This window comes from Lissotriton vulgaris, chromosome 3_2 (assembly GCF_964263255.1).
Source record: "Lissotriton vulgaris chromosome 3_2, aLisVul1.2, whole genome shotgun sequence".
Lineage (NCBI taxonomy): Eukaryota > Metazoa > Chordata > Amphibia > Caudata > Salamandridae > Lissotriton > Lissotriton vulgaris.
In genome coordinates, this window is record NC_141690.1 from 63,466,505 (window position 1) to 63,538,593 (window position 72,089).

The window sequence follows — 72,089 nt, forward strand, 5'->3', positions numbered from 1 at the left end:
AGGCAGGGGGATAAAAGCGCGTTCACGAGCACGTGCACTTCTACAAATCCGCATTGTGAAGTCAGCTTTGTGGTTTGACTGCAATAGGTCTCTCTGCAAGACCTAAAAATACAACTTAGCTGCCACATCATCAGAACACAGCATCGCACTCTTCTAGGTTCCTCTTTTCCGCAAGCACAGGCTCCATTGGCCAATCCTGGCGCTGCGCTCATGCTGCTGGTGACAGCATGAAAGCAGCATCAGGATTGGCCTGAGCGCCGATGATTTGCGCTCCCAGTGAGACCCGGAGCCTGTGCTTGCTCTGTCCAACCCGGCAATGCTGCTGGATTCAAAATTTGCGAACATTCGTGACAAGGATTTTCAATTCTATTAAGGACACGGAGGCGAGGATAATGCTTCTCATTTTCTTTACTGAAAATTCTCAGCAGCCAATCAGAAAGTAAAAACAAAAGTACACACTACAATATCCATAAACCCTAGTGGGTATCACATGACAACCATAGAGTAGACCCTTATATAAGGAGCATAAGAGAATACTACATCATCTTTCTTTATGTGAAATAAATGTTAAGTCCAAGAATAAACACAGTCTGATATCTGGCAACAGCTGGAAAGAAAAATCCATTCTTCATAAGGAAATCCACAGGCCAATGGGCAGCAACGATAAACTTGAAGTCAGCTTCAACGAAACAGCATCCTCTTGGAGACGACGAATACCCTCTTCAAAGGTGAAAAGCAGGAAACTTTACTTGAGATCAGAACCTGAAATTGAAAGATAAAACCGTAATACCACACTCCCAGGAAGAGATATATCATAAGGGAAGGGTAAAAGACAGCATAAATATACATTGCAGTCTATAAACAATTCAAATCAGACATCACAGTACTGTATTATGGGTGGGATAATCCTCGCTTCCGTGTCCTTAATAGAATTGAAAATTCTTGTCACGAATGTTTGGAAAGTTTGAATTGTATGTCAGGACCGGAGGCTCCGATTATGCTTGTTCAAAGCTGCGCCACCACAACAGATGCAACATTCACAATAGGTTTATAATAAAAAGTTTTAAATGTAGAGTCCGAGGACCAATCAGCTGCATTCATAATGTCCAATAAACTGACTCCCACAGAAAAGGCCTTGGATGCCATAGCACCACAAGCTGAATGAGCACCAAATCTAGAAACATCAATACCAGCTTCGCCCATGAGCCAACGCACCCATCTTGCTAGTGTAGTTGGGGTCACTGGACGAAAAGGTTTCTGCAGAGCAATCAACAATTGACCCACCATATCTTGACGAAAACCTGCAGTACTCACTTCATAATCCCGGATACATTGTACCACACACAATTTTGGATTGTCAGGAAATGCCGGATAAGTGACAGAAGTGGTGTTAGATTTAGTGTGTCGTGTGACATAAAAAGTAACACCCTCTGGAGAGAATCTGCGACCCGCTAGATCTAGGGCACGAATATCAGAAACGCGTTCGCAGGATATTAGACAAAATAGCATAGCGAGCTTGGCAGAAAGCATTTTACGAGACAAACACTGATTTACAGGCCAGGAGTCCAAGAAACGTAAGACAATGGAGACATCCCAAAGCTCCGAATATTTAGAACATGGTGGCTTTACCAACCGGATACCTCTGAGTAATTTACATATTAAGGGATGCTCACCAAGTGGTTTGCCCTCAATGGCCACGTGACCCGCCAAGATTGCTGACCAGAAATTATTGACAGTGCGATAAGCAAGGCCTGCAGCAGCTAAGGACACAAGAAAATTAACTACCAAGGAGACATCTGCTGCAGTGGGATCCTCCTGCTGTTGAGAGCAACAATCACACCATCGTTGCCATGCTGTAGCATAACGTTTGTGTGTGTTGGGTGACCAAGCCTCACTGATAAATCTGGTAGCGTCCCTCGAAAGGCCTGGGACTTTCCAGCGATCCCCAAAATTCACAAAGCGGCCAGCATGAGTTGAACTGATGTTATCAACGGATGCGGAGATTTGAGAGGGTCTAACAACAGATTCCACCACCGGGGAAGAAGGACCGGAACCGCACATAACATTTCCAGAAATACTGGGAACCACGCTTGAGCCCTCCACAGAGGCGTGATCAGAATCAATTCCGATTGATAACATTTGGCTCGGGCCAGGACCATTGGAATCATTACAAACGGAGGGAACGCACAACAAAGCGCTGGAGGCCACACTTGCAGAAAAGCACCCGTGGCTAGAGCCTCCGGATCCGGATGCCAGCTGAAGAACACTGGAATCTGTTTGTTGAGTTTGGAGGCACACAGATCGACCTGACAAGGGCCCCACATCTTGTTTAACAATCTGAACACTCGAGGGCGAAGTCTCCAATCGCTGAAATCCCGGCGATGTCGGGAATTCCAATCAGCAACCAGGTTGCTGCACCCTGGAAGGTACTCCGCCACTACAAACAGTTTGTTCTGAAGGCAAAAGTGCCAAAAGTCTTTGGCAATCTCCGCTAGAAGTCGGGACCGGGTCCCGCCCAACTTGTTCACATAACGAACCGCCGAAACGTTGTCCATGTGGAGAAGGATGCAACAATTTGTTTGACGGGACGAGAGGCAACGAATCGCAAAGGAGCCTGCCAGAAGCTCTAGGCAATTGATGTGGAGATTCAATTCCTCCGGAGACCAACGGCCGCCAGTGGATACTTGACCGCACCGGGCTCCCCAACCCCACCGACTGGCATCGGATACGATCACCACCTCCGGAGTGGTGCAGAATAGGGCTCAACCGTTCCACGACTCCATATGTTCTAGCCGCAACAACATCTCCCACCTCGCCTCCTCTGAGAGAGGAATCTGATCTGAATACTTGAGGACTTTCTGGAGATGGCGTATCTTGAGCCGTTGAAGTGCTCGGTAAAGAAGGGGACCCGGAAAGGTTGCTTGGATAGAAGAAGCAAACAACCAGATGACCCAGGCTAATGACCTTAAGGACACAGTCTGCTTGTTAAAAATCAACCTCAACTCTCTCTTGATCGATCTGATTTTCCAATTGGGCAAGAGGAATTGACAAGTGATGGAGTTGACTAGAACACCCAGGAACTTGATAGAATGAGACGGAATCAACACTGATTTCTGAGGGTTGACCAAGAAACCCAGATTCTGCAACAGATCTATGTTCCAGGCAAGATGTTCCAGGCAAGATGGGCCACTGGCCCATGATGAGGATGTCATCCAGATAAATTATGAGGCGAACGGCCCAGGCTCGAAGAATTTTGACTACAGGCTTCAGAAGTTTCGTGAAGCACCAAGGCGCTGACGATAGGCAGGACTTTGTATACTTGTACCAGATTCTCTGCCATTGGAATTGAAGAAAAGACCGATGTCCCCTTCCTGAAGAAAATCGCGAAGCCGATGGATCCCCTCCATGTTGAAGTGACGATATACAACCCATCCATTGAACTCTTTGAGATTTAAAAAAAGCCTGGATCCACCCTGTTAGAACCGGGACCCCGGCTGGCCAAGGCTCATGCCAAAGTCAGTCAGAGACCACTAGGTCTAAGGTCAGGGAAAGGGAGTTACACACCAAGATAACCCCTGCTCACCCTCTAGGTAACGTGGCGCGAGCAGCAAGGCTAATCTCAGAGGCGATGTGTAAAGCGTTTGTGCGCGCACCCAGCAACAACACCCAAGGCCCACCACAAAGGAAACTCCACACAAGGTTATATATAAAAATAGCCTTTGTATTATAGCAAAAACACATTAGATAACACACACACTTTACAATTTGCCAACAGGCACGGGCAGAATTTACAAGGGATTATGTACAGGACAGGGCCACGTGGACCACTGTCAGGGGTAGGTACTTGTTAGAAATAATACTTGTAGGTATAACACTTAGCACATAAACATATAATGACTGTAGCACCAAAAGAGTAAATGTAGCACACAACCAGTAATTACTGGTAAAGGTAAATACCTCATACGCAACCCTAAACACTGTAGGAAAATCACGCAGGGAACTAGGACCTTATCATCAGGACCTATAGAAGGAAAACCATCACCTAAGCAGGTCACTTTTAGCAAAGGGAAGGAAACCTAAACAATCACCTAAGCAGGTCACATTTATCAAAGGTAATAACATAAACAATCCTCTAAGCAGGTCACTTTTAGCAAAGGGGATAAAACATAAAATGCATTGCACATGAGGCATTAAAACACATTCAGAGGTGCAGGTAGAACATTTGCGCAGGAATGATATAAGCAAGTAAATCACAATGCGCAGGGTGCATGTAGCACAACACTAGAATTGTCCCTCAGGCCAACTGGCCTCGCAAGGGCTGGAATACCCTGAGTCCAAATGTCAGGGAAGGCTGCGCAGGCAGCGCAGGAACACAAACCTAAACGTAGCAACTGTCCACTAAGTGCTGGACAGTTGTAGATCAATGATGGGCAACGTTGGAGCCACATGGGCTCAAGAACACAGGCGAGGGCAACACAATGGGGGAGCCTTGCAGGCTCTAAATAAACAAACGTGCCCCCTGAATGAACAAATATGCACTTAAGAGCTCAGCGCTCTAAAATAATGAGGGGCTGTGAGCCTCGTGGGCTCTAATTACTATTGCGGGCGTCGGTGGAGTCCCTCACGGGGGACTCAGCAACACAGGATGGCGCCTCGAGCCTCGCAGGCTCGTGAAAACAAATGTGGCCGCAAGAGCCTCTCAGGGCTCGAAGAACAATGGGGACCTCGCAGCCTCGTGAGCTCGAAAACGCAGATGTGCCCCTGAGCCTCTCGGGGCTCGAATACAACTGGGCCTCTCTCAGGCACGTGCACTGCAGGGGAGGGGCGGGCACCGGCAATGTGCCCCGACGCCTTCCTCCCTGCACTCGTCTTCCCGGCCCCACTCACCAGTCCTCCTTGCAGCAGCGTGTGGCTCCTCTTCCCTCGGGGAGCCTCGCGGCCGGACTTTTCCGACATGCTGGGTCTTGCGGTGCTTCCTGCCTCTCAGGCAGGCGGCCAATCGCAGCGCAAGTCGCCCGGGGAGCCTCCCGCGGCCTTAGCCAATGGCAGCGCGGCTCTCCGGGTGACGTCAGCGGCTGCTCTCTCTCGGTCCCGGTGATGCGGCGGTGAACACACGGGGCAAGGGCTCCGACTCCAATTATCAATAAAGTGCTCCCAAAGCGCTAGCAAGGAATTACACGATTCCGCTGGCAATGCCGGGTGGGCACCGGCTTTAAAGAACAATAAGGCGCTCTAGGCGCTGTAAGGAAAATAAAACGCTATCAAGCGCCGAGGGCCCACAAAAAGCGCTCCCCAGCGCTAGGCAGGAAACGCAGCGCTCCCCAGTGCTAGCAGGGAAAAGAAAGTGCTCCCAGCGCTAAAGGGCAGGTCAAAGGTCCAGCAAAGTCCTAAGGCAGGCAGGGGGGCAAGGCTGGGCCCAGAGCCAGCACACTGGGTCTCCAGGCAGGGAGACACTCCAAGTGGCGGTCCTCCTGGCCCTAGCAACAGCAGCAGCCCCCTCTGGCAAGGATCCAAAAGCAGAACAACTTGTAAGGGGACACAGCCCCTTCTTATACTGTAAATTCCTTTGTCTGTAGGTGCAGGGTGGGGGAGAAACCAGTTGCAGCTGGTTTTGAAGTACCCTTGATAGCTCAACCACCCATTTCATTCACTGGCAGGGCTAGGGACATCAGTCGCACCACAGGGGGCGGAGCCAGCATTGTGTGGGGAAGACCCAGTCTCATTCAGGACACAGGTACACTCCTCCCCAGCCATCAACATGCTAATCTCACACTCACCACCGGGCAGACCCATCCAGCCTTCCTGGAGCCAGGCTCACCAGCCAGCTCCAGCCAATCACACGCCAGGCATATTTTACATTAATGTGCCAAGTCCTAGAAGTGGCATTTCTTCACAAGACACACTCATGCCACATACATCATTGCGAAGCATTCATTCTCACGAGTTCGCACATACCAAATTCGAGTCTGCACTCCCCATGCATCAGGAACTACCAGGGACACAGACATTCCCCATGCATTGCTATGGGAGAGCAGGCCAGCCTCACTACATGCACGCACTTTACTCTGGGACACAGGGAAAAAGTGCGCACAGACCAAAAAATCATTAACACAGATCACAGATTAAAAGCAAAAAGATTAGGGGTGAACCTGCCAGAAGGGCCAAGTCCAACACAACCCCCTTCCAGCCAAAACGCAGGGCAGACCAATCACCACCGTGATGGGCTTCCCTGCTTGGGGCGATAAAACACGGACGCGCGCCCGCAACTGCAGGGACACCCTCCTGTTTTACGCCACGGTGAACCCCTGGGGTTCTTTCTAAAACTATGGTAGGGACTAACTGGGCTACCCCACTGGTACTCTTCAGCTGCCCTCGGCCAGTACCAGGCCCTAGGCCACCCAGGTGCCACTGGTTCCTGCCTACTCACAAAGTGGGGGGTAGTACCCCCTGGCACATAATAGCCATTCTCCACTCTTCCTGTCTGTAAAACAGGGCTAGACTGCCACTGGTTCTCCAGCCTAGGGTCTACAACCTTAGGTGGACCAGGAGTCTCAGGGAAGGCTCTTCTCCTCTTACCTATTCTCCTAGGGTTCCTCCTCCTCCTGCGAGGGGTACCCTCAAAACACCGTTCTCCCAACCTAGGGTTTAACCCCTTAGGTGGTACTGGGGTCAGAGGTGGGCTCTCTCACCCTCTGCACCCCCTTCCAGAGTCCTGCTCCCTCCCAACCGGGGCGTTACTTGTGTAAAAACAACTGGTCAGGACACTGATTACAGTATTCCCACCCTTCAGGTCAGGCAAACCCTGAACCTGGACCTCCAACCTCCAGTCTAGAACCATTGGTGGAATCACTGCCTGGCACTCCAGGACTTCTGGGGACTCACATGTCACTCCCCAATCACTCCTTTCACTGGACTTCTGTACTCTCCCTACTGGAGCAGTACTGCCAGACTCTATATCCATAGAAGCTCCGCTTACAGATGCTCCAGGTCCTCCACACACTAGGAGATCTCCCTCAAGTGAACTAACAGGTAAGCTTAGGTCCCCATCCTGGTGTTCCCTCAAGAAACCATCCAGGCTCTGAGGCAGGGCTTCGGGCGTCTGGGGACTCTCGGTCTCACACTCACTCCGGCTCCTCTGAGACAGGCAGTAAGCCCCTACACCCTCCTCACTATACCGGGACCTAGCTGGGCTACTTTCACCCTCCTCCACCATGCTGGGTTGGAGGAAACCTGACCCACTATTGTTGGAATCACTCACTAGTGACCCCAGAGAACCTCTCGCACTGTCCCAGCGATCTGCTTCCTTTGAAAAGTCCTAAGGACTAAAACCTTCTAACCTCAACAGGTGCTGGCGGAACTCTGGACACACAACACTTAGCAACTGATCCTTGAGAATAAGATCAAACAGTTTCTCAAAATCAGGTCCCGTGGGAACCTCTAACCACTCAATCAGTGCCAACTGACAGTCTTCTGTAAACTCCTCCCAAGACTGGTGAGACAGTTTCTTACTGTCCCTGAACTGCAACCTATGCTTCTCTTCTAGGGAAACAGGTACTATACTCGGGGAACTGGGAGTGGGACTGTCTACACTGACACTTAAATCGCTGCCACCACTGGACTCCACCCTCCCTGGGGAATACAGACAGACAATTACAACTGTGGGCAGGGGAGAGTCTATCCTCTAGGGCTGCTCTCTCACGGATGATGGCCCTTCTCTCCACCTCTATCCTCTCCCACGCTAAGGCTCTCTCGATCTCTAGCTGTTGTTTCTTGACACCCAGCTGCGCCATAGCCTGGGCATGCCCTAACATGAGCTGTTCCATCGCTAGCTGATGCTCCCTCTCTTCCTTCCTATCCAACCAATCCTCTGGGGACAGGAAAAGGGATGGGGCGCTGGTACTGACACTGGACCCAGCAAGGGACTCCCTACCTATGGGATCCTCACTATCTGCTGGTGCCCATTCACTGTCATCATCATCCAACTCACATTCTTCATCAGAATCTTCAGGGCTCCCAACAGACTCACCACCCTCATGGCGTGCGGCCCGGGCCCTATGTCTCTCACTGTGCTTAAGATCCCACTGATCCTTTCTCCATTGGATCAGGCTGTCCCTAAGCTGGGACTGAGATCCAACTCACTCACCTCTATGCCTCCCTTTTCACAGAATCTGACCAGCTCTAACCTACTGTATCTAAAAAGACCACAGAGATCAAAAGCGGGCTCCATTTTGGCGGACGTTCTCAAGAAAAGTTTGACACAGGGAATCTGGGGGTCTGAGCTAAACAGGAGTACACAATTAAAAAAGTTCAGTAAGATTCCTACCTCAGAGAACTTGCACTCCTCTGTCCAGTGTAACACACCACTCATTCACACACAACCCTCCCCTCGGACTGGTAAGGCAGTTTCTACCACCCCTGATTTTCTCAACCTGACCACAAGCGACACAGGTACCAACTCTGGGAGCAGGGCGGGGAACAAGGTACTGGACAAAATACAAAATGACACCTTTCAGGAGAAGCAATACTGAACTTCACCTAAAAAACAATAATCCCCAAAATGCGGTTATCTAACAATGTAGAGCTTTGTAGTGCGGCCTGTCGCCACTGTGGTACAGCGCAAACGCAAGTCCAATCCGCACCGCTTGCCACCAATGTTAGACCCGGGACCCGGCTGGCCAAGGCTCACGCCAAAGTCAGTCAGAGACCACTAGGTCTAAGGTCAGGGCAAGGGAGTTACACACCAAGATAACCCCTGCTCACCCTCTAGGTAAAGTTGCGCGAGCAGCAAGGCTAATCTCAGAGGCGATGTGTAAAGCGTTTGCACGCGCACCCAGCAACAACACCCAAGGCCCACCACAAAGGAAACTCCACACAAGGTTATATATAAAAATAAGAAACACACAAAAGAGCAGACAAGGTCTGAAGATGGTGTGTAACTGCAATAGCAACCGTGAGGCACTAGTGGAGAGCACATGGGGCAAAGGGTTGTTAAAAAATTTTTTTGGAGACTATTGGTCACAAAAAGGCTAAAGAAATTCCCATCAGACCACCCATGTGGTGGAATTGCGTCATATGGGAATCAATGATCATCCCATCCCACATCTGACCACATAATGTCGATCCGGGAAGGGTTGTCAAAAAAATAGTCCTTCTGTGACACCATGAAGTGACTGTTGTGAATGGACAAAGTGCAGTGCTCAGAAAAGTGTGTGAAATAAAATTAACTACCAGGATACCAAAGAACATTACAATAGGAGTCCAAGTGTCAAGAATAAAAACACGCCAAGTAGTAAGACTACTCAAAGGCGCTGTGCAGTACGGTCGACATGTTTCAGCTGTAAGAGCCATTAGCTCAGCTTTCTTCAGGACCTTTAGACAAAACAGCTACTGCAACTACATTTGATGTGTGTAAGTGAGGGGTAATGCAAATGTACCGATACAGAGTTACATATATACCAGGAACTAGTATACTTAAATGTCCGCTGGAGGGAAAGAGAAGTATCTTCTTCCTAACAAGGGGAAAAGAAAGAACACAAAAGACAATGTGTCAAAACAACACCAAAAACCCACACGCTCACCCACCGTACACACACAGAGACCGTGCAGACACACCTGCAAGAATAATTTATATTCTGCATTCTAACAAGCATATTAGCCTTAATCACTCAGAGGCATTTCCTCTTAGTGATACTCACCCAGCTTTGTGTGGGTGATAGCCTCACCTCACCCGGCAACCGCTCGGGAGTATGAGGCCCCGCTCTGTAGTATAGAAATAAAAGACAGTAAGCACACAACTTTACAATGTCCTACTCAATGGTTCTATACATATAACCCAACTGACGTGTGATAGTACACAAGATGTCGCACCCAACACTAGACACCATAGAGATTAATAAGGGATACATAGAAATCGCACATCCTGCGATCCTTAACAACACACAGAAAGCTGCTATCTATGTGTATCTCAAGGAAACTCCTTTGCAGGGTATTGTATGCCCTGAAACAATATATAGAGTATTGCATATCATGAAGTGTCACGACCTATGGGGACTCCAGTGTTGCTGTATGAAGGGGGGAGGGGGGTAGGTTTTGGAACATTACCCCTAAGTTGCTACCTGAGCCAACCCTGTTAAAGGACTACTGGACTCTTACCCCATATCAAAAGGCAGGGTTCTTAGGGCCTCCCACACATAAAGAGGTAGGGTCCCGGCCGGGTCATCCTGAACTAATTAGTAAACCGGTGAAAGCCCTGGCCTCAACAAAGATCCAAGGAGAGGGGCCTGCCAGGTCCTCCTATACTGACTAGTACACCGTTAATTGATTCCTTGCTGAACCCATAAGCGAGCACTCCCTGACTCACCTGTCCGTCGGTGCTCTCGCTGCACATACGAGCGGAAGTGGAGGTGAAGATATTCCCACCCCTCCTACTTTTAAACCTTCGTTGGTTGGGTAATAGGTGAAGGTTGGAGGTGGTCGCGGTAAAACGCAACGCGGAAACCGCTACTATCTCGCGCATGCGCGAAGGCAAGGAACCATTACTCTGTAACGCATGCGCCGACCAAACAACGGAAAAAATAGTAAAAATACCCGGTAAGAGCTTTTACGAGCGAATATTAATACTGTGTGATGGCAGGTCCACTGTGCTCAGAGAATCACGTTTACATGACACCACGGAAAATAGAGTTTAAATAACACCAGTTCGGCGAGACTGTCATCGCGCTGAGCTCTTAAAATGTGTGTCTGCAATTAGTGATAGAACACAGGAATGTTGCACCATTGACACCGTAGCATGTGATTATATGTTTTAAAATTGGGAACCAACTATCCCAGATCAAGAGTTGTAAATAGGGAACCAGCTATCCCAGGTCGAGAGTTTGATCAGCATGGGTCTGCAGGTGTAATATATACAATGAGACATACTTATGGAGTGGTCTCTGGCTCGCTGAGTATACGGAGGGAAAAAGGACGGTGTCTAGGGGAAATCTACAATTTGAATTAAATTCAAGGGCACACATACCATCATGGGTCAGTGTGTAGTGATAGAGTGACCAAACCTTATGGGAACCCTAAATGGAAGTAAGGGTTAATATCTTAGGGTGTCAGTGAGGGTGGACAAAAAGACAACACACACACATGAGTTAGGTGAGCTATGGAATGCAAACAAGGTTGCACCCTAATCAAAAACGACCCGCAACTAAAAAGTTGCACTGAATACTGAAAAAACAAACGGGTGTGTGGAGGGTCGGGGGGAAATATTTATAGACCTTACTGCTCGCTCCCCTATGCCAAGGTAAGAAACACACAAAAGAGCAGACAAGGTCTGAAGATGGTGTGTAACTGCAATAGCAACCGTGAGGCACTAGTGGAGAGCACATGGGGCAAAGGGTTGTTAAAAAATTTTTTTGGAGACTATTGGTCACAAAAAGGCTAAAGAAATTCCCATCAGACCACCCATGTGGTGGAATTGCGTCATATGGGAATCAATGATCATCCCATCCCACATCTGACCACATAATGTCGATCCGGGAAGGGTTGTCAAAAAAATAGTCCTTCTGTGACACCATGAAGTGACTGTTGTGAATGGACAAAGTGCAGTGCTCAGAAAAGTGTGTGAAATAAAATTAACTACCAGGATACCAAAGAACATTACAATAGGAGTCCAAGTGTCAAGAATAAAAACACGCCAAGTAGTAAGACTACTCAAAGGCGCTGTGCAGTACGGTCGACATGTTTCAGCTGTAAGAGCCATTAGCTCAGCTTTCTTCAGGACCTTTAGACAAAACAGCTACTGCAACTACATTTGATGTGTGTAAGTGAGGGGTAATGCAAATGTACCGATACAGAGTTACATATATACCAGGAACTAGTATACTTAAATGTCCGCTGGAGGGAAAGAGAAGTATCTTCTTCCTAACAAGGGGAAAAGAAAGAACACAAAAGACAATGTGTCAAAACAACACCAAAAACCCACACGCTCACCCACCGTACACACACAGAGACCGTGCAGACACACCTGCAAGAATAATTTATATTCTGCATTCTAACAAGCATATTAGCCTTAATCACTCAGAGGCATTTCCTCTTAGTGATACTCACCCAGCTTTGTGTGGGTGATAGCCTCACCTCACCCGGCAACCGCTCGGGAGTATGAGGCCCCGCTCTGTAGTATAGAAATAAAAGACAGTAAGCACACAACTTTACAATGTCCTACTCAATGGTTCTATACATATAACCCAACTGACGTGTGATAGTACACAAGATGTCGCACCCAACACTAGACACCATAGAGATTAATAAGGGATACATAGAAATCGCACATCCTGCGATCCTTAACAACACACAGAAAGCTGCTATCTATGTGTATCTCAAGGAAACTCCTTTGCAGGGTATTGTATGCCCTGAAACAATATATAGAGTATTGCATATCATGAAGTGTCACGACCTATGGGGACTCCAGTGTTGCTGTATGAAGGGGGGAGGGGGGTAGGTTTTGGAACATTACCCCTAAGTTGCTACCTGAGCCAACCCTGTTAAAGGACTACTGGACTCTTACCCCATATCAAAAGGCAGGGTTCTTAGGGCCTCCCACACATAAAGAGGTAGGGTCCCGGCCGGGTCATCCTGAACTAATTAGTAAACCGGTGAAAGCCCTGGCCTCAACAAAGATCCAAGGAGAGGGGCCTGCCAGGTCCTCCTATACTGACTAGTACACCGTTAATTGATTCCTTGCTGAACCCATAAGCGAGCACTCCCTGACTCACCTGTCCGTCGGTGCTCTCGCTGCACATACGAGCGGAAGTGGAGGTGAAGATATTCCCACCCCTCCTACTTTTAAACCTTCGTTGGTTGGGTAATAGGTGAAGGTTGGAGGTGGTCGCGGTAAAACGCAACGCGGAAACCGCTACTATCTCGCGCATGCGCGAAGGCAAGGAACCATTACTCTGTAACGCATGCGCCGACCAAACAACGGAAAAAATAGTAAAAATACCCGGTAAGAGCTTTTACGAGCGAATATTAATACTGTGTGATGGCAGGTCCACTGTGCTCAGAGAATCACGTTTACATGACACCACGGAAAATAGAGTTTAAATAACACCAGTTCGGCGAGACTGTCATCGCGCTGAGCTCTTAAAATGTGTGTCTGCAATTAGTGATAGAACACAGGAATGTTGCACCATTGACACCGTAGCATGTGATTATATGTTTTAAAATTGGGAACCAACTATCCCAGATCAAGAGTTGTAAATAGGGAACCAGCTATCCCAGGTCGAGAGTTTGATCAGCATGGGTCTGCAGGTGTAATATATACAATGAGACATACTTATGGAGTGGTCTCTGGCTCGCTGAGTATACGGAGGGAAAAAGGACGGTGTCTAGGGGAAATCTACAATTTGAATTAAATTCAAGGGCACACATACCATCATGGGTCAGTGTGTAGTGATAGAGTGACCAAACCTTATGGGAACCCTAAATGGAAGTAAGGGTTAATATCTTAGGGTGTCAGTGAGGGTGGACAAAAAGACAACACACACACATGAGTTAGGTGAGCTATGGAATGCAAACAAGGTTGCACCCTAATCAAAAACGACCCGCAACTAAAAAGTTGCACTGAATACTGAAAAAACAAACGGGTGTGTGGAGGGTCGGGGGGAAATATTTATAGACCTTACTGCTCGCTCCCCTATGCCAAGGTAAGAAACACACAAAAGAGCAGACAAGGTCTGAAGATGGTGTGTAACTGCAATAGCAACCGTGAGGCACTAGTGGAGAGCACATGGGGCAAAGGGTTGTTAAAAAATTTTTTTGGAGACTATTGGTCACAAAAAGGCTAAAGAAATTCCCATCAGACCACCCATGTGGTGGAATTGCGTCATATGGGAATCAATGATCATCCCATCCCACATCTGACCACATAATGTCGATCCGGGAAGGGTTGTCAAAAAAATAGTCCTTCTGTGACACCATGAAGTGACTGTTGTGAATGGACAAAGTGCAGTGCTCAGAAAAGTGTGTGAAATAAAATTAACTACCAGGATACCAAAGAACATTACAATAGGAGTCCAAGTGTCAAGAATAAAAACACGCCAAGTAGTAAGACTACTCAAAGGCGCTGTGCAGTACGGTCGACATGTTTCAGCTGTAAGAGCCATTAGCTCAGCTTTCTTCAGGACCTTTAGACAAAACAGCTACTGCAACTACATTTGATGTGTGTAAGTGAGGGGTAATGCAAATGTACCGATACAGAGTTACATATATACCAGGAACTAGTATACTTAAATGTCCGCTGGAGGGAAAGAGAAGTATCTTCTTCCTAACAAGGGGAAAAGAAAGAACACAAAAGACAATGTGTCAAAACAACACCAAAAACCCACACGCTCACCCACCGTACACACACAGAGACCGTGCAGACACACCTGCAAGAATAATTTATATTCTGCATTCTAACAAGCATATTAGCCTTAATCACTCAGAGGCATTTCCTCTTAGTGATACTCACCCAGCTTTGTGTGGGTGATAGCCTCACCTCACCCGGCAACCGCTCGGGAGTATGAGGCCCCGCTCTGTAGTATAGAAATAAAAGACAGTAAGCACACAACTTTACAATGTCCTACTCAATGGTTCTATACATATAACCCAACTGACGTGTGATAGTACACAAGATGTCGCACCCAACACTAGACACCATAGAGATTAATAAGGGATACATAGAAATCGCACATCCTGCGATCCTTAACAACACACAGAAAGCTGCTATCTATGTGTATCTCAAGGAAACTCCTTTGCAGGGTATTGTATGCCCTGAAACAATATATAGAGTATTGCATATCATGAAGTGTCACGACCTATGGGGACTCCAGTGTTGCTGTATGAAGGGGGGAGGGGGGTAGGTTTTGGAACATTACCCCTAAGTTGCTACCTGAGCCAACCCTGTTAAAGGACTACTGGACTCTTACCCCATATCAAAAGGCAGGGTTCTTAGGGCCTCCCACACATAAAGAGGTAGGGTCCCGGCCGGGTCATCCTGAACTAATTAGTAAACCGGTGAAAGCCCTGGCCTCAACAAAGATCCAAGGAGAGGGGCCTGCCAGGTCCTCCTATACTGACTAGTACACCGTTAATTGATTCCTTGCTGAACCCATAAGCGAGCACTCCCTGACTCACCTGTCCGTCGGTGCTCTCGCTGCACATACGAGCGGAAGTGGAGGTGAAGATATTCCCACCCCTCCTACTTTTAAACCTTCGTTGGTTGGGTAATAGGTGAAGGTTGGAGGTGGTCGCGGTAAAACGCAACGCGGAAACCGCTACTATCTCGCGCATGCGCGAAGGCAAGGAACCATTACTCTGTAACGCATGCGCCGACCAAACAACGGAAAAAATAGTAAAAATACCCGGTAAGAGCTTTTACGAGCGAATATTAATACTGTGTGATGGCAGGTCCACTGTGCTCAGAGAATCACGTTTACATGACACCACGGAAAATAGAGTTTAAATAACACCAGTTCGGCGAGACTGTCATCGCGCTGAGCTCTTAAAATGTGTGTCTGCAATTAGTGATAGAACACAGGAATGTTGCACCATTGACACCGTAGCATGTGATTATATGTTTTAAAATTGGGAACCAACTATCCCAGATCAAGAGTTGTAAATAGGGAACCAGCTATCCCAGGTCGAGAGTTTGATCAGCATGGGTCTGCAGGTGTAATATATACAATGAGACATACTTATGGAGTGGTCTCTGGCTCGCTGAGTATACGGAGGGAAAAAGGACGGTGTCTAGGGGAAATCTACAATTTGAATTAAATTCAAGGGCACACATACCATCATGGGTCAGTGTGTAGTGATAGAGTGACCAAACCTTATGGGAACCCTAAATGGAAGTAAGGGTTAATATCTTAGGGTGTCAGTGAGGGTGGACAAAAAGACAACACACACACATGAGTTAGGTGAGCTATGGAATGCAAACAAGGTTGCACCCTAATCAAAAACGACCCGCAACTAAAAAGTTGCACTGAATACTGAAAAAACAAACGGGTGTGTGGAGGGTCGGGGGGAAATATTTATAGACCTTACTGCTCGCTCCCCTATGCCAAGGTAAGAAACACACAAAAGAGCAGACAAGGTCTGAAGATGGTGTGTAACTGCAATAGCAACCGTGAGGCACTAGTGGAGAGCACATGGGGCAAAGGGTTGTTAAAAAATTTTTTTGGAGACTATTGGTCACAAAAAGGCTAAAGAAATTCCCATCAGACCACCCATGTGGTGGAATTGCGTCATATGGGAATCAATGATCATCCCATCCCACATCTGACCACATAATGTCGATCCGGGAAGGGTTGTCAAAAAAATAGTCCTTCTGTGACACCATGAAGTGACTGTTGTGAATGGACAAAGTGCAGTGCTCAGAAAAGTGTGTGAAATAAAATTAACTACCAGGATACCAAAGAACATTACAATAGGAGTCCAAGTGTCAAGAATAAAAACACGCCAAGTAGTAAGACTACTCAAAGGCGCTGTGCAGTACGGTCGACATGTTTCAGCTGTAAGAGCCATTAGCTCAGCTTTCTTCAGGACCTTTAGACAAAACAGCTACTGCAACTACATTTGATGTGTGTAAGTGAGGGGTAATGCAAATGTACCGATACAGAGTTACATATATACCAGGAACTAGTATACTTAAATGTCCGCTGGAGGGAAAGAGAAGTATCTTCTTCCTAACAAGGGGAAAAGAAAGAACACAAAAGACAATGTGTCAAAACAACACCAAAAACCCACACGCTCACCCACCGTACACACACAGAGACCGTGCAGACACACCTGCAAGAATAATTTATATTCTGCATTCTAACAAGCATATTAGCCTTAATCACTCAGAGGCATTTCCTCTTAGTGATACTCACCCAGCTTTGTGTGGGTGATAGCCTCACCTCACCCGGCAACCGCTCGGGAGTATGAGGCCCCGCTCTGTAGTATAGAAATAAAAGACAGTAAGCACACAACTTTACAATGTCCTACTCAATGGTTCTATACATATAACCCAACTGACGTGTGATAGTACACAAGATGTCGCACCCAACACTAGACACCATAGAGATCCCTATTTACAACTCTTGATCTGGGATAGTTGGTTCCCAATTTTAAAACATATAATCACATGCTACGGTGTCAATGGTGCAACATTCCTGTGTTCTATCACTAATTGCAGACACACATTTTAAGAGCTCAGCGCGATGACAGTCTCGCCGAACTGGTGTTATTTAAACTCTATTTTCCGTGGTGTCATGTAAACGTGATTCTCTGAGCACAGTGGACCTGCCATCACACAGTATTAATATTCGCTCGTAAAAGCTCTTACCGGGTATTTTTACTATTTTTTCCGTTGTTTGGTCGGCGCATGCGTTACAGAGTAATGGTTCCTTGCCTTCGCGCATGCGCGAGATAGTAGCGGTTTCCGCGTTGCGTTTTACCGCGACCACCTCCAACCTTCACCTATTACCCAACCAACGAAGGTTTAAAAGTAGGAGGGGTGGGAATATCTTCACCTCCACTTCCGCTCGTATGTGCAGCGAGAGCACCGACGGACAGGTGAGTCAGGGAGTGCTCGCTTATGGGTTCAGCAAGGAATCAATTAACGGTGTACTAGTCAGTATAGGAGGACCTGGCAGGCCCCTCTCCTTGGATCTTTGTTGAGGCCAGGGCTTTCACCGGTTTACTAATTAGTTCAGGATGACCCGGCCGGGACCCTACCTCTTTATGTGTGGGAGGCCCTAAGAACCCTGCCTTTTGATATGGGGTAAGAGTCCAGTAGTCCTTTAACAGGGTTGGCTCAGGTAGCAACTTAGGGGTAATGTTCCAAAACCTACCCCCCTCCCCCCTTCATACAGCAACACTGGAGTCCCCATAGGTCGTGACACTTCATGATATGCAATACTCTATATATTGTTTCAGGGCATACAATACCCTGCAAAGGAGTTTCCTTGAGATACACATAGATAGCAGCTTTCTGTGTGTTGTTAAGGATCGCAGGATGTGCGATTTCTATGTATCCCTTATTAATCTCTATGGTGTCTAGTGTTGGGTGCGACATCTTGTGTACTATCACACGTCAGTTGGGTTATATGTATAGAACCATTGAGTAGGACATTGTAAAGTTGTGTGCTTACTGTCTTTTATTTCTATACTACAGAGCGGGGCCTCATACTCCCGAGCGGTTGCCGGGTGAGGTGAGGCTATCACCCACACAAAGCTGGGTGAGTATCACTAAGAGGAAATGCCTCTGAGTGATTAAGGCTAATATGCTTGTTAGAATGCAGAATATAAATTATTCTTGCAGGTGTGTCTGCACGGTCTCTGTGTGTGTACGGTGGGTGAGCGTGTGGGTTTTTGGTGTTGTTTTGACACATTGTCTTTTGTGTTCTTTCTTTTCCCCTTGTTAGGAAGAAGATACTTCTCTTTCCCTCCAGCGGACATTTAAGTATACTAGTTCCTGGTATATATGTAACTCTGTATCGGTACATTTGCATTACCCCTCACTTACACACATCAAATGTAGTTGCAGTAGCTGTTTTGTCTAAAGGTCCTGAAGAAAGCTGAGCTAATGGCTCTTACAGCTGAAACATGTCGACCGTACTGCACAGCGCCTTTGAGTAGTCTTACTACTTGGCGTGTTTTTATTCTTGACACTTGGACTCCTATTGTAATGTTCTTTGGTATCCTGGTAGTTAATTTTATTTCACACACTTTTCTGAGCACTGCACTTTGTCCATTCACAACAGTCACTTCATGGTGTCACAGAAGGACTATTTTTTTGACAACCCTTCCCGGATCGACATTATGTGGTCAGATGTGGGATGGGATGATCATTGATTCCCATATGACGCAATTCCACCACATGGGTGGTCTGATGGGAATTTCTTTAGCCTTTTTGTGACCAATAGTCTCCAAAAAAATTTTTTAACAACCCTTTGCCCCATGTGCTCTCCACTAGTGCCTCACGGTTGCTATTGCAGTTACACACCATCTTCAGACCTTGTCTGCTCTTTTGTGTGTTTCTTACCTTGGCATAGGGGAGCGAGCAGTAAGGTCTATAAATATTTCCCCCCGACCCTCCACACACCCGTTTGTTTTTTCAGTATTCAGTGCAACTTTTTAGTTGCGGGTCGTTTTTGATTAGGGTGCAACCTTGTTTGCATTCCATAGCTCACCTAACTCATGTGTGTGTGTTGTCTTTTTGTCCACCCTCACTGACACCCTAAGATATTAACCCTTACTTCCATTTAGGGTTCCCATAAGGTTTGGTCACTCTATCACTACACACTGACCCATGATGGTATGTGTGCCCTTGAATTTAATTCAAATTGTAGATTTCCCCTAGACACCGTCCTTTTTCCCTCCGTATACTCAGCGAGCCAGAGACCACTCCATAAGTATGTCTCATTGTATATATTACACCTGCAGACCCATGCTGATCAAACTCTCGACCTGGGATAGCTGGTTCCCTATTTACAACTCTTGATCTGGGATAGTTGGTTCCCAATTTTAAAACATATAATCACATGCTACGGTGTCAATGGTGCAACATTCCTGTGTTCTATCACTAATTGCAGACACACATTTTAAGAGCTCAGCGCGATGACAGTCTCGCCGAACTGGTGTTATTTAAACTCTATTTTCCGTGGTGTCATGTAAACGTGATTCTCTGAGCACAGTGGACCTGCCATCACACAGTATTAATATTCGCTCGTAAAAGCTCTTACCGGGTATTTTTACTATTTTTTCCGTTGTTTGGTCGGCGCATGCGTTACAGAGTAATGGTTCCTTGCCTTCGCGCATGCGCGAGATAGTAGCGGTTTCCGCGTTGCGTTTTACCGCGACCACCTCCAACCTTCACCTATTACCCAACCAACGAAGGTTTAAAAGTAGGAGGGGTGGGAATATCTTCACCTCCACTTCCGCTCGTATGTGCAGCGAGAGCACCGACGGACAGGTGAGTCAGGGAGTGCTCGCTTATGGGTTCAGCAAGGAATCAATTAACGGTGTACTAGTCAGTATAGGAGGACCTGGCAGGCCCCTCTCCTTGGATCTTTGTTGAGGCCAGGGCTTTCACCGGTTTACTAATTAGTTCAGGATGACCCGGCCGGGACCCTACCTCTTTATGTGTGGGAGGCCCTAAGAACCCTGCCTTTTGATATGGGGTAAGAGTCCAGTAGTCCTTTAACAGGGTTGGCTCAGGTAGCAACTTAGGGGTAATGTTCCAAAACCTACCCCCCTCCCCCCTTCATACAGCAACACTGGAGTCCCCATAGGTCGTGACACTTCATGATATGCAATACTCTATATATTGTTTCAGGGCATACAATACCCTGCAAAGGAGTTTCCTTGAGATACACATAGATAGCAGCTTTCTGTGTGTTGTTAAGGATCGCAGGATGTGCGATTTCTATGTATCCCTTATTAATCTCTATGGTGTCTAGTGTTGGGTGCGACATCTTGTGTACTATCACACGTCAGTTGGGTTATATGTATAGAACCATTGAGTAGGACATTGTAAAGTTGTGTGCTTACTGTCTTTTATTTCTATACTACAGAGCGGGGCCTCATACTCCCGAGCGGTTGCCGGGTGAGGTGAGGCTATCACCCACACAAAGCTGGGTGAGTATCACTAAGAGGAAATGCCTCTGAGTGATTAAGGCTAATATGCTTGTTAGAATGCAGAATATAAATTATTCTTGCAGGTGTGTCTGCACGGTCTCTGTGTGTGTACGGTGGGTGAGCGTGTGGGTTTTTGGTGTTGTTTTGACACATTGTCTTTTGTGTTCTTTCTTTTCCCCTTGTTAGGAAGAAGATACTTCTCTTTCCCTCCAGCGGACATTTAAGTATACTAGTTCCTGGTATATATGTAACTCTGTATCGGTACATTTGCATTACCCCTCACTTACACACATCAAATGTAGTTGCAGTAGCTGTTTTGTCTAAAGGTCCTGAAGAAAGCTGAGCTAATGGCTCTTACAGCTGAAACATGTCGACCGTACTGCACAGCGCCTTTGAGTAGTCTTACTACTTGGCGTGTTTTTATTCTTGACACTTGGACTCCTATTGTAATGTTCTTTGGTATCCTGGTAGTTAATTTTATTTCACACACTTTTCTGAGCACTGCACTTTGTCCATTCACAACAGTCACTTCATGGTGTCACAGAAGGACTATTTTTTTGACAACCCTTCCCGGATCGACATTATGTGGTCAGATGTGGGATGGGATGATCATTGATTCCCATATGACGCAATTCCACCACATGGGTGGTCTGATGGGAATTTCTTTAGCCTTTTTGTGACCAATAGTCTCCAAAAAAATTTTTTAACAACCCTTTGCCCCATGTGCTCTCCACTAGTGCCTCACGGTTGCTATTGCAGTTACACACCATCTTCAGACCTTGTCTGCTCTTTTGTGTGTTTCTTACCTTGGCATAGGGGAGCGAGCAGTAAGGTCTATAAATATTTCCCCCCGACCCTCCACACACCCGTTTGTTTTTTCAGTATTCAGTGCAACTTTTTAGTTGCGGGTCGTTTTTGATTAGGGTGCAACCTTGTTTGCATTCCATAGCTCACCTAACTCATGTGTGTGTGTTGTCTTTTTGTCCACCCTCACTGACACCCTAAGATATTAACCCTTACTTCCATTTAGGGTTCCCATAAGGTTTGGTCACTCTATCACTACACACTGACCCATGATGGTATGTGTGCCCTTGAATTTAATTCAAATTGTAGATTTCCCCTAGACACCGTCCTTTTTCCCTCCGTATACTCAGCGAGCCAGAGACCACTCCATAAGTATGTCTCATTGTATATATTACACCTGCAGACCCATGCTGATCAAACTCTCGACCTGGGATAGCTGGTTCCCTATTTACAACTCTTGATCTGGGATAGTTGGTTCCCAATTTTAAAACATATAATCACATGCTACGGTGTCAATGGTGCAACATTCCTGTGTTCTATCACTAATTGCAGACACACATTTTAAGAGCTCAGCGCGATGACAGTCTCGCCGAACTGGTGTTATTTAAACTCTATTTTCCGTGGTGTCATGTAAACGTGATTCTCTGAGCACAGTGGACCTGCCATCACACAGTATTAATATTCGCTCGTAAAAGCTCTTACCGGGTATTTTTACTATTTTTTCCGTTGTTTGGTCGGCGCATGCGTTACAGAGTAATGGTTCCTTGCCTTCGCGCATGCGCGAGATAGTAGCGGTTTCCGCGTTGCGTTTTACCGCGACCACCTCCAACCTTCACCTATTACCCAACCAACGAAGGTTTAAAAGTAGGAGGGGTGGGAATATCTTCACCTCCACTTCCGCTCGTATGTGCAGCGAGAGCACCGACGGACAGGTGAGTCAGGGAGTGCTCGCTTATGGGTTCAGCAAGGAATCAATTAACGGTGTACTAGTCAGTATAGGAGGACCTGGCAGGCCCCTCTCCTTGGATCTTTGTTGAGGCCAGGGCTTTCACCGGTTTACTAATTAGTTCAGGATGACCCGGCCGGGACCCTACCTCTTTATGTGTGGGAGGCCCTAAGAACCCTGCCTTTTGATATGGGGTAAGAGTCCAGTAGTCCTTTAACAGGGTTGGCTCAGGTAGCAACTTAGGGGTAATGTTCCAAAACCTACCCCCCTCCCCCCTTCATACAGCAACACTGGAGTCCCCATAGGTCGTGACACTTCATGATATGCAATACTCTATATATTGTTTCAGGGCATACAATACCCTGCAAAGGAGTTTCCTTGAGATACACATAGATAGCAGCTTTCTGTGTGTTGTTAAGGATCGCAGGATGTGCGATTTCTATGTATCCCTTATTAATCTCTATGGTGTCTAGTGTTGGGTGCGACATCTTGTGTACTATCACACGTCAGTTGGGTTATATGTATAGAACCATTGAGTAGGACATTGTAAAGTTGTGTGCTTACTGTCTTTTATTTCTATACTACAGAGCGGGGCCTCATACTCCCGAGCGGTTGCCGGGTGAGGTGAGGCTATCACCCACACAAAGCTGGGTGAGTATCACTAAGAGGAAATGCCTCTGAGTGATTAAGGCTAATATGCTTGTTAGAATGCAGAATATAAATTATTCTTGCAGGTGTGTCTGCACGGTCTCTGTGTGTGTACGGTGGGTGAGCGTGTGGGTTTTTGGTGTTGTTTTGACACATTGTCTTTTGTGTTCTTTCTTTTCCCCTTGTTAGGAAGAAGATACTTCTCTTTCCCTCCAGCGGACATTTAAGTATACTAGTTCCTGGTATATATGTAACTCTGTATCGGTACATTTGCATTACCCCTCACTTACACACATCAAATGTAGTTGCAGTAGCTGTTTTGTCTAAAGGTCCTGAAGAAAGCTGAGCTAATGGCTCTTACAGCTGAAACATGTCGACCGTACTGCACAGCGCCTTTGAGTAGTCTTACTACTTGGCGTGTTTTTATTCTTGACACTTGGACTCCTATTGTAATGTTCTTTGGTATCCTGGTAGTTAATTTTATTTCACACACTTTTCTGAGCACTGCACTTTGTCCATTCACAACAGTCACTTCATGGTGTCACAGAAGGACTATTTTTTTGACAACCCTTCCCGGATCGACATTATGTGGTCAGATGTGGGATGGGATGATCATTGATTCCCATATGACGCAATTCCACCACATGGGTGGTCTGATGGGAATTTCTTTAGCCTTTTTGTGACCAATAGTCTCCAAAAAAATTTTTTAACAACCCTTTGCCCCATGTGCTCTCCACTAGTGCCTCACGGTTGCTATTGCAGTTACACACCATCTTCAGACCTTGTCTGCTCTTTTGTGTGTTTCTTACCTTGGCATAGGGGAGCGAGCAGTAAGGTCTATAAATATTTCCCCCCGACCCTCCACACACCCGTTTGTTTTTTCTATATATAAAAATAGCCTTTGTATTATAGCAAAAACACATTAGATAACACACACACTTTACAATGTGCCAACAGGCACGGGCAGAATTTACAGAGGGTTAATGTACAGGACAGGGCCACGTGGACCACTGTCAGGGGTAGGCACTTGTTAGAAATAATACTTGTAGGTATAACACTTAGCACATAAACATATAATGACTGTAGCACCAAAATAGTAAATGTAGCACACAACCAGTAATTACTGGTAAAGGTAAATACCTCCTACGCAACCCTAAACACTGTAGGAAAATCACGCAGGGAACTAGGACCTTATCATCAGGACCTATAGAAGGAAAACCATCACCTAAGCAGGTCACTTTTAGCAAAGGGAAGGAAACCTAAACAATCACCTAAGCAGGTCACATTTAGCAAAGGTAACAACATAAACAATCCTCTAAGCAGGTCACTTTTAGCAAAGGGGATGAAACATAAAATACCTAAGCAGGTCACTTTTAGCAAAGGTAATGGGACATAAATAATCCTCTAAGCAGGTCACTTTTAGCAAAGGGGATAAAACATAAAATACATTGCGCATGAGGCATTAAAACACATTCAGAGGTGCAGGTAGAACATTTGCGTAGGAATCATATAAGCAAGTAAATCACAATGCGCAGGGTGCATGTAGCACAACACTAGAATTGTCCCTCAGGCCAATTGGCCTCGCAAGGGCTGGAATACCCTGAGTCCAAATGTCAGGGAAGGCTGCGCAGGCAGCGCAGGAACACAAACCTAAACGTAGCAACTGTCCACTAAGTGCTGGAGAGTTGTGGATCAATGATGGGCAACGTAGGAGCCACGTGGGCTCAAGAACACACGTGAGGGCAACACAATGGGGGAGCCTTGCAGGCTCTAAATAAACAAACGTGCCCCCTGAGAGTCTCTCAGGACTCTAAATGAACAAATATGCACTGAAGAGCTCAGCGCTCTAAAATAATGAGGGGCTGTGAGCCTCGTGGGCTCTAATTACTAATCCGGGTGTCGGTTGAGTCCCTCACGGGGGACTCAGCAACACAGGATGGCGCCTCGAGCCTCGCAGGCTCGTGAAAACAAATGTGGCCGCAAGAGCCTCTCAGGGCTCGAAGAACAATGGGGAGCTCGCAGCCTCGTGAGCTCGAAAACGCAGATGTGCCCCTGAGCCTCTCGGGGCTCGAATACAACTGGGCCTCTCTCAGGCCCGTGCACTGCAGAGGAGGGGCGGGCACCGGCAATGTGCCTCGACGCCCTCCTCCCTGCACTCGTCTTCCCGGCCGCACTCACCAGTCTTCCTTGCAGCAGCGTGGGGCTCCTCTTCCCTCGGGGAGCCTCGCGGCCGGACTTTTCCGACGTGCTGGGTCCTGCGGTGCTTCCTGCCTCTCAGGCAGGCGGCCAATCGCAGCGCAAGTCGCCCGGCGAGCCTCCCGCGGCCTTAGCCAATGGCAGCGCGGCTCTCCGGGTGACGTCAGCGGCTGCTCTCTCTCGGTCCCGGTGCTGCGGCGGTGAACACACGGGGCAATGCCGGGTGGGCTCCGGCTTCAATTATCAATAAAGCGCTCCCAAAGCGCTAGCAAGGAATTACACGATCCCGCTGGCAATGCCGGGTGGGCACCGGCTTTAAAGAACAATAAGGCGCTCTAGGCGCTGTAAGGAAAATAAAACGCTATCAAGCGCCGAGGGCCCACAAAAAGCACTCCCCAGCGATAGGCAGGAAATCTCAGCGCCCCCAAGCGCTAGCAGGGAAAGGAAAGCGCTCCCAGTGCTAAAGGGCAGGTCAAAGGTCCAGCAAAGTTCTAAGGCAGGCAGGGGGGCAAGGCTGGGCCCAGAGCCAGCACACTGGGTCTCCAGGCAGGGAGACGCTCCAAGTGGCGGTCCTCCTGGCCCCAGCAACAACAGAAGCCCCCTCTGGCAAGGATCCAAAAGCAGAACAACTTGTAAGGGGACACAGCCCCTTCTTATACTGTAAATTCCTTTGTCTGTGGGTGCAGGGTGGGGAGAAACCAGTTGCAGCTGGTTTTGAAGTACCCTTGATAGCTCAACCACCCATTTCATTCACTGGCAGGGCTAGGGACATCAGTCGCACCACAGGGGGCGGAGCCAGCATTGTGTGGGGGAAAACCCAGTCTCATTCAGGACACAGGGACACTCCTCTCCAGCCATCAACATGCTAATCTCACACTCACCACCGGGCAGACCCATCCAACCTTCCTGGAGCCAGGCTCACCAGCCAGCTCCAGCCAATCACACGCCAGGCATATTTTACATTAATGTGCCAAGTCCTAGAAGTGGCATTTCTACACAAGACGCACTCATGCCACATACATCATTGCGAAGCATTCATTCTCACGAGTGCGCACATACCAAATTCGAGTCTGCACTCCCCACGCATCAGGAACTACCAGGGACACAGACATTCCCCATGCATTCCTACGGGAGAGCAGGCCAGCCTCACTACATGCACGCACTTTACTCTGGGACACAGGGAAAAAGTGCGCACAGACCAAAAAATCATTAACACAGATCACAGATTAAAAGCAAAAAGATTAGGGGTGAACCTACCAGAAAGGCCAAGTCCAACACACCCCTTCTTCTGAACTAGGAAGACGTTGCTGACAAAGTCATGAGGGTGACGAGACGTCTGCACGATGGCCCCTTTCTGAAGCAGAGACTCGATCTCGCTGGAAATGAACAGCTGATCTTGAAGGGAAAAAAGCATTGGACGAGGAGGGAGAGACTGAGAGGGGGAACGAAAAATTTCTATTTTTTAACCCTGCACCGAATCCAGGATCCATGCATCCTGCGAGATCTTTTGCCAGTTGTTGAGAAAATACTGGATTTGGCCCCCCAATCGAACCTCTGAAAAGGGAATCAGGCTCACCTGAAGTTGTGGCATCACGTTGACTTCCCTGGTTGCCTCCATAGCATCCCTTCCTGTTGTTAATCCGGGATCCACAGGTTGGATAGAAGGAGGAGGAGTAGTTGGAGTCCTGATACTTTCCACGGTTGGAGTTATAACCCCGCTGGGCACCCTGCTGGTAACCGCGGCCGAAGACCGCCCACAATGTCATCCGGCCCGGCAAAACAATGAGAGGAAAGCCTGCTTTAGGGAACCCTGCGCCTTGTCAAGACCACTGAAAGTAGAGACAAATTTAGTCAGTTCCTTCAGAAAAGGCTGCCCGAAGAGAAGACCTTGTGCTCAGTGGCCTGACTCTGAGGTAGATAACTCGGCCAACGTAGGGTTGAGTTTCAAAAGAATAGAGCGGCGACGCTAGCAGGACATGGCACAATTAGCATTGCCCAATTGACAGATGGCGCGCTGATTCCATCCGATCAGATCATCAGGGTCAATGATTTGCCCAGAGGTTTTAGATTTGAAACCTAAGTCCAAAATTTTTGTAAGGGAACCAATTAAATCAAGTAGTTTATCTTGACAGGACCTCCATGCAAGATTGATTCCTTTTTAGGATCCTTCGTGTATTTCTTTAAATAGGTAAGTATTGATGGATCCACCTCTGGGGTGTCCGCCACTTTGTACCACAAATCTGGTATTGGGCATTCCGAGCGCAACCGCGCTCTGACATCCTTATCAAAGGCTTGACACAGAAGCGATTGCACATACTCTGCAACCTCGTTAGAGGGAAGCCATGAGGAGGAGTTAGGGTGGACAATGGCAGTGGGATCAAAATTAAGCAATGATGGGAAGGAGCATCAACAAAACTTTCTTTGCGTTGCTTCTTAGCTGGGGAGGGGAAGCCTCCGGCTCAGACGCCATGTCAGAGGAGGTATTACCATCATCTCTGTGAGGCGAGCTAGAAGAAGTATCCCTGGTGGAAGAGCCGTAAGATTGGTCAGTAGTGAATGCCTTGGCTAATTTTGCAAAGTACGAAGAATGTGGTTTTTGGAACCTTTTCCGCCAGATGTAGAACGGGACGAAGACCCGGGTAGCCAGCCCTGTTGCAGGGCATAGTTACACAAATGCCGTTTTAAGGGTTCAATAGCCCTGACCAAGGCCTTATTTACGGAGTGCTGGACTCCCACATCAAGAGCCTCAACCAGCTCCTGCTTCAAAGACCCAGAGGGGCCCTCCTCACAGTAATCCTCATCATAGTAAAATTCAGACATAATGCCATGTATAAGTGACTGATAAACCCACCAGAGGAAAACTTCGGAGCAAAATATGCACTTGCGCAGAAAAAGGCACTGTAAACTTTGTGGACTGACAGTGATACAATAAGGGAGAGTGGCGAAACCCCAGGCAAGCACAGCAACACAAGGACGCAAGACCAACTGTGTGCAGTTATATTTGAATGTGGAGGGAGGGCATACCTAATAACACTACTCTAGGTAAAGCCTATGTAGTAGTATACAGCCCAAGTCTGTAAAATGTAGACCTGAACGGAACGACGCGCGGCCTCACCCTCGTCTCCCGCTCTACCGCAACAACACGGGCACTCAGCGCCTGGTCAGGGAGGCAAACAGCGCTCCCAAAGAGATCGTAAAACAGGCAAGAAAGCAACAAAAGCGCGCAAACAGCGCAAGAAGAATAAGACAAAATGCCGACAATGGCAGCAGCGAAGCAACATGACACACAGTCGAGCGCACTAACAGCGCTAGGGGCACAAAGGGAATAAGCGGCAGAACGGGAATAGAGCTGCAAGCAAAATCGATCACACCCTGCCAACCATAGTGACAGCAGTGCGACGGGGGAAAGCAGGCAAACCCGCTAACAGCGCCAGAGGCTCACAGCAGGAGCAATCACCAGAGCGCGAGCAGTGCGGCAAAGAGCAGCAAACAGACCATAAACAGGTGAGAAAGGCAATTAAATGCAAAGCTCATCAGTACAAACAGTAAATAAAGCGTATTGAAATACAAAGCAACATGAAGAAAGTAATGCACTTAACTGGCTGTGAAGCAGCAAGGAAAGAGGATGTAGTATTCTCTTATGTTCCTTATATAGGGGTCTACTCTATGGTTGTCATGTGATACCCACTAGGGTTTATGGGTATTGTAGTGTGTACTTTTGTTTTTACTTTTCTAATTGACTGCTGAGAATTTTCAGTAAAGAAAATGAGAAGCATAATCGGAGCCTCCGGTCCTGACATAGAATTGGAGAGAACTGTAATGTGTATGATGGTTTGGCCAGTCTAGAACGGCCGGCCTGACCATCATGCACACTGAATAGCAGTGCTAAACACCTCTTCTCATGACTGCCCCCCCAGTCAGCACCGCCCCCAGCCGCTGCTGCTCGGACCACAGACTACAGATCCTAGCAGATGAAATGTGATGTAATTTCATTAAAAAAATATTTCATGGAATACTATTACTGAGAAACCATTTCATATAAACTGTGTAATGGAAATTTTCAAAATGAATGGCATTTCCCTTTTCATAGACATTTTTTATTTAAAGAATGTCTTTTTTTTTTTTTAATTGTCGGTGAATGCCACCCACTCCTTCCTTGTCTTGTACAGAATCCTGTGTTTAAAGTAGTCATCTGCTTGTACAATACTTCAGCCTAGAAGTGGTCATTAAAAATGCTGAACAACCTGTTCAAACCGCCATGATTGTCTGATAGCCACATGTACTTCTCTCGATAGAGCCCTTTCAATACCTATCAGCTTAATTGCTGACACATACCTTTTCACAGAACGTCTTGCGCCTTTTTCCAAGATACTGATCTTACTAGAATGCACGATTATCTCGCACCTCTTGTTGTTGTGACACCTGCAATGTGTACTGATGCAATGTCTAATTTCCTTATTGTTTATATTTACTTTATCCCCCTTATGTTCCCTTTATGCTATGCTTTCCTTAACATTTGAACCATGCTTGATATATGCTCTTGACTGTAATGCTCTCTGTTTATCTCTCAATAAAAAAATGTGTGAACTAAAAAAAAAATGCTGAACAGTCGGGGTGGCAAATCAATCACACCATTTCTGAGAAATAATTACATGTAAGTGTAACTGTGTTAGATCTAGGACTGAAATTCCATTATAAGACTCTGCGAGTGCTTACAATCTGTGGTCAACCAGTGTTCCTAAAATAAACAGGAGGAAAGTCAAGAAAGGAAGTGGAGCATAACAACAAACCAAAATCAGTTGTCAACTTCACAAAAGTGTTCTAGTACAAAAAGTATTGGAACTCTTCAGCTTTTTTTCAGGCAGCGATTTTACCTGGGAGAGCATCTTTGTTCACCGCCCATCTGTCCTCCAAAATAGTCTGTTTTCTTATTGATTTGAAAAATTATCTGCTGCTCTATGTCTTTTTGAAAGTGTGTGGTGTTCGTTGGCATGACATACCCTGCAAAATGCCCGCCATCGTCCTGGAGATTCCATCAGGTGTTCTGAAATCAAAACCTCCTGAGAAATATTTTCTCCTGCCAATTCAACATATGAATCATCTCCTATTTCAAGACACCACCGTAGTGTTTACCTTGTTATGGAGATCACGTTCTAAAGGAGAAGATCCAAATTGTATTTCTAATACAACCCAAATCTGAAAAGCTTGTCCTACCAAGGGGACTGTGCTGGGATCTTCTTATGGGTGATGGGGCTCTTGGCTCTACTCTGCCAATTACAAGGGACATGGGTTGCATGAAATTTAGTATGTCGGTTGTTGATCAGTTGTTTGGCTTTTATGTAGCAATTTAGTTTCAGAGCAATCTCCAAGTAGGCAGTGGGTCGTCACTGCGCTTGCAGAGAATTGCTGGTGTGCTCACTCATGTAATCTGTTCTCCTGGCACTACAAAGGTCCCGCTGTCATACATGTTCATACTGCTTCAAGTGCTAGTCTCTATGGCCCAAGGCAGGGGAGAGTTTGCGGATGCTCACTCTGAAACCTGTCACTTCTCAAGTGGTCCTGGCCGATCACTGGTTGGGGTTAGTTGAACAAGGCTCACTGTAGGGCAATGTGGGAAGGGTCGGTGTCACAGGAAGAGATAATCTGGTCCTCCTCGTTATGAAAGATGAGTGGGTGACATGGAGTTGAGCAGGTCTGAGAGTTGGAGGAGGCAGAATACACCAGGCGTGTAACTGGACATCATGTACATTAAGTGCGCTATGGGTGGGACACCAAGGCATTAAATTGCCTTGAGGATGCCTGCCTGGGCTCGAGATGGCATTGACTAGCCAATGGGGTTCATCTAGAGTACATCACAGCATTAAGTGGCCTATGACGGGTGACTTTGCTATAACAAGGCATTGGATCTATGGCAGGGGAGCTGAGGGGAAGCCTGGGGCAGCTCGCGGCATTGAGTGGCACGTGAATGGACACTGTGGCTGCCTCTTGTGATTGATTGACAGTGAGATCAACCTGTGGCATTTCAGGGCAATGAATTGCATAGGAATTAGGTTTACACTTTCCCACATCACAGTCACCTAAATATAAGTATTGCACTGTATTGCTAATGTTTTTCACCTTCATATTTTTTAATACGATAATTTCTTAATCCCATAATTTCCATTGCTTGAGTATTTATTTCTTATAAAAACTTTTGTTGCCTTTAACTCAGTTCGTTTCTCGCAGATGCCGGCCCCTTTTCCTGAATGTTACTTGTTGTAACTGATATAAATTGCTACACTACTACGCAGTTTTCAAAGTCTCGAGCGGAGCATTTCAAACACTGCAACCACATTCCATCCACAGATTTAAAGAAAGGGGCGTACCCCCTGGGAAATCTAATATATAATAAAAACAGATCCACGCAAAGACCTCCTTAATTGCTTTTATTGACACATTATGTTAATGACTTAGATATCAGGCGGTTGCCTAGGGTGCATTTTGACACAGACAGGCTTGCAGGGGGTGTTTGCATTGACTGCAGAAAATGGAAGCCCTCATGACATATAAAATGATTTACTGTCAATTTATGGGGATTAATGGATGCATATTGGCAAACCCTACCACATGACTGAGTACATGAGGGGTTCTTACTTTTATATCCTGGGAAAACATGTAAATATGACGGTATTAAATTTCAGATATGTATTTGACAAAGATGAACTGATAAGGTTTATGGACAAAATGAGAGGATTTATTCAAAATGACTATGATATTTGGAGACAAAATTGTTCTATCTTTAAGAAAATGGCAAGACATTTAGAGTAAATTGGAAAATTCTCTGAAATGTCTGAAATGAAACGGCTGTCATTTGATGACAAAATAAACAAGTTTTAAAAAAAAGTGACAAGTTGATGATTAGGAACAAAATTCGGTTATTTTCTAAAAAAGGATGCTCGTATTTGGCGAATAATCATTGTATTTCCGAACATGAGCAGCGAATTTTGAGCCCCATCTCATGCTGAACGTATAAACTAAAGAGAAAAAGATGATGTTTTGGGAAACCAGTTACAAAATATTTTGAGTTGCTATTTGAGTGATAAACCATATTAAATGGAAAGCACATATTCATGATGTTACAACTTCATTTTCTTGGCCAAGGAGAGCACTTTGGGACAGATGTACTAAGATTTAGGAGACAAAATGTGCAAATCAAATCCGGTTTTGCGAGCGAACCTATGTGCTCACAGGTTGGATTGCAAAATAGGGAATCACAGTAGATCACAGAATGACCCATCTAGGAGGAAATGCGGCCTAGGTAGAGCTGCGGACTTTGATACTGGGGAATCAGGTTCAACCCTCAGCCTTGGCTCTACATCCTGCTTAATGTTCCAGTGTCTAAAAGATAAAACACACGTGTAATGTCTGGTTTTCTCATAAAGCGCTCTAATGCTCTCGCGCCAGCATCCTATGCAACACTCCATGCTGTGCCTCAGGAATGCCCCTTTCACAGCGATTGCTCATTGAGATTCGGCCTGGACATTGAGCCCCATTTTGCAATTTGGAAAAACTTTCCAAATCATATAAAGAGGTTTGTACATATGAAAAAGAGATGCAGCAGTTGCAAATCTAGTGATTTTGCAAATTGCAGGGTTTTTGACTGCAAAATTCTTGAATGCAACTGGCTCTTTCTTCTTACACTACTGGAAACTAATAATTCATGTAGAGGCTTTTCATGATTAGACCTCATAGCTCTTTATGACGTTCCTCTGTCCATATAGTAATTAATGTCTGAGCTTCTAAGATGAGCGTCACCTACCCCTACTGTCTATGCTCATAAAATGTAAAATATCATAGTCAGATTATTTTAAATTGTTTGGGAAATACTACTTAAAGGCGAAAGTGTATTGATGCAGAACATTTTATTCACAAATACAATCATGAACTACACGGATCATTAGTATAATTGAACCTCTCTTTCAGTATATGCCTGTAAGTCTTTCTACGTCCATCAAAATCATTAAAATTGGATTTTGCCAAGAGCATGAGTGAAACAGAAAAGCAATCCTCTTTCCATAACAGGGTGTATTGGCTCCATCTGGTGGTCACACGTGTGCTTCACAAGTAAATCTTAAAGCACTTTTTTTCAGCCACATTTAAACTAATAACTTGTTTGAATATATTGATTCATACCATAATTATTCCGTTCTTAAATACTGTAAAAACAGATGTTAGGAGTAACTAATGTATGAGTATATTACTTACAGTGGTCGAAGTGGGCGGGATCAGCAGGGCACGGCCTGCCCCTACTTCTTGAATTTTAAAGATTTCGTTCCCATACTTCCTTCTTTTCAACATGCGTCCCGGACTGCATAATTGCCAAGGCCGATGGTTAACGCTCGGTCTTTGGGGACAGGCGCAATGGGCAGAGAAGGAAAAGGACTGTCTTTTCCTTCATGCCCGTAGAAGACAAGGCATTGCCCAGCTCTCCCGCAGCTGGCAGTTGCCCCACACTCTTTGTTCCCCCTCTTCCCTCTTTTTCTGTCTCGCTCAGAGGCGCAACTAGAGCCAGATTTTGGGAGGCTAATAAACATTTGGGTGGGGGGGGGGGAGGGGAGGGGGCGTAGGGGGCTAATTCTTCCAGCAATCGGCTGAGTGAAGATGCAGGGGCTCAAGAAGGGGCGAAAACACAACAAAGCCTCGTTAAAACTTGAATGGTCTTTTAAAGACCTGTGAAGTACTCGGGGGCGGTTGCAATAAGACAGACGCCCGGGAGGCTGTCTCAGCCTGGGGTGACACACACAGGTGGAGGGAGGGGGCTGGTCTCGCTCCTCATTTAGTGAAAACCGAGACTTGAAGAAAAGGCTCTCTCCTCTCTTGCGTTTATTTGCTCCCCTGTGAAATGGATCCAAAAAAGAAAAGCTCTTTAACTGGAAATGTTGTATTTTTTCTAACATTTTTCAATTTCTAACTGCAGTCACGGGGTGGAGAAAATAAAACATTCAAAATAGAAAAAATAACTAACTAACTAACTAAAGCAAAATAGAGTGGTTGCAAGGAAGCCAGATTACTTTATTCACATCTAAACACATTAGCGCCACTTTACAGTGTTTGCCAGTTAAGCGCTACTTTTGTTTTCTCGTTTCTTTCAACAGCATCGTTTTTCCTGGGTGGGTGAGTGCACTATTCCTGGAAGTACTGAAATACCCGCTTGGTGGGTTAATTGGAAAACAAAATGTGTACATCAGCTGTGCATTCATGAATGTGGTCTTTTTAAACCATATTGCCTACGTTTTGTAAGGATATAAGCAATAGGCATTGAAACGGGTCCCTTCTGGGCCCTGTAGTCATGGCCTTAACTTTTCAGGCAAAAGACCTCACTAATTTCTGAATAATGAGTGTAAAAGGAAAAAGGTAACCATGTTGTTCCTGCGTACATTTCACATGCTTTACTTAATCTTGCATTTCCAATGAGTGTTTGCTTTTTCTAGGATGTTGTTAATTTTTTTTTAGGCAGCATATTGCTCTTGTCTAGTGCATACTTTGAATTGGGTCATATCCAGGTGTTTAGAGAGGTCAGTGCAGTGCAAGTTTCTCTCAGAGGGTCAGTATGGTGTTCAGTGGGGGAGAGGATGTTGCACTACTGTCAGAGTTGCTGAATTTGGAACTGGGGAACATGGTTCAGACTTCATGACCAGCCCACCAGACCACCCTCCCTGAGGAAGCAGATTCCCATACTAGACCTTATAAGGGCTCACAAGATCTTAAAAGTCCTGGTGTCTAGTAGGTGGACCCTAGCGGTGGCAAATGTGGGTTAACCTTGAAGGTCTGTCCGCCACAATTCATTCTGAAGTTCACCTCCAGTCTTGCGGACAGGCCTATGAAGCAGCACACCAACAGTGACAGCGACTCTGTCACTGAGGTCACAGGACCCTTGAGCAGGGTGGCTCTAGGGCAGTTCGACTGCACCAGCTGCTGACTTCAGGTGGGGGCGTCGTGTTTGCAAGTATAATATGTTTTTAAATGCACTTGCTGCCTCCTTCCTGACCTCCAACATTTTTTTGCAACAATAAAAATGTCATGATAACTCCAGTGATTAATGTTCTTAGTAGAGAGAGATTGAGTTTTGTCTAGTGGAAGTTTTGACTCATGGAAAGGAAGAACAGAGGGTTAATGTGCCTGCTGCTAAGAACATGTAACCATGAAGATTACAAAGTGCACATAATGTAAATAGGTCAGTGGGTTACTGATTTTGTCAGAGAGACCCTATTGTTACTTGCAGTTAATACGTTACAATCCTAACCTAGACAGTGAGCTATTAACTGTCAAGTAAGAGCTGCATGCAAACTGCAAGGTATACATTTTGTATGGTTTTTCCCCAGTCTTTGGTTATCCTAATGTTCCAAAAAGGGTTCATTTGGATAGAATTCAATTCTGATTTTTAATGAGAAACCCCAACCATGGTATTACGTTTTAAATTCTGAGTTTGTGTTTCTCCAGACAAATCACTATTAAACTATGCTGCCTTACAGTATGGTTGTCATGTGAACACCTACACCTTGTAGTCCTTTTTCTAATGTAACATTTCCTATACAGTGATTTACACATGTATGATTGATTGTCTCTGTATAATATGTGTGATATAAAGTGCTCTGACACCCTACACTGGTATTAGTGGTGCTGTAAATTTTCTGATACTTTATTATTTCGACATTTTTAGACATGCTAACAGTCTCTGCAAAGATGTTTCCTTATTAGTACCAGAGGAACATACAACCGCAGCAGTGAGAAAGGTGACCTGTCAACCTTTCCAAAGGGCCCTCCACTTCACAGCAGCACAAGTCACACTTTTTTTGTAACTTTTGATCCATTTGAGCTATAAACAATGAATTAGTTAAAATCGTCAGATTATGCAGCAGATGTATTATGTGGCAAATATGGCAGACTCATAATTATGTGGAAAACATTTGAGAAGTAGGATATTTTGCCATTCATGTTTGAACTGTTCGTGTGGAAAAAGGTAGGAGAAGTGCTGATGACAGAAACTCCATGGCTGGGAGACAAATGGCTTGCAATTCCACTTTTAAGGATATTCGAGACATTCTGTAAATGGAAACTAATCCCACTTTGTGAATGTATTTAATGTCAATAACTCGTATTCCACCTTAAATAAACATGTGTATCCATTGGTTAAATTAAATAACGTAAAAAGCTGTAAATGTGAAACAAATACAAAAATTTGGGATATTTTGCCACACCTCTGACTACGCCCACTGATCCAGTCCACAGGTTATTCCCGCCCTCTGCTTCTCCGCCCACAGTTCCCCTACTTTTTTCCCCCCACTTCGACCACTGATTACTTACCACCTTTGGAAGTACCGATGGGTACTCCGGCCTCATCAGGATACGAACCTGTGATCAGCAGATCACAATAAATATCTCTGTCAAGTGTTAATTAACTGAGATTAGTCTTCTTGTCTTTAGAGCGCTCCGTAGGACTGCGTCTCCGGGAAATAGGTGTATTTTTACGCTTTCATCTCACAATCTTTGAGGACTTTTCCAAGGAGAGTGAAAATATGGTTTCACAGCAAGGCTCTAGTTTCATGTTCACAGACGGAAGCTTCAACAGAGAAAACACCTATTTGCGGAGTACTTCCATGTACATGTTTGCTGTGGGGACGATTAAGATAAATTTAGTTGATTCCAGCTGGTTCAGTGGCATGTGTGTCGGGCGAAGTAATATGTTGCGTATACAGGACAAGTTCTGAGAGGGGAAGGTGTAGGACTGGGATAATGTAGATATATTAAAGCAGCACAAGATTAAAATGTTCCGTCCGGTACAACTACAGTAGCAAAGGTTTAAGGGGAAATATACTACAATCTGGTGAGAAGAGGTCGAAGTGGGTGGGATTTGAGGGGCACCACTCGCCCACACTTTTTAAATTTAATAAAACAGTTCCCCTACTATTTCTTGAATGACAACCGCGCGCTGAAGTGGACGGGAGAGAGTCCCCAGTGCTGTGAAATCGATGGAGGGACAGACAGCTAAACTAGGAGCAAGCTTTGTTAGAGGTGTTGGGAAGGCTGTGCTGCCTGAAAGTAATGAAAATGTGTGCAATTGGTTAATCTGCAAATGCAAAGGCTGCATGTTTGTTGGTTTTGGCTTTAATTGATGAAGGAACAAACAAACCGATAAAGAAGGATCCTAGGGCATATTTTAAGACCTGGCGTGGGCACAGCCCCCAAGATTGAACATAGCGTACAACAAATGTCCACGGGTCTAGCAAACAACCAACAAGCTACCTATGAAAAACATAAACCATCAAAATGTGTATGTGCCACGATAAAGGAATCTTAATTATAGATATGGATACCCGTCAGACACCATTCGGTACCGCACTATTCCTCATTTGGGCTTCTTTAGTTCTACCCAAAATGGCTCATAGAGGATATAAATTAGGACCAAGTTGACATGTCCATTTTCCAATTTATGAGACATAAGGTTACCTAGTGGATGATGAATGATGACGTTGAATGATGGGTAAATGAAAAATAATTGCAGTGCGTGAAAGTGAGTGACTTAAAATTGGGTAAGTGAGAGAAATACAATTTATTTAGTCGCCAAATTTGCCCAAGGTTAAAAACAAATATAGCAGTTTTAAAGAAATATCTGCTAAGAATACTTGATGGTCAACATGTTTCGGCAGTAAATTGAACACTATTATCCTCGACTTCATCATAATGCTGCATAATGCCGGTTACCTCCCCGAGACGGCTTGGTAGACCGTCTGGAGTACCGACGGACAGGTGAGACAATTGTGCATTTTAGCAGTCTATTTGAATCGAATATTAGGCGAGTGCAGCTGTATTTTGTATGCACCTTTTTCGATCACTTGCATTGGAGTTATGAGCCTGTTTGCGTGAATATTCATTAGCAATTGAACGAGAGTGAGGTTGACTGCGCACTTATAATTGAGAGGCTAATTGAGTTATTTTGTGAGCTCGATGGGTGCCGTGTGGTTATAGTGTGGGGACCCTACGGCTTAGACAGACAAGATGAAAAAGCTTGAGAGCTACCATTTGAGTGATTTTCTATCCCCTGTTATTATGACTAAAGGACGAAAGAGAGCTATGACATCCTACATGTTGCAGTTTTTATGGGCGCAAACATGGAATCTTACATCGACATCAGGAGATTTTGGCATAATGGCTTCTCTTGGCAGCATGTTATTTGAATTTTAAGGCACTCTCAAAGAAACATGCACTTTGAATTTGCTATATAATGGCTCAGCCAGATAGCTTATTGATTGTACCCTACAACATTATGAAATTGTTTGACTATCATTTTTAAGATACTAATGATAGCCCAGGGACTTAGGATTCAGCCATACTGAGTCCTTGTGTGAAGTACATATTCATGTGTAGGAATATGACGATTGTATAGAGTGATGTTTTCATTTGAAATGCACAGATCTCTCATTGAAAGTAGGTGACATGATATGTCTATACCTTCCTTTTGATTTTTATAGAGCGGTGCTTCCTCTCCCTGAGCCGCAGCCAGGTGAGGTGAAGCGGTACCCTCCTGTTAACTAGGTAAGCCGGAGAAGTTACATACTATGTGTAACAATATGTGTACCATACATGTCGTCTATGTTTTTTGAGACACTTGTTCTGCCTATAATGCTAACTTAAGATGTCTATATGTAGAGACACTTGATTTTTACCATTTCTACCTTTGATTTACATATAACCAACAGACTGTCCCTTTTTTGTTTCACAGTGGTAGAATACAACCACATATAGGAGGAGGTGACCAGACACTTAGGAACTCAGGTGACATGGTTCTCTAATCCTTCCTTATTTTAGAAAAATATTTTTTCACATAATTTCGTGCATGCAGTAGCTTTCACTTATTTAGGTCCTAATGAAGGCAGAGGATAATAGTGTCCAATTCACTGCCGAAACATGTTGACTATCAAGTATTCTTAGCAGATATTTGTTTAAAACTGCTATATTTGTTTTTAACCTTGGGCACGTTGGGCAACTAAATAAATTGTATTTCTCTCACTTATACAATTTTAAGTCACTCTCTTTCACGCACTGCAATTATTTTTTATTTACCCATCATTCAACATCATCATTCATCACCCACTAGGTAACCCTATGTCTCATAAATTGGAAAATGGACAGGTCAACTTGGTCCTAATTTATATCCTCTATGAGCCATTTTGGGTAGAAATAATGGAAGCCCAAATGATGAATAGTGCGGTACCGAATGGTGTCTGATGGGTATCCATATCTATAATTAAGATTCCTTTATTGTGACACATACACATTTTGATGGTTTATGTTTTTCATAGGTAGCTTGTTGATTGTTTGCTAGACCCTTGGACATTTTTTGTACGCTATGTTTAATTGATGATGATCTCATGAAGCTTCGTGTAGACAAAGACGTATTCTTTTTGAGTGGTGTTACAACAGTGTTACCAACTGACATGTGGACTGCATGCCTTTAATAGACAGTTATAAAAGATGTTTACACTGGGTTCAGTCTATTACTAAAATCTAAATTTTAGAAGTACCTCTTTTCAATCTTATACCTAAATTTGTTTTGCTCATTTTGTGGCAGCCTATGTTATACTGTGTGTAAGGCAAGCTTTCAATAATAACTAACATTGCTTTCTGTCACAGGGTGGGACCTCATAACACTAAAAACACACAAGTCATTATTCCCCACTGCACCAACCAGAATTAAATTATGTGGCTCTCTGTTACATACACAAACATGAGCAGTGATCACATTAACCAATAGAGTTTTTTAACATAAAATAATGCATCTCCCACTGATTAGTTTAACTTGCATTTATTTTTCATTTAAGATGTGCATTATTTTATATGCAGTTACCTCAAGGTGAAAGACCAACAAAATAGTTACAGAATATTTTGTTCTTTTTAGCCATGCCTTTGACCCCAACCCCACACTCGCGCCTTCCCCCATTGGTCTTAGGATCACAGTTTCCATACTTTTTTTTAATACACTTCGACCACTGGTGGCATGATTTCAGAGGTTTCAGAATAAGTAAATCACTAAGGAAATCCAAAAAGATGTACTCCAATGGCATGGAATAAAGATTCAATTACTCTCATCTGTGGGGTGGGCGATGCACAACACAACAGAAATTGTTTTCAGGGATGTGGCCTCCAGCTATCTGCCATCAATCAGCCCCATGTGCAGGCTTCTGTTTTTTCAACCTCATTTATTGCTCGAAGACTAAAGGGTCCTTCACCTGGACAAACCCAGATCCTCTCTTTCGCACGCAGGCTTCAGAAACTGTTGTGGACTGAATAAATGACTAGACAGTGACACGCATGTTTATGAGAAATATATACCAACTACCACTGGGTATGTGGACCCACTGTATAATGAAACACAAGTAGAATACAGGAACAGAACTGAGGCATGTGCTTACCATTGGAAACATGGAATCGGTAAATAGCAGGGAATGACTAGCGCACTGGTTCTTAAATGCACACTGCCAATGAAGTGGTGGGACTAAGATTGGTTGGGGGTAGATATCCAGAGAAGAAGCAGATACAAATGGGGTGTCTGACGGCCAGTAGTCAGCTGTTGCTCAGGCGGCTGGAAGAACATGGGCAAGTTGGCTCAAGTTGGAAGAGAAAATGTGTCATGACAGAGTTAACATAAAACGGATAATTAGTACTGTTCTAACAAGGAATGTTCCACTGCACGCGTCTGTTGGAGATTCATTGATTCTGAGATCCTTGTCATTGCACATTGCGTGGCAAGTGCGCATTGCATTGTGGGTGCGCAATGGATTGTGGGATACGTTCCTTCCAGTTACCTAGCAACGTTTTTACACGGACATCTTCTTCATCTTGAAGGAAACTTCAGCATTCTGTAATGTAACTGTACTTTGGATATATATTTCTTTTAAATAAAGATCTTGAATTTTCCGAAACAAGTATCGCATTTACCATCAAGACGACGGTGACTACCTTATTTGTTTTAATGAAATTTCTGGTCAACGGTGACTACATTATTTATGTTAGTTTATTTTTTTAAATATGTGAGACAGTACATTGTCATTTTTATTGTTACATTGAAATTTATATTATATTGCTTAATGATTTTAGCTGCATATCATTCCTATAATTTTACTTCAACCATTTAGTTTTAATTTGGAAACCAATTCTGTTTTAGCTCCACCCACCTTTTTGCAAAATCCAGGTATTCCCCCCAGGGTATGGGAGGATTGGCAAGTGTCATTTGAGACTTACCTTGAAGCCATTGGTGGGGAAACCTTTTTAGCTTCACGCAAATTAGCTCTATTAAAACATAATGTTGGTGTTGAAGGGAGAAAAGTTTTGAAAACCTTCCCTATACGTGTAAGAGTAAACTCTACTACTCTGAATGTTACACATGGTGAGAATAATAATTCTAGTGATGAGGAAGTTGTTTTTGATAGTTCTAAGACTGAACATATCATTTCTGATGAATACCTTGATGCTTTAAAAGCGTTAGAATATTTTTCGTCTATAGACTTGTCTAATCCGTATCATCAGATAAAATTACACCTTGACTCTCGCCACCTTACATCATTTATTATGCCAGAGAGTGCGTTCCAATTTCTGAGGATGCCTTTTGGTTTAGCTTCTGCCTCAGCAGTTTTTCAGAGACTCATGGGCAAAATTCTTAAAGACATTGACAACATGCTTGTGTTTCAAGAAGTACAAACTATGGAGGGGATACAATAGGGGATACATATAAAAATCCAAAAGTTGAGACAAGTACAATCATCTCAAGTCAGAATTTTGGTGTGGGGTGCAGGTGACAGAAGCATTTAAATATACATGTTTCAAAATGAAACTAAGCCAGAGAAGTTCTTCCATTACCAGAAGACGTCCAGCTCATACTCTGAACTTCACTGCTTATTTTCTCTGGGACTACTTTTCGGAAACAACAAAATTCCTGATGACTACATGAGCTAATCTTACTGGTTGCCTTATTGCATTTGCATTTCCAGGTATGTCATCCAGAAGGCACTTGGTTGCCCACAGTGAGGAATGTGTTTTTCTCCTAAAGGTTAGTCAATAAAGGACCCCAGTGTAGGGGGAGTGAGCCAGGTTTTACTATGAGCCACGACAGGAAGGCCCGGAGGGGGAAACCAGTAGGGAGCCTTCAAATCCGGCCATTTCCAACTTCAACCCCCTCATCATCACATCATGTATAACAACCTTTATTAACAAGGGCTTCAAAACACCGGCTAACAGATGCAAGTCTCAGCTGGTTCTCATGTTTTGACCTCATCCACTCTTCGATAACAAAACTTCCCCTCCACTCTTACACTCTCTCTCCGATAATCATGCATCTCCCACACCCTCTGCACTCACGATGCCCCCAAAAGTGTCCGTAAAGTATGCTGCCACAAGGTTTTAATAGAATTTTGTTCAGGATGCCTAGGCAATTTTCCAGCTACCGGCTTAGCCTATGGGGAAACTCTTAGGTATTGAAAAGAAGTAAAGATGGAAAACACCAGGTCTATCAGTAGGATAATCATGGTCGTGGAAAAACTGGAAAGGGAGAAAAAGGAAAATATGAATCCACATACAGCCATGTAACTGCTCATTAATTGCAGTACAGGCACTGGAGAGGTAAAGAAAGCAGCTGTAAGACTTAGGGCCCAATTATGATCTTGGCTGACAGGGTTACTCTGTCACAAACTTGACGGATATACCGTCCGCCAAATTACGATTCCATTATATCCTATGAAACTTGTAATACGGTGTACAGACTATTAGTCACGCTTGTGGCGGTGTATCCCATCCGCCAAGATCTCAATCAGGCCCTTTGTCCTTCCTGCAACTGCTTACGTCAGCCTGTTTCCAGGCACAACAGCCGCAGCAGAAGAAACAGGAGAAAGCTGTAATACAGACCACAGACAGTCTTAAGTTTCTGGATGTTTCTGTCTTTCTCTCTCTCACGTACACAGTGTGACAAAGCACATTACATGAGTTACATTTATGCAGGCAACAATCAGAATGCTAGATCAACCCAACTTGCATAGTATGGGGGCATACGAGTCAAGAGAAGGCAACAAATTGTTAAATTAAGTCAACCAGCCTGTAGCTCACATTTTATTTTATCCTTCAACTGTCAATTATGGACTGACATGCACTCCTTGACAGTACTGGTCCAGTTATATGAAAGGGAATTGTCTGCAGTCTCATCTAAAGTACATTACAAGAAACAGAGGCAATTGCCAATGAACTACACTAGAAGCAACCTAAGCTATTCAAATACGTTTGTCTATATTAAAAACAGCTCTAGTAATGTGGGTGGGGAGGGAATAATTGGGTTTATTCTGGATCCATAGCTAACCACAGCTGAAGGGCGAAGAGATTGTGACAATTCTCTTGTAGGTTATTGCTTGGGAATCAGGCACAGTCCAAATGCACAGCAGACATGTGTGCTCTTTGGGGGTATTGTGAGAACCCAAATCTGTCACTGCTGGGCAAAGTTTTAACCTCCATCTGCTGTCGCGGCTAACTCTCGAAGCTTTTGAAACTTCTTAACATATAAAAAGTGTATGATGGTAATGGAGAAGAGTAGATATTTTCAAAGATATTATTATTATGATAGGCAGGACTATGACTATCAAATCCATTGGCTTAAACTTTGCCTTGAATTGTGCAATGTATTGATCATTGTTGAAACAAATAAATGCTCCCAGAGGAATCAGTTACAATCTCATTTATAATGTCTTTAATATTAGTTTTATTGGTGACACCATCTGTACAACTCAGTTGAAATACATACAGTTGCCAAATCTGGAGAGAATGTTATCTCATTTTTTATTGTGAAATACATTTTTTTTAACATATAAAATCTAATTTGAAAGTCAACAGAGGAGACAGAGACTACCTATAAACATACACGGTCCACGGAGGACACAAATAAAACAAATAATCACTAAGGTACAGGGAATAATATGTGAAAATACTGCTAAATAATGCAACAGATGTCCAAGTGGATTAAAACACCTTCTCAGCTCAAGCAATGACACATTTTTAATTAAATAGCCTGCAACAAATATTATGTCGTTGTTTCAGTCTCCCGACATTCGCGAGGTCATCATCAAGACGAATTAGTATCTCTTAGTGATATAAAGTCCAATGCTAAGAGTTATTCTGTTTTACAGCTTGATTTTATAGAGATCCCAAAAAGAGCCCCAGAGCGAAGAAACATTTTAATTGCATTTTATGGCAGTTAGCCTAATAGCTGTCAGCGGTGTGGGTGCAAACAGATGTAAATGAACAATTTGGACATGGAGCAGGTGGGTCACACCACAATTGCTGACAAATGAGCATATCTCAGGTTTTGGGTTTAATCCTGTGATTATGAGAATGGCCCCATTTGGTGTGAGCTGAATAGCTATGTAGGAAATTCAGTACTATTTTGCTAGCTCCCTGAATGATTATGGATAAGGGCCAGTTTGTGAATGAGCTTCTTCTTAAGATTAAAGCACAACACATATCGAGCTTTAGGCTTTACAGCACTCTTATTTGATGCTCAGTTTTAAACCGAAACACCAGAACGCTCCCCCAGAAGGAGCATACATTAACTGAAATAACACACATTTACCAATGCAATCAGGCAACTGAGTGACCACTGTGCAAAAAAACCCTATTAGTCCCATATTTATCAAAACCATACATTTATTACACTTTTATGACATCAGAATAATAACACATACATGCAAAATCGTTTTTTGTAATCCACAATCTGCCTGCACTGAACGATTGTATATGAAAAGTTGGTTCATAATTGTGCAGCAACATTTTTGGCAGAGGGGAATGATTTTTAAAGACTGATTGATATGACTTTTAAAAAATTCTTCTGAAGTTATGTGATGCAAAATATGTATAATATTTCTTCCAGAATGCAGGCACTGTCACATAGTGCCACTATGTTGCAGCCATCTGACTCCACGTTTAACAACACCCTCAACATCAGACTACTTAACATGAATATGCTAGGAAAAAGAAATGCTATGTTTAAACTGTAAAAGTACACTTCAAAGTGAGTGCAAAATGACAGCTTGTGCAATAAATAATTGGCAAAAAGTAACAATAAGCAGCAACAAAATCGGTAAAATGTATGCCGTATTTTAATGTATTACACACAGTGCATTCACGAGCATTAAAGATGCTAGTTGAAATAAACTGATTCAAACACGTGCACCTAGGTCACCTGGGTTTTATGTGGTATATGAGGTTTATTTCGCGTCTTCAAGCAGCACCAGATTGTTAAATATGAGCATATCGTGATCACCATTTATCACAAGAAAATAGCAGCAAAAATCATGAAGTAGCTTTGGTTGTAACATACAGTGGCTCAGCTTCGATTAATGGTCATTTGCATGTACTGTAGATAAACATCCTGATGTATCCATATCCACTCCCTCCCAATAAGATGTATATCACAATATCAAAGACCAGTAGCAGTGGATGAGTCTCCTGGGTGGATTCAAGCAGCCACCGGCTTGGAGGTGGTGCCCACAGGGGAGAAATTGCAGGGTCAGTACTGGCAGGATGGCTCCACTGCCTGGACGTGTAGAGGCTGTCGGACTGCTGTTGGATGTCTCGATGTGTTGGGGAGAGAAGTGGTCACATTAGAGCGGAGGACGGCGATAGAAGCCAGTTGCAAGGCTCTCCATTCTGCTTCATGCATTGTTTTAACCCAGCAGGGTAAAAGTCATTGATTCACACAGCTGCTCAGGAGCCAGAAGTAAGTCAGATGATCAGTAAAAGTGGAGCAATAGATTTAGTAGCGAGCCTAAAAACTGGCAATAAAGCTGTTAAAAACTCTGGCAGTGGAAGTGGGCACAGAATATATCAGCTGAGATCACTGGGTTTTGGTAGTATAGATACAACCTTCCAAAAACCCATGGTATCTATGTCTTGTAAAAGGCAAAAAAGTGATATAGCGAGAAGAGCATTGAAGTTTAGCGATATAGCACCCTCTTCAAGAGATAAGCCACAGAAAGTACATGCGAGGCCCCCCAAATCTACACCTTCATTGAGGTTCTTTTTCAGGTTCGCTTATGAGATAAGAAAGAAACTGTTGAAAGGGGAGAGTTACTAAAGGTGAGAGGAGCACAATACAACAGTACTATTTCCACCATCAGCATTATCCTGTTACCTTTTCAAAGCTGCTGCCTCAGGTCACTGCTACTCGTGTGAGTCTGGAAGACCTCCTTGGTATGGTCGGAATGGAAGCCGAGGGACAAGTTATTACAGAAGCCAAGGATGGTACATCTTCTCTAAAAATCTCCCTTTAACTGGTCAGGAAGCTACCACTATGAACCCTTTCCAGCCTCTCCAAAGGGTGGTGCTCTCTAATAGGTACAAGGCTTTAGTCTTTTAAGAGAGTAGGGGTGCAGTTGGTTTAGGCACTACTCAACTCACAAGTGGAATTTCTACAGTAGATGAAGGAGTATCAACCAGTAGGTCAAGTTTAAACCATGTTGATATACTACCTGGAACAAGGATGGAGGGGAATAGAATCTATCTTAAAAGGGGTATTGGGGGGGGGACCTAAAAACCAGCTTTACTATATCTGAGAAGAATCAGTGTGATATCCAAGATAAATGTTAAACATTTGAATGAAAGCTGGTTGGTCTAGCTAGTTACCCGAACAACATCATTAGAAGCTGCCTTAATGAAAAATATATGGAAGGCAGAAAAAATACAAGAGATTTGACTGTGTTAAAAGTCCAAGATAGATCTGATTAAGACATATTAAAGAGGCCAGAAAATCAGGCCAGGTGCAACAACATCAAAATACTGAATATCCCAGATGGGAATGAAGGTACAGACATAAAAACCTTTGTGATTAACCCAATACAAGAGGGCCTTTTTAAAGGAAATATGTCTGAGACCTAAAATGACTTGTCCAGAGAAATTCAAAGAGTGCATTGAGATCCTTATAAGCTAAACCCAAATCGGAAGCGGCCAATAAAGATCCTGGTCAATGTTCATACATTGACGCTGAAGGATTTAATTCTATCTACGGCACTGAATGCGAGATTAATAACGTATGGGGATTTAAAGGCACTATTAGGTCGGACCTTTATCATTTGACAAAAGAAAGAAAATGGCTTCTCTTGAAAAAAGACAGTGCCACAGGCTCTAAGGGCAAAAGTACAGTTGAAATTTCCAGCCTATTTGAAGGCCATACGGAACACTAAGATGTAGATAGTACAGTCGTAGGAGGAGCCAGAAGACAAATTTATACAAGACAAAGTATGATGCAGGTAGTACAGTTGAAGGAGGCGGCAGACAAATATAGACATGAAGTCTACCAAAAAAAGACATGAAGTATATGCTTATTATTCAGAAGGGTCACATAGGGAAATACAGTATGCTATAAATAATATGACAAGTAGCCAATTGTCATCCTAGCATAAATGGGACAACGCAATGGTTAATGGGCACGAGTTGGGGGAAGACACTCAAATGTCCAGCAAAGGTGTGGCAATGTCTGTGAGGATATGGGAGTGGTCCCAAATTGGTGAGGGTGCTGCACTTGGTGCATTGGGCATGTTAAAGAAAAACAAATTCCTCCTCATCACTTAAGTTAGTTAATACAAAGGAGTGAGTTTCATTAAGTCAGAATGAGTAAATATCTGGTAAAGTTAGTATCCTGGAATATGAATGGGCTTTTGGCCTGCTTCGAACCATCAAATACCATGCTAAACTGCGCTTTGGTTAAATTCATTGACCACTTCTCCAAGGAGATAGACTCAGAGGCTCAGGATCATGCATGCAATGGGTTGATAAACAACTGATCACCACTGGGCCTATGCCTCCAACCTCACTCCCCCAACGAAATGTGCCTCCTTCTTCTACCTATTGACTAACTGATCTGCTCCTGTTTACACAACGGGGTTATGCACAGAAGATGTCCATCTATTCCCATAAGTCCTCTATATATTTTCTATCCTATTCTCCTGTGAAAGGAACAATGTAAACTCCCTGGCTTTCAACCCACATATGAATGGACTTTATATTTTAGCACCTCTATGTCAGTAACACATAAATCAGGCCACCTTACATGTTTTAATGTTTCTTAACTTTGACTATTTTAAATTTGTATTTTCGAAAGAAATACAGGTAACCTATTGGAATATGTTAACTAAGATTTGATCCTATTTTCTCAGGTTGCAAAGGTTTTAACTAATCATGCAATCAAGTCTTTTATATCCTTGAATATGAATGGGATGAGGGGTAAGAAAAAACTAAGGAGTACAACTGAGTATTTGAGAACAAGCGGTGCACAAAATAGTCCTTTTACAAGAGGACCGTAAGGAGGGGGAGTTAAAACTCTCAAAGAAAAAACAGTTTTGTGTTCAAGAGGTGATCTGTACCTCCATAAAGGGTGTGGCTTTGCTGGTAACGAGGAATACGAATATCCAGATTATCCATGCAAAGGTCGACTTATGTGGGAGGCGGGTAATAGTGAAGCTTCAAATAGCGCTTACTTAATATATATGTGTTAGATACTATGACCCCAATTTGGATGATCTAACTGTTTTGAGATCTCTTTTTGATAACGCCATAGATTATAATGCTCGAGAACTTTGAGAGAGGTTGCTTAAACATTCTGCTGAATAATAAACTGGACTGATCAACTGGACTGATCAACATACTGTAATTCTCATAAAAGGACAGGCTGCTTGAAATATATAATGGTGGACCTGGGATTAATGGATGTATGGAGAGCAAAAAAGGATACATTTTATAGTGAACAAATATGACCGTAGCTAACAGTTATACAACTGGTTGATAGATTAGAGGATCTTGGAGCTAGCGACACAGCTCTCATATAATCTATCCTATCTTTCGTATCACGCCTCTGTCGTCTTTGTTTTGGGGTTAAAGAGGGAGGTTCTAGCTCAAAAAGGGACACTGGCAAGCAGGTTGCCTGATCAACCCTACCTTGATCTACATTTAGAAGATAATACACAAACCTTTTTTAAAAATAACCTTGGGGAATTGCCAGTTGAATACTGTTTGGGATGAGTATAAAGCATATCTGAGGGGCATTATCACCCAGTGTGCCCTCAGATACAATAAAAGGGAAAGAGAATAAGATCCTGAGACACATTAAGGGTCTGGAAGATAAACTGTTAGACCGGGAGCATGAGGTGGACCATGATTTCATAAGGTGAGACTTTGATAAACAAAAAATAAGATGTAGCAACTTGTTAGAAAAGAAAATATATGAGAAATGGCAAGCTAGCAATTTGCAAGAGTATCAGTATAGTAAAAAAGCTGCAAAGCATTCTCGCATGGAAAATAAATACACAAGAAGCCCAAAATAATATACTATGCATTAAGTGATCCATAAAAGGTACCATAGTTGGACACAGTGAATAGTCAGGGGAGGCCTTCCAGACTTTTTCTATCAGACCCTATACAGCAAAAACCTAATTGCAAGTAATCAGAAATTAGGGACAGTCTTGAATCTCTGCAAAAAACAAATCTCAATATTCAGGGTCAAGGGCAGGAAATCTCAAGGGAGGAAATAAAAATAGCTATTGCCAGTACAAAGTAGGAGGAGCCAGGAGACAAATTTATACAAGACAAAGTATGATGCAGATAGTACAGTTGGAGGAGGAGGCAGACAAATATAGACATGAAGTCTACCAAAAAAAGACATGAAGTATATGCTTATTATTCAGAAGGGTCACATAGGGAAATACAGTATGCTATAAATAATATGACAAGTAGCCAATTGTCATCCTAGCATAAATGGGACAACGCAATGGTTAATGGGCACGAGTTGGGGGAAGACACTCAAATGTCCAGCAAAGGTGTGGCAATGTCTGTGAGGATATGGGAGTAGTCTCAAATTGGTGAGGGGTGCTGCACTTGGTGCATTGGGCATGTTAGAGAAAAACAAATTCGTCCTCATCACTTAAGTTAGTTAATACAAAGGAGTGAGTTTCATTAAGTCAGAATGAGTAAATATCTGGTAAAGTTAGTATCCTGGAATATGAATGGGCTTTTGGCCTGCTTCGAACCATCAAATACCATGCTAAACTGCGCTTTAGATAAATTCATTGACCACTTCTCCAAGGAGATAGACTCAGAGGCTCAGGATCATGCATGCAATGGGTTGATAAACAACTGATCACCACTGGGCCTATGCCTCCAACCTCACTCCCCCAACGAAATGTGCCTCCTTCTTCTACCTATTGACTAACTGATTTGCCCCTGTTTACACAACGGGGTTATGCACAGAAGATGTCCATCTATTCCCATAGGTCCTCCATATATTTTCTATCCTATTCTCCCGTTAGAGGAACAATGTAAACTCCCTGGCTTTTAACCCACATATGGATGGACTTTATATTTTAGCACCTCTATGTCAGTAACACATAAATCAGGCCGCCTTACATGTTTTAATGTTTCTTAACTTTGACTATTTTAAATTTGTATTTTCGAAAGAAATACAGGTAACCTATTGGAATATGTTAACTAAGATTTGATGCTATTTTCTCTTGTTGAAAAGGTTTTAACTAATCATGCAATAAAGTCTTTTATATCCTTGAATATGAATGGGATGAGGGGTAAGAAAAAACTAAGGAGTACAACTGAGTTTTTGAGAACAAGCGGTGCACAAAAAAATCCTTTTACAAAAGGACCGTAAGGAGGGGGAGTTAAAACTCTCAAAGAAAAAACAGTTTTGAGTTCAAGATGTGATCTGTACCTCCAAAAAGGGTGTGGCTTTGCTGGTAACTAGGAATACGAATATACAGATTATCCATGCAAAGGTCGATTTATGTGGGAGGCGGGTAGTAGTGAAGCTTCAAATAGTGATTTCTCAATATATATATATTAGATACTATGGCCCCAATTTGGATAATCGAACTGTTTTGTGATCTCTTTTTGATAACGTCTTAGATTATAATGCTCGAGACCTTTGAGAGGTTGCTTAAACATTCTGCTGAATAATAAACTGGACTGATCAACTAGTAGGACATACTGTAATTCTCATAAAATGACAGGCTGATTCAAATATATAATGGTGGACCTGGGATTAATGGAAGTATGGGGAGCAAAAAAGGATACATTTTATAGTGAACAAATATGACCGTAGCTGACAGTTATACAACTGGTTGATGGATTAGAGGATCTTGGAGCAAGTGACACAGCTCTTATATAATCTATCAGATCTTTCATATCACGCATCTGTTGTCTTTGTTTTGGGGTTAAAGAGGAAGGTTCTAGCTCAAAAAGTGACACTGGCAAGCAGGTTGCCCGATCAAACCTACCTTGATCTACATTTAGAAGATAATACACAGACCTTTTTTAAACATAACCTCGGGGAATTGCCAGTTGAATACAGTTTGGGATGCGTATAAAGCATATCTGAGGGGCATTATCACCCAGTGTGCCCTCAGATACAATAAAAGTGAAAGAGAATAAGAACCTGAGACAGATTAAGGGTCTGGAAGATAAACCAATAGACCGGGAACATGAGGTGGACCATGATTTCATAAGGTGAGACTTTGATAAACAAAAAAAAGGATGTAGCAACTTGTTGGAAAAGAAAATATATGAGAAATGGCAAGCTAGCAATTTGCAAGAGTATCAGTATAGTGAAAAAGCTGCAAAGCATTCTCGCATGGAAAATAAATACACAAGAAGCCCAAAATAATATACTATGCATTAAGTGATCCATAAAAGGTACCAAAGTTGGACACAGTGAATAGTCAGAGGAGGCATTCCAGACTTTTTCTATCAGACCCTATACAGCAAAAACCTAACTGCAAGTGATCAGAAATTAGGGGTCTGTCCTGAATCTCTGCAAAAAACAAATCTCAATCTTCAGGTCAAGGGCAGGAAATCTCAAGGGAGGAAATAAAAATAGCTATTGCCAGTACAAAGAAAGGCAAAGCGGCAGGCCCTGATGAAATTCCTGAGGAAGTTTACAACATATTAATCAATTAATTTTGATATGGAAAGATTTATTTATTAGTATTCTGATTAGCGGGCAAGTCCCGCCTGGCTCTTGAACAGAGGCAATTGTACTAGTTATTTTAAAGCTGAAAAAGGATCCAACTAAATGTAAGTCTAATAGACAATCTTCACTGTTAAGTAATGATTATAAGCTTGTTGCTGCCTATACTGGTTAAACTGCTCTCTATTGTAATGGGGAGATTAGTTGGGAGGGACCAGAAGCTTTTTTATTGCTGGAAGATACCTTGGAGAACTGTTCCAACAAGTGATTGGAGAGATATATCTTACCACTAACAATTCGCCTCTTGAAATAGTAGCAATTGATGCAGCCAAGGCTTGTGATCAGATATCGTGGAAATATATTTGCTCATGCCTTAAGAGCTTTGGTATCCCTCCTCCTTTTAAAGAGTTTGTAAAAGCTTAATGACTGCATCTCTCTGCCAGAAGATTAGTAAATAACCTTCTTACAAGTGAAGTTAGTATAGTATGGGAACATATGCCCAGCCCTAAAAACATTCTGGGGACACATAAGTAGAATTGTTTCAGCCATTATCAAGCATGACATAGAGGTAAGCCCCATTTCAATAATTTATATTAGTATTGTATATATAATTAGTCTGAGAGATTAACTTTGCTTCAATCATAGGAAAGCACTGTTTTGGGAACAGATAATAACAGGACTGGAATTAGTAAAAATGGTCCAATCATTAATCCACTCGTCTAGTTGTCATTCGAATTGCGGTTTGGGCCTAGGGACTCTGAAAGAGCTACTCTGCCATGTAGCTTGGGGAAAACCCTGACAGAGATGCCACCATTATGGATGGGCTGACCCATTAGTTTTGGAACAGGCAGTACACAATGGGCATCAATGTAATGGAGATGATGAGGGCTTAAATAAAGATATTGTGTTGGAAATGCCTCAAAATATTTCCAATTAGGTGAAGTGTAGTGATGTGCTCATATTCATACAAGGCTAAGCAGAGGAGCCAGGATTATAAGTCAAGCCACTGGAGAACATGGTTAAGAATTTAGGACCAAATTTAGACTTTGGTGGGTGGGTACTCCAGCAAATGTTACAAGATATCCGATCCACCTTATTACAAGTGCATTAGGATGTAATTCACTTGTAATAAGGCAGACAGGATATAAGTCTTGTTTGTGATGGAGTTTACTTCTGCCAAACTCCAAATCGGACTCTTAGTCACTACACCACATCTCATGCCAAGTAGAAGATTGATGGACTGCAGCCAAAGTAGGAGACTTCAAAATAGGGGTGGACATCTCTAAGGCCAGCAAATCATATGTGCCGGCTTGACAACCCATTGGCCTTTCCATAAGGTTGAGTTAGCCTCTATAAATTGAAAACTTCTGAGCCTATAATCTACTTGGATTTTTATAAATAATTTTACTTTGGTTTATATAATACTAGCAGGCAGCAGTAGGCAGCTTTATAGGACTACACGCTTAACAACATTGCTAGATTTACGTTTCCACACCAAATGTGAACCTCAATAGGGTATATAAACAAACCAACTCTGGTTCCATAAAGTGTACTTTAATAAATTCTTTTACTTACAGTATATATTCTAGATAAAATGGTTGAATTGTTGTTAAGCACAATTAGTCAATGACTAGACTAGGCTTAGACCAAGTCTGAGTTTTCCACCACCTATAAATCAACTTATATTTCTGTTACTTAGCCTCCATAACAAAGCCTGGAGTTACTCTCTGCCCAGTTCAGCTATCAATGGAAGAATATACTTGTGGGCTCAATCCAGTTTCAGCAGATAAGATGTACAACTCTGGTATCACACTGAGATCACACATAAATGTCAAATTAAGGAAAGATTGTACTATACATTTTTTATTCATGAACGTGAAAATCAACCTATACAGATAAAATTTTACATATGTTGAAAACATACCTAATATCAAATACATATCCATTCTAGAGCCATGAAGATCATTTTTGCTAAACCTCAGTTTAATTTTACATTGCACATTAATCCAGCGTTTCACACAAACGTATAACTAGTAAAGTCTTAAAAGTTGATATTAGATGAATCTCCACAGATTCTACTACAGGCCAAGAATATGCTTGCCTGTCTTTGGCGTTCACAGCGGTTCATAACAAATTAAACAAGTATTTGCTAAAGACAATTTGAATTTAAATTTGAATGGGCATTTCTAGAGCGCGACTGTCACTCCAAAATGTGCATCCTGGAGCTATGCGGAATATAGTCGGGGTAAACAAGAACAACCCCTATAAGTGAAGAGCAAACTTCGTCTGTGGATCCAAAGATACAGGTCTTCAAAGCCTTTCTGAATTGGGTTTCTGTTTTCATTAACCTTAAGTTCATAGGCATAAGGTTCCAGGCTCTGGTTCCCAATCCTGACACAGATGTTCCTCCCTTCGTTTTGCACCTAAAGCAAGGGGGCTTGAGAAGATTTGCAGATGAGGAACTGAGTGTCAAGCAGTGGTGTAGTGGGGTAAACCTGTCCGAGAAGTATGTAGGCCCTATGTTCTTGTATGTTCTGAAGTTGATTAAAAGTACCTTGAAGAGGATTTTTTTATGCATAGGTAGCCAGTGGAGTGTTTTAAGTGCTGCTGAGGCAGAAGATCTGCGTGGTAGTTTTAGCACTACATGAGCTCCAGCATGCTGTACGACTTGTAATCTCTTGAGTACATGTTTATTTGCTCTAGCGAGTAGGCTGTTGTAGTAGTCTAATAGTGAAAATAGGTCTGCCATTGGTTTCTGATCATTTGGCTTTGCCAATGATAATTTTCTTGGAGATGGTTTTTGTAATAAGACACATTTTGTATGAAATAATGCATTGCCTACAATGAACAATTTATATTTTTTATGTAAAAGCACACCTTGCACAAGAACTCTCCTGGCACTGAGGGACACTACTTATTGGGTGGATGTTTCTTTGTGTGAGGGCAAGAATATTATCACTAAAAAGCCAACGGTTAAAATGGGCTGACCCAGTATCCCATTCTCTATGCTGTGATGTGCAGAAGCTAAATGTGAATGACACTACAGCGGGTCAGGGCCGAATGAAGACCCCTGTATGTATAGCATATATATTTATATTAAAAACAAAAGCTTTTGGCAAGGTCTGTCCTAAAAACTACAACGTTCATTATCTCAATTAAACCACTGAATGGCTTTGTTGTCCATCTAAGTAATTTCCCTTTAATTAGATGACATTCCGCTCTATTCTTTGTTAGTCACACCCAGGAGCATGCTCAAATTAAATGAGTGGTATCCTTCTTTTGCTGACATCAGGAATTGCAGTGCATGAATACCTATTTTTTCTCCCTGTTTTTACTGGTCCTTCCTCCTTACGCCCACCCTACGCTCTATTGATTCATTATTTGAGGCCATCTTGAAACTCCCTTTGTAGGCTTTTCTAATAGGTTGCTTATTATGACCAACAGTTTCCAGGCTATAACTAAGAAATTAGGGCTACAGAGGAGTTCCAGTCTTATGTGTTTGACAACCGGTCTCACTATGAATGAATTAAAAGTAGCTATGCAAACTAAAGTTAGTAAAATAATTTACTGTGCTGTTTAGTTTTTTTTACCACTAAAATGTGTAGGATGGGAAGTGACACAAAAGCATTATTCTTTCATTGGCGTGTGGTCGGGAGTGGACGTCTCATATATATTTTACAAGATAAAGAGAAAGCTGTCTGCCTTGATGACAAGTATTCGCAAGTCTCTTCATTCCTATTTGTGGAGGAAAAGTATTGCTTTCCTAGCACCTATTTCTAATATAACTTTATCATACTAAAGTAGTCTCTTGGCTGTTAGTATCACAGGTTTCAGGTTCCCAGTTTGATTGGTAGTGAAATGGAGGCATTGCTACATAAGTCATACAAGAAAGGCAAACTTTGTGAATAATGTGGTCTTTTTCATATTGTAGTAAATCCAGTTCACTACCATATAATCCTGTTATAAACTGTCCTATAAAATTATCATGTTTTGTGTGACTAACAGTACACGGATACTGCATTTATTTATATCAATGTACATTATTTTCGCATGCTAAATAAAAGTTATATTCAAAGATATTTAGTAACCCATATTTGCAATGATTGCCTCTCTAAAACATTTATCAAGTCGCAGTATACCCATCATTTCTAGAAAAAGAATGCGCTGACAGTAGTGGCGCCTCTGAATACTTGTCTTTTTTTTATTTTGCCAGGTGTGCTAGATTGATTAGTGTTTTCCTAGCAATTGGCCTGGAAGCTATCGGAGAGCACCCACATGCCTAAGTCGCGATATGTTCTAAGGGTAATTCCTCTCTTCTTTCTTTACATCATTGCTCTCTCTTCTGTTCAGCTTGTATGGCTGGAGAATGCTGTATGATATAATGGAATGTTGGTGTGTGGACTGGGGGAGAGCGTCAGTTGGAGGATGAGAGGCTGAGCAGAGGGAGACTGCTCCTGGTGAGGCTAAACTTCTATCTTACGTCAATCCTATTTCCATCTTACCTTCATCTTCCTACATCTACAATTGAAACTTAATAAAGGAACTACTTGGAACATACCACCTGTCTACAACTTGGATTTCTTACTTAGAACATTATATATAATGTGTGCCGCTTTCTTTGTTTCCTCTACATTGACGGATTTCCTTCAGCATCTGAGCTTTAACTATTCCCACAGGCCTATGGCCCATCACACCGTCTTTATGGAATATAGTTCTTTGCAAGTGTCAATACACTAATGAACTAATTAAGAGGGTTGATGCATAGGTTCGGGACTCCTAAGAATTAGTCATAAGGCTAAAACCTTCGTAAACAAGAATTCAATTCAAAACCATAAAGTTTGATTGAAAGCAGAGAGCAAAAAATGTTATTCGAATTAGTGGGAATTAGCATATATAAAAAGCCAAACTAAAATAATGCAACAGGATCAACATAAGGTCTAATTCCGGAGTAATCAAGCAGCCAGAACCAAAGTGTCATTCAGCAAGAGGAGTGACATAGAGTTTCTCTCTAAAGAACGCACAGAAAGACTAGATATAAATCAAATGACAGACTAGCACAGAGAATACTCTAAGCATGTGCAACGTGCTCTGAGTATAAGTAGATAGACTAGAATACGCTACCTCTGGGTCTAGCCAGCGCTATATAAAACTATGCAAATAAATAAATACTTAATACACAAGATACATTACATAAGTTACATTAAGTGAACACCTACTTTGCTGCATATATATATGTATTGATTCCATTGGAAATAAAAGAAATGTCAGTGCTTTCATAAAATTTACCAAATAATATGTTTCAGTATGAATTGGCAAATTAAAATTGTAATTTTATCAACAGACACTGTGGAAAGAGCCTCTATTTCACTTATTGGGTGGGGTTAGTGGTAGTGGTACTGGTCGCACAGAGGTGGGGCGCAATATTAAAAAAAAACGTACCTTGCCGCTGCATTCCACATCTCTGCTCCTGCCCTCTTTGTCAAACTCAAGGAACAGTGAGCACAGCCAGGCCCCACTGACCAATCACAACACTGCAATGCTTCGTTGTGATTGGTAATCACCCAGGCTCCCCTGACCAATCACAACTCTGGCCTGGGTGTTCTTTGCGCAGGCTGTAATGCATGGCGAACAGGGAAAGTGCGCAGGACTCTTTTGGCCAGCCCAAGAGGGCCAGCCATACAGTCATGTGCACATAGGAGTGGGCAAACTGCTCCTCCCCTGCCCCGCTCCGAGAGCAGAGCAGCCCCGCTCACACAACCGCAAAGCAGCAGAAGCATAAAATGATAATAACTCAAAGTTATTATCATTTTATGTTTCTACTTCGCACTGCTTAAAGGCAGTGGGGCGATGCTCCTAGTGCATAGCTGAGGTGTCACCACTGTCCATGACCCTTACAAGTATTCTTTGCTGTTCCTGACTGAGTCCCAGAAATGATGATGCAATGTAACCATTCTTCGAACGGTCTTTCGAAAATCGTACATTTTTAGGTGCTATAAACTATGGTGCAAAGCTTAAACATTAATTATTTATTAGAATTGTTAGTTCCTCAAGTCTGCCATCTTAAGAGATCTTAGGGCCACATTTAGAGTTTTGCAGAAGGGTACTTTGTCACAAACCTCACAGCTATCCCATCTGCCTTATTACAAGTGGATTATATTTTAATTCTCTCGTAAAAAGGCAGAGAGCTGAGCTGCCCCCGATACCTACGATTGCTGCATCTTGCAGACACCCCGCTCCCCGAACCTAAGGCCAAGACTCGCAGGCGTAAAGTCCAGTGTGAAATAGTTCAAGAACCGGCCCTTTTGGGCTGCTGGGCTAGATGGGGCTTGGCCTTGATTACTTAGCCGACAAGAAGGGGGGTAGGGGGTCGTTGGGGGTTGTTTGGGGTTTAGTTTTGTTGCACAGATTGTTTCAGCATCTGACATGCTCCACTGCCTTTCGGCGCGGCCGGCCCAACTGGGTTGTAGGCGGCTTGCTGTGTTTAATGGGTCTTGATTGACACCTATGCCCGCTTTGATCTTACTTAAGCATTGTAATTGTGTGGCCGGTGCCTTCACAAGCATGGGTCGGTATTTTTTTTGCTCTGAATAAACAGATTTAATGCTAAAAAGGCGGACAGGATATCCGTCACGTTTGTGACTGAGTAACCCACTTTCTTTAAATCAGGCCCTAAATCACAACTCGAATTAGCTTAGGAACAAGAGCTTCTTGTAACTTTGGACGTTTGGCTTTTGGGTAGTTTATAGTCGAAGCAATTTAAAACCTCTAAATATGCCAATGCAACTCAGTAATTTAATTTATTTATAACCAACTGCTTTACAGCCTTGCTACTTTGTGTAAGTTTATATGTTCAGAAAATGGACTTTACTGGTCATGTAAAGCTGTAAAGATACCTATTTGATATGTTATTTAAATATAAGTATTCCATATCTTTTTGGGGGAAACAATTTAATTTTAAAATTTAATATTTAAATTGCTCCTCAAAAGTTCTTGGCTCTCTATCTTTTTCAACTGATGATACATTTCAAAATACGTTTATTTTTGGCCTGTTTACTGCCATTATTACACATAATCTTTCGCAGTTATCATTTTAGTCTTGGTGGAATGTGGTGATCAAAGAGTGAACAATACCTTCTACTTTTTCAGAACGATATCAAATTAAAAAGATGTTTTCTGGTGTCCTTTCTCTACTGTTTTAGATAGTTAATTGCTTAATAAGATGGCATTTCATTGGTATTATTCTTTGCAAATATTTTGTCATTTTTTACTCAATCATACATTATTGTAGTTTAACTATCTTTATTATATTTTAAATTGTTTTAAGCCCTTTCTTGTCTTTTTCTTCTTTACATCTCTATACTTTCTATATACTACAATTTCCTCTATATGTATTATTATCTTCACAATAGGTTATATTACACATATGTTTCACTGTATATTGTATATTTGCTGTTTAATTTTGGGAATTTCTATGTATATCTTTAAACACCAATACAACAATCTAAATAAAAAAAGATGTTAGTTTTGACTTAGTCCACAGTTGCTGAGTTTCATCTTGCTGTTTTCACCACCCCTACCACCATCTCCAGTAAGAACTAGGTGTGATTGCAGTTGGTAGGCATGCTGTGTTGCTGTGCACTTTCTTAGTACTTTGTTAATTTGGCAGTGGCATCTGGTGGTGATCCAGCATAATGTGCTCACGAAGAAAGAGGACATCAAACATTTAGGCATTAAACTGGGCCTTTTACAATAAGTGAGTGACAGTTTGAAATAGGCAAAACTACTAATTACAGATGACAAATCTCTTTGCAATTGATTGTTCAAGCTCATTTCCTACCTCAAGGATCCTGTAATCATACAATTCAAATTGATAAGGGTATCATCCAATAGCCAATAATTGGCTGAGAAAGTAGTTGTATAGTGGTAGGTCTAATACTTTCTGTATATATTCCTCTGACTTTATGGTGGAGCATATGTTTATCAATATACAATGACTAAACCAACGGACTTTAGAAAGCTTGGTTTTGAAAGTAAAATCCTGGAGGACAATTACTCTTATTTGGTCTGTGAATGTATCTACAGAGGAAGGTTTAAAAGGGAAGGCTTGCTTACTCACTTCTTCACTCCCATGATAAGATGTTTTTTCACGTGCCTGCAGATTACTGTTTAACAGATTTAGCATGCAGTTTAATGTAAGCTAATCCACACTGCTTTTAAACCTGCCATGGACTATAACGGCAGACTCAAACGAATGCCTACTTCTGGTACACACTAACCAACATAAATGTCTTTTCTCTATGAGCAGCCACATTGGGGGAGTTATCAGTGATTGAGTTTGCTACATTATATCCTTCCGCAACACAAAAACATTGCTGCTTCAGTGCCAACCAGAAAGTAGAAAATGACAGGCAGATATCTTACAAACGTCTATATACACTGTACAATACGTCTTAAAGAAAACATTATCACAAGGAGCCATGTAGGTAGGCTTACCTTTTTGTTCTTACAGTAAGGTGAAACAAACTCTTCTTTCCACGTTTTGAAGTGGTCACTCACTAACCAATTCTTTTCAATACATACCATATACATAGAGTAGACTTCAGGTTAGTCCCTGGGTGACATTTTCTATTTTTGACCTCTTGATTAGACGATTCTTCTCCCAATGTTTGTGTTTGTCCCACACAGGAGCACTTTAGATTCGGATTCCGACAGGATGAGTTGTATGCTTCTGACCTGCGGCAGCTCTTTTTTTCTTTTCCTTACAACATCTACGTAACCCACCTACTGCAGTTTCATAAATTGACTACCCACATATCAATCTATTTTATTTATTTACAGTTATATATGTACTTTTCAATGTGGCCCACCTCTCTCAAGAAAATGCTAGGAAATGTTTTTTCCGGATGTGATAGCCTAGCTGCTTTTTAGGTCGAGTATTTATACTCGAACCCATTACATCTAAACCAAAGTCTCTTGAGCCAGCAGATTTCCTACAATGCATGCTGTGCATTCAAACATGAAGCTTCCCCAGGCGCGCGCCTGGCCTCGCACACCACCACCAAAGGCTTCTGCTCCCCCTCACTCTCACCCCATCCCCATATGCTTCTTTCCTCCCTCCCTCTCCCTGCCCCCCCCACCAGGCTCTTGAAGCGTGACGCTTCACCTGCGCTTGGCAGCCTGCGGCCACTGACAACAGTAAACAATAGAGAAATACGCACATACACACCACGTACACACACAGACCAATCTCACAAACCATCGGTGCATCCACATATACTACACATGCACGCACTATATGACACTACTTCACATACACAGCTACGCGCGTAATCACTCACGTTTTATTTTTTATTTTCATTTCGCGGCGGATTTTGTTTTTGCGGCTGCCAATGCTTGTTTTTTTGTTCCCTCACATTGCAGCTTGCCCCGATCGTTGTGTCTCTCCTGCCCAGAGGAGCCAGCCATGCAGCGCAACACTTTACGTTAATGAGGTGAGAGAGGTGCATAAACGGGGGAGTAGCACTAGCAGAGAGTTGTAATTCATCTATGCAACTCCGTCCCATCACCGCGCGGGCACTCCCCGGCTCCTCCCGGCATGCACTGGGACATGGTCAAAGCGGTACATTACACTCACACGCCAGCTTCAAACCCTCTCACAAAGTCCCTCCCAATCCTCCGCATGTTTTCATCTCTCCTCTTCCCCTCTCCGTCCCATTCCTCGTCTGTGACACAACAACTATCTGCTTTTCAGCAAGGAGACATCTTTATCTTCAACACCCCCCCCATTCTTCTTCCTCGCCTTCTGCCCTCACGCGCTCCTCGTCAGCAAACTTCACACACCAGTTCTAAGAGGAACGGATCTCAATGGATCCCTTCTTTCCCTTCCTATAATAAGATGCCTCTGGATGGAGCAATATTCCTCCAAGATGGAGGACAGTTGGACTTCATTTTATTTAGCATACCTATGGAGCGTGGACCTTGTGACAGGCTTCGGAGCGCTACACAGATGCGTTGCTACAATTGTGCAGCAGGTGCAGTTGCATCGGGCCCAAAGCCCCGAAGGGCTTACGAACTCTGATAGTTGCAGTACCCCCCCCCAAAAGCAGTCACATCGGACATTGTTCTCGCTTCCACCGGGTATATGGCAGCCTTGCTACGCTACTGCACAGGGGAAAAGATATAAACAGTCACTACAGACAAACACAAGACAAACTTGTTAATCAATAAAAATACTGGCATTACTACCATTGCTGCTATGACTATACTACTACTAATAATAATCATTGCACCAATACTAACACACAAAAACCAGCAGCAATAGTTACAACCCGTGCCAAAGTAAAAATGTAGGGAGAGAGAAGGTAATTTCAAAACTAGTACAATGCAGAGGCCTTTACTTACTGTCTGAAAACCGTGAACTGGGAGACCATCACTCTATCTATCTGTCTATCTATCTATCTGTCTGTCTATCTATCTATCTATCTATCTATCTATCTATCTATCTATCTATCTATCTATCTATCTGTCTGTCTGTCTGTCTGTCTGTCTGTCTGTCTGTCTGTCTGTCTGATCTATCGCCCTCACTCTGTCTGTCTATCTATCGCCCTCACTCTATCTATCTGTCTATCTATCGCCCTCCCTCTATCTATCTATCTATCGCCCTCCCTCTATCTATCTATCTATCTATCTATCTATCTATCTATATATCGCCCTCACTCTAACTATCTATCGCATCACCACAGCATCACTCAGGGGCAACACCGCATCACTATGCGCTACCACAGCATCACTGAACGCCACAGCATCACTCGTCGCCACCACAACATCACTCAGCGCCACCACAGCATCAATCTGTGCAACTATTCAACAACAACTGGTTCAAATATGTTCTCAATGTTTCAAGCTTTATTACAAATGTCACAAAAAGATGTTAATATTTCACTTCTGTTCTTGGATTTTCGTCACAGTAAAATACACTGAACATAATCTTCACAAATTTAATTTACAAAAGTTTAAGCTATTGCCATTATAAATTACAATAACATTTATTTAAGTATTAGGGCCATATGTATCAAGCTAATTAGCATTTGCAAAGGCCGAAATTCTGCGAATTTCGGTCTTTGCGAATGCTAATTACCTAAATGGTATGTATCAAACATTTTTGCATCAAAATTACGAATGGCAAAATTTGCTATTCCTTATTTTGCGATTGCACTTAAGGAATCGCAAATTTTGCGATTCCTTAAATGCAATGTATCAAAGAAAAAAAATGCAAAAAATGCCATTAAGGAATCGCAAATTACCACCAACTTCTAGTTGGTGGTAAGTTGCGAATTCTTTTAATAATGCTTTTTTCCAATAAACCAAAGGTGCCATATGACGCCCATACATGCCCTTAGGGCATGTATGTGCGCCATATGCCCCCAAATGTCTTTTTCAGGGGTGCAGCAGGGTGTTCTTGAGACACCCCTGCACCCTTGAAAAAATTCCTAATTTGCGATTAGAAAATTGCTAATCGCAAATTGCCCCTTCATTCCTATGGGCTCCTGGCCCATAGAAATGAATGGTTAATTTGCGATTAGCAATTTGCTAATCGCAAATTAGAAATGGTAAGGAATCGCTATAAAATAGCGATTTTGTTCATACATACCATTTTGCATTTCCTAAATAGAGATTCCTTAAAATTCGCTATTTAGGAAATGCAAAATGGTTTGATGATACATATGGCCCTTAGTTATTAAAAAAAAGAAAAAACATTGTTATTTGTAACATCAATACATCTAAGTCACGTAAATACAACACATATTGCATTATACATGCTATAGGTGTCACATTTGCGAAAGTCAAAACTATTGGCATTGGAAATGACAAAGCTATTAATTTAGCTATTTTCAAAACCAACACATAAATAAAAAATGTGTCATTTACAATACCAATAGCTCAAACTTTCCTAATGCGAGACCTATTGCATTGCAAATGCTTGTTTAAGATTGGACCTAATATCCCAAAGCAGAAGTTCTAACCATGCTACGTAACCCATTGGTTAAAGAAGTAAGGAATAATTTGGAAACAGTGTCCATGCCCTTCCTTGGAGTTCAAGGTCAATAGGAAACCCAAGATAGATCCCAACCTTTCAATGTTTCTTTAACAATTATCTAAAGACCCAAAAAATGTGATAGATCGGGCAATCCCGTCAAGATAAGTCTTGGCTCTATCTGGTCTGCTCACAAAGATCGGAGTCCTGGCATTAGTGGACAAAGAAAGGTTCTTCAGTGGACACTAAAAGTATGGCAGGTATGTCCTTTTTCCCACTTGCCTTTCAAAGGATATTGCTAAATTGATAAATGATATCACCTAATCTAACTTTATGAGCTGACCCTTATTGATTTTCTAATGTGTGAGGGCAGTCCTAAGGGAGTTTGAGCTCAAAGCCTCCCTCTGGCAATCCTCATTTTACTAATGGTGGCCAGATGAGGATGTCTTGTGTTCCTTGATGGGCAGGGCACTTGAAATAAAGACAGTGTGGTTTGTGACCAAAGTGAATGAAGTCTCTGGCCTAGCGCGAGAAGCTAAGTGTTCTGTTGAGCATCTGCAGTGCTAGCACAAGGTGGTGGAGGGGGTGTAGGAGGTGATGCGTTTGTGGTTCAAGCATGAGAAGTCCATGGTATCAACGCAGATGTTGTGTGGTATTTTTGCTCAACTGCTGTTCAACACTTCTGCTTGCATCACCAAGCAGCTTGCTTGTAGGAGAGGAAAGGACCATCTCATTCTGAGTGATTACTCGCTCAGAGGGTTGTAGGCTATAAGGCCTAGTCTGAGCCGGTGTTTACACTTGGGAGAATGAACTACCAAAAGGTAGCCGCAGAGCAATGTGTCAACGTGCGACTGGGGAAGCAGCAGCACCAGCTACTGTGAGGTGACTAAATCTGTGCTACTGGTCTCTGCAGCCACAGTATCCACAGCTCCATGCAACAGCATGAGCCACCAAAGCGGTACTGGAGCAACAACAGTTGTCCATATCCATGCCACAGCCCTCTGCAGCAGCACTGCGTTGATGTATCTGAATAAACGTTGAACTTGCCCTATGTTAGAGCACGCTCTTCCTCTATGCTGTCCCCTTATATCTGTCCAAGAGACCCTCACCCTGTCTTCGGCACATATGTTATGTTATGTTAAATAGGTCTTTTATAGCGCACGGCTACTCCGAGGAGTGTCCCGGCGCTTTGTACTACATGACCTAAAAGAGGACGGACAAAACATAACAGTATAGATAGAAAAAAAAGACTCAACAAGGTTCAGAAACAGAGCAGGAGATCCCTAGCGGGCAAAGAGCCATGTCTTTAAGCCCTTCCTGAACGCGAGCAGATTAGATGTAGAGCGCAGGGTCAAAGGTAGGGAGTTCCAAAGCTGCGGAGCAAGCAGCCTGAACGAACGTCCTCCAATGAGGGCTTTTTTTATTCGGGGCACCACAGCAAGGAAGAGGGACTCCGATCTCAGGGATCATGCCGGATAGTAAAAAGCCAGCCTCCTTTGCAAATATTGAGCTCCCGAGGCATGCAAAGCCTTGTGGGCCAATGGCATAGCCTTGAATGCTATCCGCTTCCGGATAGGGAGCCAATGTAGCACTTGCAGTAGGCTAGAGGCACTGGCCCGCCTGTGGAGGCCGAAGATGGCTCGAGCAGCCGCGTTCTGGGCCAACTGCAGGCGCTGTAAAAGGTACTCCGGCAGGCCAAGATATAAGATGTTCGAGTAATCCAATCTTGATCCAATTAAGGACTGAACTGTCGTCCTCCTATGTTCCTCAGAGAGTAAAGGGAAGAACTTCCGAAGCATCCTAAGGATGCCAAAGCACGTATACTTTCTGAACAGGAGAGCTGAAGTCTTAACTACGAGTCTCCCTGTACCAAACAAGTGCTGCATCCTCACAGGTGAAGAGCTTCGGAATACTGATTACTTTATGAGGTGCAGTGTAAGTGAGCCTCGAAATTCAAACAGGTTTTAGAGAGGTGATACTGGTTTGGCGAATGGTGTTCATGGTAGGATCACTGATCATGAATAATGATCAGTGTGATTCTATGCTCTGTGTCTGCAGTGCAGCACTATTCACTGAGTTTCCACTTTACACAATGTTATGGCTTGGAGTAAGGACTCTTTAATGTATAGTCTACACAAGTCCAACTGTCTTGTAGCCCTATCTTGTTTTGGCACATTACAGGGGTATATGATTTCTGTCCCTTTAGTGCACAGTACCTCGATATTCCATGTCTGCCTCTGTACACTCTAATTCATACACATTTAGTGCTATGAACAGCAAGTTTGTGAAACAGTGTTTCAGGCCTATCTAACTATAGTGTTTTATTTCTGCTCCTGAGCACGAGGCACAGGACGGTGATGCTCTCTAGTCTGGCACTGTATGCTCTTGTGTTCGACAGGTTTGGTCTGTTAATGACCTGGCTACTTACCTGTAATCTCCATGAGTCCAGAGCTTCCTGTCACAGTCCAAACATGAGCAATCATCCTGTGGGAACAGAACTATTACCTACCCTACTGAAAAAGATTCTCCAGTATGGTGTGTGTATACCCATAATGCATAAAAGGAGGAGTAATGAGCAACTCCAGATCGCTCCACAAATACACAATAGAGACCTGGGACACCATAATAATAATCCCTCACACCGGATGTAGTCTTTCTCACCGAAACTTGGCTCAACCTGTCATCAGCACCCGACATTGCCACCGCCACACCACACGAATATAAGATAATTTACCAAGACCGCATCAACCAACACAGAGATGAAATAGCCATCATCCACAAAGAACCTAACAGCTGCACACCCACCAGCGACAACACTAACAGCAAAACAACAATCAGAGGCACTCTTGCCTACAGACCGCCAGTACCTCGCCCAACTTCTGCGAGGCCATCTCCGACTTCATCGCCCCTCCGTCAAACAACTCGGAAGACTTTGTCTTCCTCGCGGACCTCAACTTCCACCTTGATAACCCCAATGACACCAATACAAACAACATCATCGAGAGCATGAGTTGGCCTCTCGTAACTCATCACAGACCCCACGCACACAGCTGCACACAAACTGGACCCAATATTTTCAGCCAGCGACAGAATTAGGTACAGCCACACCTCTGAGATCACCTGAACCAACAACTCAATTGTCCACTTCCACATCACCACCTCCCCCGATGTCCCAACTACCCAGTCCAGCACCCCCCACAGGAGTAGCAAGGTAATACAAAACCTCTGGACTGCCACCCTCAACACCTCTCCCCAGACACCTCCTCCAACTAGGAGGGGAGAGCACTGAAAAAGTCAATGCCTGAATCACCGAACGTGCCAACATTGTTGCACCCCTCAAACCAGACCCGCCAAACACTCCAGCTGGCTCACCCCAGAACTCACATCCTCGAAACGCTCCTGCAAACAACTTGAAATGGCCTGGTGCACCAGCAAGGCACCGATCGACCAAACCAACTTCAAAAGTGCTACTAACTCCTGAAAAACATCAAAAAAGTGCCCTGACCCTCCCCACCCCCACTCGATGCCAGCTCCAACCGCCGAAAGGAACTCTTCAGCATCATCAAAGAGTTCAACAGTGCAGCCACTGGGAACACCATCACCTCCTCAGTGGCGTAGCTAGGGTGGTGAGGGGGGCGGTCCGCCCCAGGCGGCACTAAACTGTGGGTGGCGGACGCGCGGCACTTGTGTTGTGACCCCTGGCGGCGGCCTTTATAATTTATGTGGGGGACACTTGTGCAAGGCAAGCACACCTGTTTCAGCTTGTAAAGCTTGCCTGCAGTGCACGCACCACCACCACCACCATCCAGCGTGGCGATGCGGTGCGCGACGTTCGACGTTTGTGGTTGTGGGTCCGGTCCCGTGACGTCCCAGGGCCGCCAATCTTGGAGCGCGCGAAAGCGCTACCAATGACGGCCCTGGGTATAATGTTTGGCCAGCCCAGCCCTCGCGCAAGGCTTTCAATCGCTCCGGAAAGACTGCAGTGCCCAGGAATTCAGAGAAATGCTGGAAGGTAGAGTCGGGATCCTGGGAAAGGGATAAACAGAGCAATATATATGGAAGCATTTGTTGCTGGAAAAACTGTGAACTTCCTGTTTTTGCTTTGCCGTTTGCACACTTTTCTAGTCTGTTGCATTGATTCTCAGACTTACCTTTCCTGCTGCTTGCTCTTGTGAGTACATGCTATAGTTTTTCAAAACGTTTTTCGTTTTTTTAACTCTTACTTTCCATTTTGCTGCATTAATTCCTCTTTATTTCTCTCTTTTTCAACTTTTGCTTTCATTGCTTTTTTTTATTTCTGGCTCTTCTCCTTTGAGTGTCTGTTTAATTTCCTTTTAGATTTGCACTCAAATCCTATTTGTCGAGTTTAATTTTTGCTTTCACTTTTAGTTTTGTTTCCATCTTTTTATTACTATCTATTTAATGCCTTTCACACACAACTCCTCTCTGTCAACCTTTGTTTCTTTTTCTCATTCCCTTTTCTTCTCTGTAAGTGATTTGGAGCGAGTAGGGTTTGTGTACGTTTTTCACAAAGATTTCACAACAAGGATTCCTGTGTTGGAAGTTATGACAAAATACAAGCCATTCACTATAGCGGAGTACAACCAGATTTTCAGGCCTAGATATGTTTAAAACGAGTTAAAACTAGATTATAAATTGATAACTCACTTGGGAATTAAATGCAGATATAAACAGGATGCCACAGGCGTCTAAATTATTTACTAGGCTGCTGGTTATTTCGGTTCACCTATTCCCTTCTCTCTTTGGCCATTCGGACGACTACCCCCGCATTGTTTTTGTTTTAAGACTAGCGTTTATTCAACGGGATCTTTAATTGCAAGCTGGCCAGGAAAACATAGGTGGCAATGTACTTCCTTCTTGACAGAACAGAATGTTCCTGTCCCCGGGGCTGTCATGGCGGTAAGGAGTGAATCTCTCATCTGCAGAGGGTTTGACTACCAGGCAGCTCCGAGGATGAAAGCCTGTTTTCTTTTTACCAGTTTTTTCCTCAACAGTTTACTGACACGGAAAGAAACCTATATGTGTGGAAATAGCCTTAACGTCCAAGGGATTGCTTGCTCTGAACAAATAAAACGATGATCAACAAATGAGTAATTTTTGTCACGTGATCGTGACTGATAGATTACTGGTAGTCATTCTCATGTAGCCAGTGGCGTAGCAATGTTGCCATGGGCCCTAATCCAAGTTAAGAAAATAGCTCCCTAACCCTGTGGTTAGGTGGTAAAACAATATAACAGCACAATTGGGGTGCAGGGGGTCTCAAACACCCCCAAGTAAAGGCGCCACTGCACCCGCTGCACTAATGATAGCAATGCTTCTGCTTCTCTGTACCTTTTTACTTCCCCAGGTGCCTGCATCACTGTGTGAATATCCCAGTCCACCTCTTTCCTATTTTTCCTTTCTACCATGCTACATTTTACACCCGCCCCCGTTTTTATCTCGCCACTTTCCTCCCTCCCCTCTTTCTCCATTGACGGCCACATTCCATGAGTCCCTCTCTCCTTCATCTCCCTTTTCTCATTTTCTCTACCCCCTTATGTCCCCACTTTTCCCTCGTCTCCTACACATTTATCTTGATCCTTCCCTGCATATCTCCACTATATATAAATACAAACCTTGTTTTTGCTCTTCTATCCTTCTGCTATCCTTCCGAATCCAAATAACTGACTAATTTATCCACCACTTAAAATGTACTTGCATGTTTCACTATACTAATTCAACACTAATCCTCTATGGGTTTTGTTCTGTCTCTGCACAAGTGGTGGGGTGGGACATAGGCCGTCCGGCACTAGGTCAAAACAATGAGAGATGGGCCCAGACTTTAACAGGGTGTGAGAGGCCCTACCCCTAACACAAATCTCAATTGCCTCAGGCCTATAACATAAATTCATTAGTCAGCTGATTCACGGACTTCAGCCGCCGCAGTGAGCATGTGCGTGATAGCATAATTGATGGGCAAGCCTCAGGAGAGCCTGTGAGAGACACAGAGCAGTCACAGTCAGGCAGGCTGACATCAACGCTTAAAAGTATTTTAAAAAATCCCACCAGTATAATTAAGCGAGTGGCCGGGGTTGCTGTGCGCAGCCCTCCACAACTGCGAATTCAGATAGTTAAAACTTATTTGCACTGGTTAATAGATCAATGTAAAACTAGCATTCCAATGATACATGTGAAAAATATCTGTGCCCGAAAATTGACAATGAGGTGAGATTCAAAATTCGAGTCGAGACTTAACCTCACACAATCACAGGACTGCGGATTCAAGGGGCGGCAATCTGAGGGATAGCCGCGGGCGCCACAAGCTCTAGCTACGCCCCTGCAACTCCTACCAGAACCTCTGAGACACCCTCATAGATTTCTACTACAGCAAAACCACCACCATCAACAAAAACTTTGATCCACAACCACCAGTGGCTGACATCAACAGGCTCCTCAACCTCACTGACTCTAACACAAACACAATAACCATGTGGGACCTTATCTCCACGCAGCTCACCACCACAATCATGAGCTCCATCCACTCAGGGGCACCCAGAGACTCCTGCCTCACCACATGTTCAACCTGGGGCATCAGCAAGAAACTCACCAAATGCTCTATGTTTCCATCACCTCCGCCCTCTTCCCAGCGTGATGAAACACGCAGAAATTAAGTCGCTCCTCAAAAAACCCACCGCTCACCCTAAAGAACTTAAAAACGACTTACCAATCTCCCTGCTCCTATTCCCCGCTAAAGTCTTGGAGAAAGCAATACACCGACAATTGACCAACCACCTAGAAAACTACAACCTGCTAGACCCCTCATAATCTGGATTGAGCTCAAACCAAAGCACGGAGACTGCCCTATTTGCAGCAACCGATGATGTCCAGACCCTACTGGACAGAGGAGACACCACAGCCCTGATCCTCCATGATCTCTCTGCAGTCTTCAACACCATTTCCCATTACACCCTACTATCCGGACTCCTGCAGATGGAAATCCAAGGGAAAGCACCACAATGGTAACTTTCTTCCTCACCAGAAGAACACAGAGCGTCCGCCTCCCTCCCTACACCTCGGGCCCCAAGAAACTCATCTGCGGCGTTCCGCTAAGGTCCTCGCTGAGCCCTACTCTCTTCATCACTATATGGCCACCCTGGTCGGGCCCCCTGGCATGAACATCATATCATACGCAGCCAACACCCAGCTCATCCTCTCCCTGTCATTGGACCCCACAAACACCAAAACCACCTTCCACAGGTGCCTAACCAGTGTCACCAGCTGGATGCAAAACAGATGCCTAAAACTCAACACAGACAAAACAGAGATACTCCTCTTCGGGAGCAACACCCCCTCCCCCCCCCCTGGGACGACTCCTGGTGGACAACTAAACTTGGCCCCCCACCCACAATTCATGCAAGGAAACTCAACATCACACTCGACACCAAGCTCACCATGAAGAAGCAGATAAACACCATCTCATCCTCCTGCTTCCTCACTCTCCACTTTCTCCCCACAATCTTTACGTGGCTGCTCATCAGCACCAGATGCACTGTCACCAATGCCCTCATTACCAGCTGCCTGGACTTCGGCAACACTCTCTATATGGGGAGCACCACACCACTGCTAAATAGACACCAGACCATACAGAACTCAGCAGCACGGCTCATCCTCGACTTATCGAGGATGACTCACATCTCCCACAACCTCAAATCACTACCTAGCTCCCCATCAACAGTGCCAGTTCAAAATGCTAACTCACGCTTACAAGGCCCTGCCTGACA